The sequence below is a fragment of the Gymnoscopelus braueri genome (genome assembly GCF_963280865.1).
Source record: "Gymnoscopelus braueri genome assembly, chromosome: 18".
Lineage (NCBI taxonomy): Eukaryota > Metazoa > Chordata > Actinopteri > Myctophiformes > Myctophidae > Gymnoscopelus > Gymnoscopelus braueri.
Window position 1 is genome coordinate 31165633 of NC_137618.1, and position 72089 is coordinate 31237721.

At 41.5% G+C, this 72089-nt stretch overlaps 4 protein-coding genes across 6 annotated transcripts; 2 read left to right on the forward strand and 2 right to left on the reverse strand.

Annotated features, from left to right (window-relative positions):
- Nucleotides 1-1834: 1834 nt before the first annotated feature.
- Nucleotides 1835-10181, reverse strand: LOC308073811 (immunoglobulin superfamily member 2-like). The gene is made up of 9 exons (XM_080412976.1): nucleotides 10040-10181; nucleotides 8907-9281; nucleotides 8249-8665; nucleotides 7212-7613; nucleotides 6411-6785; nucleotides 5748-6125; nucleotides 5253-5651; nucleotides 4488-4898; nucleotides 1835-4118 (listed from the first exon to the last, which is right to left on the reverse strand). The coding sequence occupies exons 1-9, from the start codon at nucleotides 10110-10112 to the stop codon at nucleotides 3898-3900; spliced, it is 3051 nt and encodes a 1016-aa protein (XP_080269102.1). The 5' UTR covers nucleotides 10113-10181; the 3' UTR covers nucleotides 1835-3897.
- A 5073-nt stretch (nucleotides 10182-15254) lies between these two features.
- Nucleotides 15255-25052, reverse strand: LOC308105639 (immunoglobulin superfamily member 2-like). Its single transcript, XM_080456494.1, has 12 exons — nucleotides 24924-25052; nucleotides 23799-24173; nucleotides 23141-23557; nucleotides 22109-22510; nucleotides 21308-21682; nucleotides 20645-21022; nucleotides 20150-20548; nucleotides 19381-19791; nucleotides 18710-19102; nucleotides 17157-17567; nucleotides 16465-16857; nucleotides 15255-16331 (listed from the first exon to the last, which is right to left on the reverse strand). Exons 1-12 carry the CDS (start codon nucleotides 24994-24996, stop codon nucleotides 16108-16110), a joined length of 4251 nt encoding a protein of 1416 aa, XP_080312620.1. The 5' UTR covers nucleotides 24997-25052; the 3' UTR covers nucleotides 15255-16107.
- A 4749-nt stretch (nucleotides 25053-29801) lies between these two features.
- Nucleotides 29802-39676, forward strand: klhl6 (kelch-like family member 6). Its single transcript, XM_080412390.1, has 7 exons — nucleotides 29802-30140; nucleotides 30598-30763; nucleotides 33539-33988; nucleotides 34386-34623; nucleotides 35310-35512; nucleotides 35891-36104; nucleotides 38593-39676. The coding sequence occupies exons 1-7, from the start codon at nucleotides 29890-29892 to the stop codon at nucleotides 38889-38891; spliced, it is 1821 nt and encodes a 606-aa protein (XP_080268516.1). The 5' UTR covers nucleotides 29802-29889; the 3' UTR covers nucleotides 38892-39676.
- Nucleotides 39677-40145: 469 nt separating this feature from the next.
- Nucleotides 40146-57613, forward strand: LOC308105711 (uncharacterized protein). 3 transcript variants are annotated; one of them, XM_080456632.1, is made up of 14 exons: nucleotides 40146-40483; nucleotides 42903-43193; nucleotides 45022-45279; nucleotides 45745-45849; nucleotides 46365-46412; nucleotides 49049-49150; nucleotides 50689-50751; nucleotides 50857-51303; nucleotides 51586-51642; nucleotides 51736-52167; nucleotides 52461-52517; nucleotides 52703-53143; nucleotides 54014-54454; nucleotides 55254-57613. In XM_080456632.1, exons 1-14 carry the CDS (start codon nucleotides 40423-40425, stop codon nucleotides 56414-56416), a joined length of 3966 nt encoding a protein of 1321 aa, XP_080312758.1. In that variant the 5' UTR covers nucleotides 40146-40422; the 3' UTR covers nucleotides 56417-57613. The 3 variants fall into 3 exon arrangements, with proteins under 3 accessions (XP_080312758.1, XP_080312759.1, XP_080312760.1); XM_080456633.1 differs by lacking the exon at nucleotides 52461-52517; XM_080456634.1 differs by lacking the exons at nucleotides 51586-51642; nucleotides 51736-52167; nucleotides 52461-52517.
- The last annotated feature ends 14476 nt before the right edge of the window (nucleotides 57614-72089 follow it).

Below are 72089 nucleotides of genomic sequence, written 5' to 3' on the forward strand. Positions count from 1 at the left end.
TAAGGATTGATATACATATTATATCAATATAAATATATATATATACATATATATATATATAGTAGGTTATATACACATGTGTGCGTGCGTGCGTGGCCGTGCGTGTGTGCAATGCAGTGCATATCCCTCATCAAGAATGATAGGCAATCTTGGCTTGAGATGAGTGTATGAGAAGTATATTATAGTTTATTTTAAAAGTTACTTTAGCTTTTTAAGCTTTGCTTTGAGCTACCAACAAGCATTGCTTTGAATCCTGCAAACCTGTAATAGCTGTGACTGTCGTGCATTGAGGGTACGCGGGTACAGTGTGTCTGTGCGTGTGTGTGTGTGTGTGTGTCTGTGTGTGTGTGTGTGTGTGTGTGTGTGTGTGTGTGTGTGTGTGTGTGTGTGTGTGTGTGTGTGTGTGTGTGTGTGTGTGTGTGTGACTGTGTGTGTGTGTGTGTGTGTGTGTGTGTGTGTGTGTGTGTGTGTGTGTGTGCGCGCGCGCCCGTATACATGCGTCAATGCGTGTGCATGAGCGTTCATGAGTGAACAAAATGCCTCCTTCACATTCTAGGAAAGCTTGCAGGACAATGTTCACACCAGCAGCAGACTTTATAACTCCTCCTCCAGGGTGCAATTATCATATAATCCAATCTATCTTTATCTATCATAAAAGTCATTGTGCTCTCTACATCTAATAGCCACATGAGGAATTGGATGGAATGTTTGCAAGGTGCAAGGAATAGTCAGGTGACCAGTTGCTTGAGGCCTAGAAGATTTATTTTTATGTTACAGTACAATAGGCTACAGCTCCCCTCTGCACCATTACAAAAGGATTACGCCTAATTTATGCTCTGTCGAATCTCAGAAAATGACACATGAATCCCGCATGCCACATGTTGTGAGCTTGTAGATCGGCTATTTTCTGCAGGACACACCATCCTACGACTATGTATAAATCAGACTTCATGCTGTCATGGCTGCTGTATAGGATGAATGGGGATGGGGGACCTCTGCCGTGGCTGATGTTTTTCATGCAAATGCATTTCAATATTACAGAACTGCAGCATAATGTGCATGACCATTGATTGCGATCCCCAAGTCTCTGTCTTATTATTTGCTCAGGCAGGTGTTGCCATAGCAACACAAGGACACCTTGAATGCAGAAAAGTTGAAAGAGGTGTATTCCCTTTGGTGAGAGGCAGACCACTAGACTAGTGAAGCATTGACAAGAATCGAGAGTGAGCACAGAATTGTGTAGGCCCGTATCTCTTTCTCGTTCCAGAGCTAAGGCAGCTACACTTTTACAAGTTGCTGTACCGTACATTCTGGGTTTCTTTTCAAAATCACTGTTCATGTTTTTATCTCGAGTTGTACTCGACTGCCTTCTACGCTCAACAGCTGACACAAGCTTTTCTCTGCACGACAGCAACCTGATGTCCAGACGCATTTACTCCAAAGTGAGAGTGGAGGATGAAATGGATTCTATTCTTGTCTTATCCACACAGATGGGGTGTTAAACATTGATGTGGATGATGCAGAGAGTGAGAACGAGAGAGAAAAGAAATGAGAGCAAGACAGAGAGAAAAGAAATGAAGAAGAGAAATAGAGAGATGGGAGGGACTGCTGTTCTCCCCTTTTTTGAGTTTGCATACGATCATGCTCTTTTCTTTAGCAGCCGAGCATCTGCTAAAATATAACAAACTGTCAGACAGACAGACAGGCAGACATACGCGTACGCGCGCGCACACACACACACACACACACACACACACACACACACACACACACACACACACACACACACTTTAATTATCTACGTACGGTATGTGTATTCACAAAATCAACTAAGGTATGACAACATTTTAATTAAGGATGGTCACCGTCAGAAAAGACAGATGTAGCTTGCTTGCTTGGCTTCTCGGTTCTCGCTTTCTTACAAGCGGTGACTGTGCTGAATATACAGACGAGATAAATCACATAGTCAGCTGTGTGAACCACATCCTGCTTTCACAGAAGAGAACATGGTTCTTGTTTCCATTTTCTGACATTTGTTGTTCTTACCACATTTGCGTTGCGTGCCTGTCTCTCTGTCAAAAAGTTTGCCACATTACTCATCTCCTGTTGCTTCCCGTCAACTTACTCTATGATATACAAGGTTGATGATTATATATAACTTCCTCCATAAAACAGACTAAAACCAGTATCCATTGGTTAGGGTCTGTCACTGACAATTGTAAGCCCACAGTGCCTTATAGTACATGTCTGTATAATTTCACCTATGTCTGACGTACTTTTGACCGTTAGCTGCTCCATGATTCAATGCAGACACTTGATGCCAAATTTAAACTCACAATGTGACACGTTGTGAGCTTGTAGATCTGCTATTTCCAGCATGCGACACCGGCGTGCAATATAAATCAGGCCTTAAAAGTCCTGACAATGGATCTTGAAAAGAATACTCTTTATTGTTACAAACAGCTTACAAATACCAGACCCAAAACCAACTCAAAAAGGGAGAGGGAGTGCCTACTGCAACATGTCACCAATGGTGTAACCCATGGCAAAAACACATACAAATAACTTGTTAAATGAACATAAACCAATGGCATTAATCACATATAAATCCCCCAACACATACAGTAATGAAACAACACAATAAAATGATCAATAATAAAAACTGAACATGCCCTGGGGCATATACTGGAAAATCTCCCCCAAGTTTAGTTTAGGCATTTAGCAGACCCTCTTAATCCAGAGCAATTTACAGTAAGCAAGGACACAAGATAATACATCATAATACACATAATACACATAATACATCATACATAATACATCAAATGCATAAAAAAAATATCTAATAATAAAGTAATACATAAGTAAACCAGTAATCTAATAATAATTAATACATACGTAAACCAAGAACCTATCATTGAAACTATACACACTATAGGATGCCAGGTCAACAATGACCTGGCATCTGTCTACAATACATAACATGCTATCTAAGTTACATTTTAGCCTTTGCATAATCCTGCAAGGTCGTCAAGGCTAGGCCAAGTGCTACGGGCTGAGCCACTAACCACTTGAACCCACCATCCCTATTCTGGGGGGGACCTTTGGCTAAAATTCAAATAGCCGACCTACAAGCTCATCGCATCGCAACGCAACACATTGTGAGCTTTTAGATCTGCTATTTACGGCAAAGAGATTTGGTGTAGAGGGAAAAAAAGAGTGGACCAAGTACAGAGACAGAGACGATGTTTGTTTTTTATATTTATCAAAACACTGTAGACAGAACACTGTTTGTGTGATCACACTAACATAATATACCCTTGTGCCACATGTACGTTTACCTTTAGACTTTATGCATATTTATTACTCTTATTTTCTACTGTAATTCCTATTATTGATTTAATGTAACTGCAATTTGTGGGAAGCTTGCTTAAACAAAATCACCCACTCCCTTTATACCTGGGGTAAACTTGTTATGTGACATTAAACTTGAACTTAAAGGTAACCATGTACCTCGTACCTCTGTACTAATTGCAAATTCTTAATAAAGTATTCAATCAATCAAAACCAACACTCACTGTTAGTGTAGAACCTAATTATATTACTCGGTGGGAAGCATCTACTTCATTAGTTTTAATCCACGTGATGAAATTAAAACTGGAAAATTATCAACAAACAGCAAATTTGGAATATATTCATCACAGAACAGCATCAATAGATAGAATTTAAATAAAATGTAAATTTGCATGATGGAATGCTGCAACAAGATAGTACATGGCAGAGAATATCACACATTTGCAAAAATATGCCCAAGTAAACCTGGAGATCAAACTGGTTATAACAAAATGTTTCATCAAACTACTGTAACAAAGTCGAACAAAAAGGAAGATTTTGGTGCAATTATTCCTCACAGTTTTCATCTAGCTCGGGTTGTGGCTCAGGTTTGGTTTTCAAAGGGTGTCCTTCTGCCCACAGATTGTGCGACTGTTTGCCTCCTGACACCTGGCCCCGGCAGATCTTCAGTGTCAACAGGACGACGACCACCAGCAGACAGACGATAACAGATGTGAGGACACCAAGCATCATGCCTAGGGGACATCCGGACTCAGCTGCAACAACTCCTGGTGATGAGAAAGACACAATCCATAATGATAGCCTGACAAAGTGTAGTACATTCACCAAACAGGCTAATTTGTGAAACAGTAGAGTACTGTACATACATGCATGTAAACACACACACACATCATTATGTGAAGAAAAACACAAACACAAACACACACACACCCCCTAAACATAAACTAATTTAACCCTAACTCTAAACTAAAAATAAATTAATAAAAAAATGACCCTTTCTCTTGTGGGGACCAGAAAAAGAGGTAGATTTATTTTTGTTTTCACTAACCTCACAAATATAATTCGTAATATGAAAGACACATGCATGCATATACAAGTGTTTATATTGCTGTTGGAGGCAAGAAATGCAAGCATACCAGTAGGTTTTACACTGAGAGTGATTGTGCCTGAATCGTCGGAGGCCTTCTGCTGCCAGACGCCTTGGTTGAGCTGGTACTGCTCCACTCGACACTGATAGGTCCCACTGTCCCTCTCGTCAGCCCTCTGAATCCCCAAGTTGAAACTGGTGTGTGCAGGCCTCGAGAGACAAAGCCTCTCCTGAAGGGACTGGAGCTCCTGGTTCTTTGGATACCTCAGTATGCCGCTGTGGTCAAGCTCCACCAGGGAGACTTTCGTACCAGGGGCACCAGGTGCCATGTAGAACCAAGTGAGAGTGAAGCGGAAGGAAGGGTTGGCAGCACCTGAGGTCAACGTGCAATTTAAATCCACTTCCTCTGCTTCCCCGGCCATCAGCTGCATCTCAGTCTTATCAACACGCAAGTCATTGGCTACAAAAAGGGTAGAGTTAGAGAAGAGACCTGACGTTGTTGTCGGAAAGAAACCTCCATATTGTGAGCTTGTACATCTATCTTTTTTGCCTATAATGACATACCCCAAATAGGGGGCATGTCATTTGGTTTTTTTTAAGCAATGATTTTAACAAGAGCTTGTGACTAAATAATAACTACACTGGATCAATTGGAACACAGGTTATACATTTTTTTTATTTCCTGAAAAGTAAAAAAAAGTAAATAATACAAAGTTTCCACCCGGCAGCGATGATATCCTGTTATAAAAAAATAAGAAAAAATATATATAAACTCCACACTGGCAGGAGGTGATGTTACAATAAAGCCACTTACCTGGCTCTACAATTTGTAGATCTATGGCTCTATGGGCGGGTGACAGCTCATACCATTCGCCACGAGGATCCTGTAGCCACTCCACCACGCCACAGTGGTACGTTCCGCTGTCCCTAACAAGAGCCTGTCGAATGGTCAAGTCAATGCTTTGGCCCTCGCTGCGCTTCATGCTGAATCGCTGCCATGTGCCCGACTCTGCTTGCAGTCCGAACGTTAGCACAGCATCACGGTCAGAGCTCAGAATGGTCTTATTGCTTCCTGTGTGATCCTGGACCGACCATGTGACAGCAAAGCGAGAGGAGTCAGATGTTCTCTCAACAATGTGACATTTTATTTCTATATCCGTGTTGATGTTGCCTTTCACAACAGGGTTGGAAGCTCTTAGGGAGAGTTTGCTGACTAGGAGAGAGAATAAGAATGAAAAGAATAAGACAAATTTGGCGAGAAACAGAGAGAAAGATTGAAAGGTTCATAGCCTTATAACCGTGGCCATACCTGGGTTCTTCACCATCACAGCTAGGGGGTTGGATGCCGGCAACTTCCTGTGTATTCCCTGCAGAAAGACGGAAACGTCACACTGGTACGTTCCTGCCTCCCTGTGGCTTGCTCCAACGAGGAGCAGGGTATGCCGGACCTCAGTCTTCTGTAGGACCTCAGTTTTCAGTTGGTAGCGGCCTGGGTCACCACGCCATGTAATGTCGCCATTACGGGACAGTGTCAGGATGTTATCAGGGGATGAGGCGCCCTTTCGTTGCAGGCTCCAGGTCACTGTCACGGGCAGACGAGGCCCATGTACCTGACACAGCAGCGCTGCTTGCTCACCGACCGTCACTATGTTTTTCCGACTAATTAATTTCACCCTTATTAACGCCTCTGTTAGAAAATGATGAAATGTGGTTAGTTAGTGCCACAGATGCTTTTTCTGTAATTTCATATGTACAGTAGGATGCTGTTACAGACAGTAGATGAAAACTCCATCTGCTCTTACTCAAACCCACACTCTTATGCCTAACTTGTCTAATTCTTTTGTGTTGTGCACTAAACATCTGATTTTCAATCGAAAGAAAGTGACAAGGTATTCACTAGACTTTACAAATGACAATGCACACTCTCTCTTTCTCAAGACATCACTCTTGAAAATAAAAATATGTATTTTACCTGCAGGAGAGACTGACACATTGCTGGACTGTGATTGGCTGAGTGTTTTTTGCGCCGTTTCAATGGACCACTCGGACACCGTGCACAGGTGGACGCCACCATCTGCGGGTATTACCTCATTCAGCTCCAGGGTGAAGGTATCAGGGGTTGGGCGCGTTGTCTTAAGGCTGCGCTGTGAAAACCCCAACCCCATTTCCATAACACCCTCCTGGTTAATGCTGATGACATCACTGATGGTTTTTACGGATGCTGATCTATGTTGCCAGGTGATGGAGAGCTGACCCTTGGCCCCTTTCACTTTGCAGGTGAGCTGCAGCCTGTCACCTTCTTGAACGGTCACACTCTTCTCTTGCATTTCAACTGAAAGCGCACTTGCTGTGAACAGAAGACACAAGAGACAATATATTATTTGTTATTTCGCTAAATAGATACTGAACACTGTATATGTGATCACGCTGTATAACAGTAACATTCTTGAGCCTTGTATATATACTGTACCTTTAGACTTCATGCATATTTGTGACTCTTTAATTTGTATTCTCTATTTAATGTAGCGCAATTTATAGAAAGCTTGGACAAACTTTCACCCACTCTTTTATACCTGGTGTAAACTTGTGATGTGACAATAAACTTGAAGTTGAATTTGAAGTAGTGAATGCAAGGAGAGGAGCCAGGCTGTGTACTTTCTATTTGGATGTGTGTGTGCAAATGTATGTCCCATTTGTGTGACTTTTACGTCTAGACCAGCAACTTTTCCTTTGTCATGATCGAATCCCGGCTGAACTGCAGACATACACGTACCTGTGGCTGAGATGGTGACTAGCTGGGTAGTGGAGTCCTGGGCTGCACCCTGTATGAATGTCCCAGCCGTTCCTCTGTCCTGAGGCCATGCTCTACAGCGGTATTCCCCTTGGTCCTGAGTTCTGACAGGTCGCAATATAAGCCTGTGATCTGTGTCCCCAATACGAACTCTAAGTTCTCCTCCACTCTCTCTGCCACTGTACTCTGGCCCCACTGACAGAACCCCTGTAGGGCCGATGCGGGCCAGCTCTGTGCTGTCCCGGAGCCAAGCCACAGAGAAGAATCGCTCTTCCAGGTTCTGAGTGTCCACGTTGCAGGATAAAGACATCTCTTGCCCCTCCAGCAGAGTCGTTTGTGTCACTACAATTCTCACTGTTAAAGTACCCTTGCTTGGTGCCACCTCTGTGCATGACAGGAAATAACCACGTGATATGTGAATGATGATGCTCATACACACATCCTCTTACACAGACACGCACACTCAACATGAAGAGAATAAAAATGTGTCAACTCAACTCATGTCCAGTGGTGGAAAAAGTACTCAAATGTTTTACTTAAGTAAAAGTATCAATACTGCAATGTAGAAGTACTCTGTTACAAGTAAAAGTCCGGAATTCAAAAAAGTACAAAATGTACTTAAAGTACCAAAAGTAAAATTACTAAAATGTTTGAAAATAGCAGATCTACAAGCTCACAACGCGTCACATCGCAACCCGTTGTGAGCTTGTAGATCTATATTTTCAAATAACCTATGTATAAAATAAAGGGGTTAATGTATGTTTTATAATGTAATAATTTATATCTGCAAAGTAACTAGTAACTACAGTTATCAAATAATTATAGTGGAGTAAAAGTGCAATATGTGCCTCTGAGATGTAGTGGAGTAGAAGTAAAAGACAATTGGAAATACTCCAGTAAAGTAAAAGTACCTCAACATCTTACTTAAGTACAGTACTTGAGTAAATGTAGTTAGTTACTTTACACCACTGCTCATGTCACACAGTTTAATTGTAATCAAATTATAAAATGCTACCAACCTTTAGGTTTGACCTTTAGGGTGATGGCCCCTGTAACCTCCTTAGCAATAGCATACCAGGAGCGGTCTGGATCTTGGATCCACTCCTGGGCTTCGCAGTAGATAGAGCCCTGGTCTGATGGCTCCAACTGGGTCATCTTTAGCTTGTATGTGGCCTCTCCGACCTTCTCCAACACAATGAGTCCAGACTGATAGCGCCCTTCAAACTCCTGCCCAGGACTTAGCGTAAAGTCTTTATCTAGTGAGATGATAGGTCGGGCATGATCTTCCCCGTCTCTAAGAAGAGACCAGGTAATTGACAGGTGGGTGTGTTGGATGGTGTTGCAGGAGGCTCGGCATGTCAGAGTGACGGCTTCACCCACATTATGGCTCAGAAGGGTGGTGTCAGGGGTTGAAACAGCAAGGGAGTTATCAATCACTAAATAAGCCAAATGGGAGGAAGGGAGCAAAATGTAAAAATGACACAATCAGACTGTTGTTGTTTTATAATAAAGGAATACAATGACTTGCTTAGGTAGCACTTTATTTTCCCCAATAGAATGACTTAACTATAGGAATCTAACAATGATTAAAGCAGAGAAAGTTTTATTAATATTTGCATCTAGCTTTTTCTATTGCTAGAAAAAAAAAGTTCTCCTCAAAAAACACAATTACTTTACCATTGACTGTAGTCCTGCCATGATAGGTCCCATCATATGCACTTTCTGAGTTAGCTACATGACACTCGAAGTCTCCCTCATCAACCTCCTTTAGATTGTTGATCTTAAAGAGGACTGAGGTAGGTGACACACGCTCCACAGTGATGTCATTATTATTCACGCGGGAACTATAGCCGGCGTAGCTATAGTCTGGGTCTTTTGTGCTGATGATCTGGATTGGTTGAGTAGGTCGTGCAGTCTTATAGATGCTGAAACCAAAGTCCTGCTTGGCATTAGGGTTGCTGAAACCACTCACATTGCAGGAGATGGAAAGGGGATAGTTCATCACACGATAGAGGGGGCCAGATTGGACTTCTGTGAGCACCCTGGCCTCTCCTGAATTGAGCACAGACAAAAATCCACATGTTGAACAATTATTATTTACACTCACTGCAAAATTGTTTCACATTATGTTAGTACCAAGTCAGGATTAGACACAGTTTTAGATAATGTGCTGATCACTTAGGCCAAGGGTTAGGGTTCGATGCACCACTGTGCATGCACCCATTTTTGTGCTATGTTTTAGATGATGGCAAAACTCCATAATAGCCTTATTAATCAGAATCAGAATCATCTTTATTCTCACATCACAGGTTTACAGGTGTAACATTTTAATTAATTTGTTTATACAAGCTGTTTACAAAGTCGCTCCATGTCTTTTCATTGTGCAATGTTGTGACACATAATCTTGAATGTATTGTACTGTACGCACATGAAGCAGGGATAGGGGAAGTTCTTTTATGAAGATCTATTTCAGAGGATTTTTTTTATTTTATTAAATTAACAATTACTGTTGCTTTGTTACACAGTGAGAGAAAAAAATTACCAGAGTTTATCTGCATCAAGGGTAAATTAATTGTTTTCACTTATTTCACTTGTGCATGTTTTTAATCCAACAGAACAATGTAGAGCCCAGTGGGTTATACAACATAGAAGTTGGCCTAACATTTAAGACTTCATCTTTAAAATAATAAGACTTATAAAAACAGATGTTTTACACAACTTTACACTCTGGTATTTTTGTTACATTTTCAGCAAACTCCAAATTAAATGCAGGTGTTTCATGCAAAGTGTCAAATGGATACTGTGCTTACCAGAGTGGATAATACTTTGACCCAGAAACAGCAAGAGACTGGCCCTCCAAAGAGACTGTGGGGAAAGCGTCATCCTGAAGCTGATGCTCAAACTATCAAGTATGAAACTAAGCTCATTCTGTCTGGCTGTCTACTGCTTGACTCTGAGTCTGCATGTGTGAAAAGGCAACAGTGTCATCATATAAGCTATGAACATATTCTTCCTGTAAAGGGGGAAGTATTGTAAAGATGTGGTTTCCTGTCTGTCTGTCTGTCTGTCTGTCTGATCAGCACCTTGTGCCAAGGAAGTCACTTCCTGCATATTTTTCATGGTGGCGCTATACCAGCCCACTTTATGTCTTGGTCTCTAACTCTTGTACACAAGATAGGTTTTTACAATAAAAACAATTTGTTTCCCGGATTCATTGGTTCCTTGGCCATGTCCATTTCTGCCTAACAAAATTTCTCACCATTTAGCATTTTCTTCAAATCAGACTTTTTGCTATTCCTACAGATTCTCACACAGATTTCCACACATGATCTCTGGACTCATGTGATAAATCTATATATTAAACATATTTTTTATATTCCATACCAACTGGCTACAATTGGCATCCACAATTTGCGGGAGAGGCACTGATGTCAGACACAACATAAACCGTAACCCTTGGGGTTCCCAACAGGGGCCCCTATCAAATGCGCTTATATGGAGTCAAATGTACATATATGGAGTCAAATGCACATATATGGAGATTTTCTACATGCACTTATGTCAGACACAACGGAAACCATTCCAGATTGCACTTCTGTGAGCACCTTGGCCTCTCCTCAATTGAGCAGACAAAAATCTGCAAGTTGAACAATTATAAGGGTTTAGACACAGTTTTAGAGAATGTCCTGATCACTTAGGCCAAGGCTTAGGGTTTGATGCACCACTGCATTTTTGTGCCACTGTATGTTTTAGATGATGACATAACTCCATAACAGCCTTGTTAATTTGCTTGCACAAGCTATTTACAAAATCCCTCCATGTCTTTTCATTGTGCAATGTTTTGACACATAATGCTGAATGTACTGTACGCACATGAAGCGGTCAGGGACAGGGGAAGTTCTTTTATGAAGATCTGTTTCAGAGGACATCATTTTAGTTTTAAATTAAATGAACAATTACTGTTGCTTTGTTGCAGTGTGAGAGAAATCATTTACCAGCGTTTGTCTGCATCAAGGGTAAATTAATAGTTTTCACTGATACCTTATGTAAAAACATTTTCACACGGTTTCATCGTTGCAAAATGCACTTCAACAATAACATAAAACTTGTCATTTTAAATTGTCAGTTGTGCATGTTTCTAATCCAACAGAACAATGTATCCCAGTGGGTTATACAACGTAGGAGTTGGCCTAACATTTAAGACTTATTCTTTATAATAACATGACTTAAATGAATGCAATAAGTGCTGTATTTGAGAACACACAGTACTACTGAAGATGGGGGTATTAGGCTTACTACAGTAGCCTATATAATGGTCTGTATTAAAAAGTAAAATACACCACACAGTAGTAAAAGCTAAATGTTATAAATTACTCAAGTAATTATTCAAGTAATTAAAGCAGCAACGTGGTACTTGGAATGAATAACATTGTATTTTAACCATTCTGTATGGTAGAGTAATACAATATAATTAGCACATGCAGTGGTTGAACATTTTCCATTGAGAAATTTTGACTCTGTCAGGTGCAGTAGGACACCTACTGGTTGACAAGTAGTACTGCTCATAGTACTGCCTCAAGCTCTTAATTGCAATAACTACCTAACCTCGCGTCACCAGTCTTTCCACCTCGGAGACCCATGTCAAGTGGGGATTGCCTCTCTCATGAGCGGTATAAATCTGGTCTCTCAATATTCTGCATGTTTTCCAGCTGGTGTTGGTTGTACCATGTGCTTTCCGTTCTGCATGCGTGGGATGCCTGTGTGTGTATGTGTGTGTGTGTGTGTGTGTGTGTGTGTGTGTGTGTGTGTGTGTGTGTGTGTGCGCGCGTGTGTGCGTGTGCGTGTGTCAAAGCGGGAAATCAGAAAAGCCTAGGCATTATTCATTTGATACAGAGCATTTGGCTTTACAGCCCCAAACACAACACAATTTTGGCATAATTGTCAAGTTGCTTCCTTTTGACCATGCAGGTAGGGCCTGCAGCCCTGCACGTAGGTTGGCCAGATGTGGCATATCTCCCGCACCAGTGACTGTGCTGAATATACAGACGAGATAAATCACATAGTCAGCTGTGAACCACATCCTGCTTTCACAGAAGAGAACATGGTTCTTGTTTCCATTTTCTGACATTTGTTGTTCTTACCACATTTGCGTTGCGTGCCTGTCTCTCTGTCAAAAAGTTTGCCACATTACTCATCTCCTGTTGCTTCCCGTCAACTTACTCTATGATATACAAGGTTGATGATTATATATAACTTCCTCCATAAAACAGACTAAAATCAGTATCCATTGGTTAGGGTCTGTCACTGACAATTGTAAGCCCACAGTGCCTTATAGTACATGTCTGTATAATTTCACCTATGTCTGACGTATACTTTTGACCGTTAGCTGCTCCATGATTCAATGCAGACACTTGATGCCAAATTTAAACTCACAATTTGACACGTTGTGAGCTTGTAGATCTGCTATTTCCAGCATGCGACACCGGCGTGCAATATAAATCAGGCCTTAAATGAAGAGTCCTGACAATGGATCTTGAAAAGAATACTCTTTATTGTTACAAACAGCTTACAAATACCAGACCCAAAACCAACTCAAAAAGGGAGAGGGAGTGCCTACTGCAACATGTCACCAATGGTGTAAGGCAAAAACACATAAAAATAACTTGTTAAATGAACATAAACCAATGGCATTAATCACATATAAATCCCCCAACACATACCGTAATGAAACAATAACACAATAAAATGATCAATAACAAAAACTGAACATGCCCTGGGGCATATACTGGAAAATCTCCCCCAAGTTTAGTTTAGGCATTTAGCAGACGCTCTTAATCCAAAGCAATTTACAGTAAGCAAGGACACAAGATAATACATCATAATACACATAATACACATAATACATCATAATACATCATACATAATACATCAAATGCATAAAAATTGTAATCTAATAATAAAGTAATACATAAGTAAACCAGTAATCTAATAATAACTAATACGTACGTAAACCAAGAACCTATCATTGAAACTATACACACTATAGGATGCCAGGTCAACAATGACCTGGCATCTGTCTACAATACATAACATTACATTACATTACATTACATTACATTACATTACAGTCATTTAGCAGACGCTTTTATCCAAAGCGACTTACAATAAGTGTATTCAACATAGGTAGGGAACGAAAACTACTAATCACCAGAAGTCTTTAGTGCATTTTCTGCAAAAACAAGCAACCAAGAGTATACCTAGCGCTAAGGTAAAAGTGCAATATATCAGCTACCTATTTCCTTAAACAGATGAGACGAAATAGCTAAATCAAATGAGCATGAGCTAAAACAATTAAGTGTATCGACTAAACAAGATCCAATAAACAATACAACAATAGAAAACAAGCGTTTGTACAACTAGTTAACAACAAGTAGGTCAGGCAGAGAGGAAGGGTAGTGTTTCCTGAAGAGGTGGGTTTTCAGCCTGCGGCGAAATATGGGCAGTGACTCTGCTGTCCTAACATCAGTGGGAAGTTCATTCCACCACTGTGGGGCCAGAACAGAAAAGAGTCGTGACCGTGTGGATCGGCCAGAAGGACCTTTGAGTGACGAGGCAATCAGTCGCCCCGAGGTGGCAGACCGAAGTGGTCGGGCAGGGGTGTAGGCATCGACCATAGCCCGGAGGTAAGAAGGAGCTGTTCCTTTCACTGCCCTATAGGCTAGCACCAGGGTTTTGAACTGGATGCGAGCCGCTACGGGGAGCCAGTGTAGAGAACGGAGAAGGATGGTTGTGTGGGAGAACTTGGGGCGGTTGAACACCAGACGAGCCGCAGCTTTCTGAACAAGCTCCAGAGGTCTGATGGCAGATGCCGGAGCACCAGCAAGGAGGGAGTTGCAGTAGTCCAGGCGGGAGATGACGAGAGCCTGGATGAGCACCTGGGCTGCCTTCTCCGTGAGGAAGGGGCGAATCCTCCTGATGTTGTAGAGGAGGAATCTGCAGGACCTTGTCACTGATGCGATGTTTGCCGAGAACGTCAGTTGATCGTCCAGGGTCACACCCAGATTCTTCGCAGTCCGAGTTGAGGTCACCACAGCATTATCAATGGTGATGGCCATGTCTCGGTGCGGACAGCCCTTCCCCGGGAGGAACATCAGCTCGGTCTTGTCCAGGTTGAGCTTCAGGTGGTTTGTCGACATCCACTCCGAGATGTCAGCCAGACAAGCAGCAATGCGTGCCTCCACTTGGGTATCAGAGGGGGGGAATGAGAGGATCAGCTGGGTGTCATCGGCATAGCAGTGGTAGGAAAAGCCATGGGAGTGGATGACAGCACCCAGAGATGTAGTGTAGAGAGAGAAAAGAAGAGGACCCAGAACCGAGCCTTGGGGAACCCCAGTTGTGAACCTGTGTGGCCTATACAGGGTGAAACTACTTCTACTACTACAGAGTGCCAATAGCCTACTGCTTGAAGCACAAAAACAATACAGCTATAAACTACAGACTACCACACAAGCTAATAATTCAATACTAATAGAAAAGCACTTAGGGTACCACTACTAGCAGCTTGCTAAATAACAAAAGAATGCTACTATACTCAACTACCCAGAGGTCAGGAGCTCAGTTCACTTCAGATGTTGGTTACACAATGAATAGAATACTCTCAACCTGCCTATTTATCCCTTGAGCTGTGCTGCCCAAACGACACACTTCACAAGGCAATCAAGTGGCCTATACAGGGTGAAACTACTTCTACTACTACAGAGTGCCAATAGCCTACTGCTTGAAGCACAAAAACAATACAACTATAAACTACAGACTACCACACAAGCTAATAATACAATACTAATAGAAAAGCACTTAGGGTACCACTACTAGCAGCTTGCTAAATAACAAAAGAATGCTACTATACTCAACTACCCAGAGGTCAGGAGCTCAGTTCACTTCAGATGTTGGTTACACACATGCTATCTAAGTTATATTTTAGCCTTTGCATAATCCTGCAAGGTCGTCAAGGCTAGGGCAAGTGCTACGGGCTGAGCCACTAACCACTTGAACCCACCATCCCTATTCTGACTGGGGGACCTTTGGCTAAAATTAAAATAGCCGACTTACAAGCTCACAACGCATCGCAACGCAACACATTGTGAGCTTTTAGATCTGCTATTTACGGCAAAGAGATTTGGTGTAGAGGGGGGAAAGAGTGGACCAAGTACAGAGACAGAGACGCTTTAAGTACGATGTTTGTGTTTGATATTTATCAAAACACTGTAGAGAAAACACTGTTTATGTGATCACACTAACATAATATACCCTTGTGCCACAGTAACGTTTACCTTTAGACTTTATGCATATTAATTACTCTTATTTTCTACTGTAATTCCTATTATTGATTTAATGTAACTGCAATTTGTGGGAAGCTTGCTTAAACAAAATCACCCACTCCCTTTATACCTGGGGTAAACTTGTTACGTGACATTAAACTTGAACTTAAAGGCAACCATGTACCTCGTACCTCTGTACTAATTGCAATCTCTTAATAAAGTATTCAATCAATCAAAACCAACACTCACTGTTAGTGTAGAACCTAATTATATTACTCGGTGGGAAGCATCTACTTCATTAGTTTTAATCCACGTGATGAAATTAAAACTGGCAAATTTGGAATATATTCATCACAGAACAGCATAAATAGATAGAATTTAAATAAAATGTAAATTTGCATGATGGAATGCTGCAACAAGATAGTACATGGCGAATATCACAAATATCACTAATATCTAAAAAATATGCCCAAGTAAACCTGGAGATCAATCTGGTTACAACTAAATGTTTCATCAAACTACTGTAACAAAGTCGAACAAAAAGGAAGATTTTGGTGCAATTATTCCTCGCAGTTTTCATCTAGCTCAGGTTGTGGCTCAGGTTTGGGTTTCAAAGGGTGTCCTTCTTCTGCCCACAGAGATTGCGACTGTTTGCCTCCTGACACCTGGCCCCGGCAGATCTTCAGTGTCAACAGGACGACGACCACCAGCAGACAGACGATAACAGATGTGAGGACACCAAGCATCATGCCTAGGGGACATCCGGACTCAGCTGCGACAACTCCTGGTGATGAGAAAGACACAATCCATAATGATAGCCTGACAAAGTGTAGTACATTCACCAAACAGGCTAATTTGTGAAACAGTAGAGTAATATGGTTTGAGCAGATATATAAATCAGACAGTGTTGCGTTTACCTCCTGTATAAACAGTGACAGTCACTTCTCCTGATGTTTCCACTGCCACTCTTCTCCAGCCGTGAGATGAAGAGAGAAGCCACTCCTCCACCTCACAGAGATACAGGCCGCTGTCTGCAGCAACAGATGGCAGTATGGTAAGTTCAAAGCGGTCTGGAGCAGGATGGTCAAACCTCAGCCAGTCACGCTTGTCACTCCTGTCCTGTAGGGTGCAGTTTCGGTAGGATGTGTAGATTGGGAGTTTTTCAGACCCCGTCTCCTTCTTCCAAAACCATGTGACTTGGAATGCAGATGATTGGCTGGATCGTGAGGTGATGACACAGGAGACGTTGAATTTATGGGACGCAGTAACGTTCAGCTCCACATCCTTTTTCAGCATGGACAGGTTACTCTCTGTTAACACATACATACATGCATGTAAACACACACACATCATTATGTGAAGAAAAACACAAACACAAACACAAACACACACACACACACATACCCTAAACATAAACTAATTTAACCCTAACTCTAAACTAAAAAAAAATTAATAAAAAAAATTACCCTTTCCCTTGTGGGGACCAGAAAAAGAGGTAGATTTATTTTTGTTTTCACTAACCTCACAAATATAATACGTAAATTGAAAGACACATGCATGCATATACAAGTGTTTATATTGCTGTTGGAGGCAAGAAATGCAAGCATACCAGTAGGTTTTACACTGAGAGTGATTGTGCCTGAATCGTCGGAGGCCTTCAGCTGCCAGACGCCTTGGTTGAGCTGGTACTGCTCCACTCGACACTGATAGGTCCCACTGTCCCTCTCGTCAGCCCTCTGAATCCCCAAGTTGAAACTGGTGTGTGCAGGCCTCGAGAGACGAAGCCTCTCCTGAAGGGACTGGAGCTCCTGGTTCTTTGGATACCTCAGTATGCCGCTGTGGTCAAGCTCCACCAGGGGGACCTTCGTACCAGGGGCACCAGGTGCCATGTAGAACCAAGTGAGAGTGAAGCGGAAGGAAGGGTTAGCCGCACCTGAGGTCAACGTGCAATTTAGATCCACTTCTTCTGCTTCAACGGCCATCAGCTGCAACTCAATCTTATTAACACGCAAGTCATTGGCTACAAAAGGAGAGAGAAGAGAAATGTACATAGGTCAACTTCAACAGGAGGATGACCACCAGAAGACAGATTATAACACATGCCAGTCCACCAAGCACCGTGCCCAAGGAGCATCCTGACTCAGAGACTGCAGCAACATCTTCTGATGAAGGGATACATTGTACAGTGCAGCCTGTACATTAGAGTAGCCTGCCCTATACACCGAAAGCAGGCTAACCACTTAACCACATGAACCCTAGCATCCCTATTCTGGTCACGTCATTATAGGCGAACATTCAGTTAAAATAACAGATCTACAAGCCCACAGCACATTGTGAACTTGTAGATTGGCTATTTTTCAGTGAAGAGATTTGGAGTAGAGGGGGAAAATTAGGGAACCAAGTACTGTTTAGATCCCAGGGGGACCCGAGTCAACAAAGTGCATAGGGTTTAAGTGGTTAAGCCTGATTCATACTTCATCATACGACGCCAACGGTGTCATGTGGCAAAAGTAGCAGATATACAAGCTCACAATGCATTGTGATGCGACATGTTGTGAGCTTATAGATCTGCTATGTAAAAAAGAGAACATTTTGGAAACGTTTTGTCAATAGAGGTTCGGGCCGCATGCAGCCTATACGTCGCACCGCCGATCCGGCCAATATGTCTGAGTCATACTGTCGGGTGCTTTGTCTGTCTGTGTCCCTTTTATGCCCATATGTGGAGATCCCTGATGTCATCAGTATATGCCCATATTGGAATGTCCATATATGGGCATATTGGTTGGATCGGCGGTTCTGGACAACTGGATATCCAAACTACTTGACAGCGGGCACCGTACTCCCTCGAGTCCTAGCCGCTGCGTGCACCCAGTTTGAAGTCGGTCTGTCCAAATATATGGGCATGGTGGTCAGATCTGTGGCTCTGGAGCCCATATATGGAGCTGACTGATTTGTTTGTGCCTGATGCCATGACGACACATTGAGGTTAGACAACACACTCCATATTTGGACGTAGCTGCATTGGGAACTCCTTATATGGTTATGGCTGACTCATGGTGACATGAGTGTGACGTCAAGAGGTCCGCCCGCCCGTCCTCCCTTAAACCAATTTTAATATAGGATTATGATATGGTCAAAATAAGGACAGCAGGTTGTGCTTACCTCCTGCATAAACAGTGACGGTGACTTTTCCTGATGTTTCCACTGCCACTCTTCTCCAGCCGTGGGATGACGAGAGAAGCCACTCCTCCACCTCACAGAGATACAGGCCGCTGTCTGCAGCAACAGATCCCAGTATGGTAAGTTCAAAGCGGTCTGGAGCAGGATGGTCAAACCTCATTCGCTCACGCTTGTCACTCCTATCCTGTAGGGTGGAGTTTCGGTAGGATGTGTAGATTGGGAGTTTTTTGGACCCTGTCTCCTTCTTCCAAAACCATGTGACTTGGAATGCAGATGATTGGCTGGATCGTGAGGTGATGACACAGGGGACGTTGAATTTATGGGACGCAGTAACATTCAGCTCCACATCCTTTTTCAGCATGGACAGGTTACTCTCTGTTAACACATACATACATGAATGTAAACACACACACATCATCATGTGAAGTCAAACACAAACACACCTAAACATAAACTAATTTAACCCTAACTCTAAACTAAAAATAAATTAATAAAAAAAATTACCCTTTCCCTTGTGGGGACCAGAAAAAGAGGTAGATTTATTTTTGTTTTCACTAACCTAACACATATAATACATAAGATGATAATGAAAGACACATGCATGCATATACAAGTGTTTATATTGCTGTTGGAGGCAAGAAATGCAAGCATACCAGTAGGCTTTACACTGAGAGTGATTGTGCCTGAATCGTCGGAGGCCTTCTGCTGCCAGACGCCTTGGTTGAGCTGGTACTGCTCCACTCGACACTGATAGGTCCCACTGTCCCTCTCGTCAGCCCTCTGAATCCCCAAGTTGAAACTGGTGTGTGTAGGCCTCGAGAGACGAAGCCTCTCCTGAAGGGACTGGAGCTCCTGGTTCTTTGGATACCTCAGTATGCCGCTGTGGTCAAGCTCCACCAGGGAGACTTTCGTACCAGGGGCACCAGGTGCCATGTAGAACCAAGTGAGAGTGAAGCGGAAGGAAGGGTTAGCAGCACCTGAGGTCAACGTGCAATTTAGATCCACTTCCTCTGCTTCCCCGGCCATCAGCTGCATCTCAGTCTTATCAACACGCAAGTCAGTGGCTACAAAAGGGTAGAGTTAGAGAAGAGAAATGTACCTGACGTTGTTGTCGGAAAGAAACCTCCATATTGTGAGCTTGTACATCTATCTTTTTTGCCTATAATGACATGCCCCAAATAGGGGGCATGTCATTTGTTTTTTTTTTAAGCAATGATTTTAACAAGAGCTTGTGACTAAATAATGACTACACTGGATCAATTGGAACACAGGTTATACATTTTCTTTTTTTCCTGAAAAGTAAAAAAAAGTAAATAATACAAAGTTTCCACCCGGCAGCGATGATATCATGTTATAAAAAATAAGAAAAAAATATATAAACTCCACACTGGCAGGAGGTGATGTTACAATAAAGCCACTTACCTGGCTCTACAATTTGTACGTCTATGGCTCTATGGGCGGGTGACAGCTCATACCATTCGCCACGAGGATCCTGTAGCCACTCCACCACGCCACAGTGGTACGTTCCGCTGTCCCCAACACCAGCCTGTCGAATGGTCAAGTCAATGCTTTGGCCCTCGCTGCGCTTCATGCTGAATCGCTGCCATGTGCCCGACTCTGCTTGCAGTCCGAACGTTAGCACAGCATCACGGTCAGAGCTCAGAATGGTCTTATTGCTTCCTGTGTGATCCTGGACCGACCATGTGACAGCAAAGCGAGAGGAGTCAGATGTTCTCTCAACAATGTGACATTTTATTTCTATATCCGTGTTGATGTTGCCTTTCACAACAGGGTTGGAAGCTCTTAGGGAGAGTTTGCTGACTAGGAGAGAGAATAAGAATGAAAAGAATAAGACAAATTTGGCGAGAAACAGAGAGAAAGATTGAAAGGTTCATAGCCTTATAACCGTGGCCATACCTGGGTTCTTCACCATCACAGCTAGGGGGTTGGATGCCGGCAACTTCCTGTGTATTCCCTGCAGAAAGACGGAAACGTCACACTGGTACGTTCCTGCCTCCCTGTGGCTTGCTCCAACGAGGAGCAGGGTATGCCGGACCTCAGTTTTCTGTAGGACCTCAGTTTTCAGTTGGTAGCGTCCTAGGTCACCACGCCATGTAATGTCGCCATTACGGGACAGTGTCAGGATGTTATCAGGGGATGAGGCGCCCTTTCGTTGCAGGCTCCAGGTCACTGTCACGGGCAGACGAGGCCCATGTACCTGACACAGCAGCGCTGCTTGCTCACCGACCGTCACTATGTTTTTCCGACTAATTAATTTCACCCTTATTAACGCCTCTGTTAGAAAATGATGAAATGTGGTTAGTTAGTGCCACAGATGCTTTTTCTGTAATTTCATATGTACAGTAGGATGCTGTTACAGACAGTAGATGAAAACTCCATCTGCTCTTACTCAAACCCACACTCTTATGCCTAACTTGTCTAATTCTTTTGTGTTGTGCACTAAACATCTGATTTTCAATCGAAAGAAAGTGACAAGGTATTGACTAGACTTTACAAATGACAATGCACACTCTCTCTTTCTCAAGACATCACTCTTGAAAATAAAAATATGTATTTTACCTGCAGGAGAGACTGACACATTGCTGGACTGTGATTGGCTGAGTGTTTTTTGCGCCGTTTCAATGGACCACTCGGACACCGTGCACAGGTGGACGCCACCATCTGCGGGTATTACCTCATTCAGCTCCAGGGTGAAGGTATCAGGGGTTGGGCGCGTTGCCTTAAGGCTGCGCTGTGAAAACCCCAACCCCATTTCCATAACACCCTCCTGGTTAATGCTGATGACATCACTGATGGTTTTTACGGATGCTGATCTATGTTGCCAGGTGATGGAGAGCTGACCCTTGGCCCCTTTCACTTTGCAGGTGAGCTGCAGCCTGTCACCTTCTTGAACGGTCACACTCTTCTCTTGCATTTCAACTGAAAGCGCACTTGCTGTGAACAGAAGACACAAGAGACAATATATTATTTGTTATTTAGCTAAATAGATACTGAACACTGTATATGTGATCACGCTGTATAACAGTAACATTCTTGAGCCTTGTATATATACTGTACCTTTAGACTTCATGCATATTTGTGACTCTTTAATTTGTATTCTTTATTTAATGTAGCGCAATTTATAGAAAGCTTGGACAAACTTTCACCCACTCTTTTATACCTGGTGTAAACTTGTGATGTGACAATAAACTTGAAGTTGAATTTGAAGTAGTGAATGCAAGGAGAGGAGCCAGGCTGTGTACTTTCTATTTGGATGTGTGTGTGCAAATTTATGTCCCATTTGTGTGACTTTTACGTCTAGACCAGCAACTTTTCCTTTGTCATGATCGAATCCCGGCTGAACTGCAGACATACACGTACCTGTGGCTGAGATGGTGACTAGCTGGGTAGTGGAGTCCTGGGCTGCACCCTGTATGAATGTCCCAGCCGTTCCTCTGTCCTGAGGCCATGCTCTACAGCGGTATTCCCCTTGGTCCTGAGTTCTGACAGGTCGCAATATAAGCCTGTGATCTGTGTCCCCAATCCGAACTCTAAGTTCTCCTCCACTCTCTCTGCCACTGTACTCTGGCCCCACTGACAGAACCCCTGTAGGGCCGATGCGGGCCAGCTCTGTGCTGTCCCGGAGCCAAGCCACAGAGAAGAATCGCTCTTCCAGGTTCTGAGTGTCCACGTTGCAGGATAAAGACATCTCTTGCCCCTCCAGCAGAGTCGTTTGTGTCACTACAATTCTCACTGCTAAAGTACCCTTGCTTGGCGCCACCTCTGTGCAAGACAGGAAATAACCACGTGATATGTGAATGATGATGCTCATACACACATCCTCTTACACAGACACGCACACTCAACGTGAAGAGAATAAAAATGTGTCAACTCATGTCAAGTGGTGGAAAAAGTACTCAAATGTTTTACTTAAGTAAAAGTATCAATACTGCAATGTAGAAGTACTCTGTTACAAGTAAAAGTCCGGAATTCAAAAAAGTACAAAATGTACTTAAAGTACCAAAAGTAAAATTACTAAAATGTTTGATAATAGCAGATCTACAAGCTCACAACGCGTCACATCGCGACCCGTTGTGAGCTTGTAGATCTATATTTTCAAATAACCTATGTATAAAATAGGGCTAAAGGGGTTAATGTATGTTTTATAATGTAATGCAAAGTAACTAGTAACTACAGTTATCAAATAATTATAGTGGAGTAAAAGTGCAATATGTGCCTCTGAGATGTAGTGGAGTAGAAGTAAAAGTATAGACAATTGGAAATACTCCAGTAAAGTAAAAGTACCTCAACATTTTATTTAAGTACAGTACTTGAGTAAATGTAGTTAGTTACTTTACACCACTGCTCATGTCACACAGTTTAATTGTAATCAAATTATAAAATGCTACCAACCTTTAGGTTTGACCTTTAGGGCGATGGCCCCTGTAACCTCCTTAGCAATAGCATACCAGGAGCGGTCTGGATCTTGGATCCACTCCTGGGCTTCGCAGTAGATAGAGCCCTGGTCTGATGTCTCCAACTGGGTCATCTTTAGCTTGTATGTGGCCTCTCCGACCTTCTCCAACACAATGAGTCCAGACTGATAGCGCTCTTCAAACTCCTGCCCAGGACTTAGCGTAAAGTCTTTATCTAGCGAGATGATAGGTCGGGCATGATCTTCCCCGTCTCTAAGAAGAGACCAGGTAATTGACAGGTGGGTGTGTTGGATGGTGTTGCAGGAGGCTCGGCATGTCAGAGTGACGGCTTCACCCACATTATGGCTCAGAAGGGTGGTGTCAGGGGTTGAAACAGCAAGGGTGTTATCAATCACTAAATAAGCCAAATGGGAGAAAGGGAGCAAAATGTAAAAATGACACAATCAGACTGTTGTTGTTTTATAATAAAGGAATACAATGACTTGCTTAGGTAGCACTTTATTTTCCCCAATAGAATGACTTAACTATAGGAATCTAACAATGATTAAAGCAGAGAAAGTTTTATTAATATTTGCATCTAGCTTTTTCTATTGCTAGAAAAAAAAAGTTCTCCTCAAAAAACACAATTACTGTACCATTGACTGTAGTCCTGCCATGATAGGTCCCATCATATGCACTTTCTGAGTTAGGTACATGACACTCGAAGTCTCCCTCATCAACCTCCTTTAGATTGTTGATCTTAAAGAGGACTGAGGTAAGTGACACACGCTCCACAGTGATGTCATTATTATTCACGCGGGAACTATAGGCGGCGTAGCTATAGTCTGGGTCTTTTGTGCTGATGATCTGGATTGGTATAGTAGGTCGTGCAGTCTTATAGATGCTGAAATGAAAGTCCTGCTTGGCATTAGGGTTGCTGAAACCGCTCACATTGCAGGAGATGGAAAGGGGATAGTTCATCACACGATAGAGGGGGCCAGATTGGACTTCTGTGAGCACACTGGCCTCTCCTGAATTGAGCACAGACAAAAATCCACATGTTGAACAATTATTATTTACACTCACTGCAAAATTGTTTCACATTATGTTAGTACCAAGTCAGGATTAGACACAGTTTTAGATAATGTGCTGATCACTTAAGGCCAAGGGTTAGGATTCGATGCACCACTGTGCATGCACCCATTTTTGTGCTATGTTTTAGATGACAAAACTCCATAATAGCCTTATTAATCAGAATCATCTTTATTCTCACATCACAGGTTTACAGGTGTAACATTTTAATTAATTTGTTTATACAAGCTGTTTATAAAGTCGCTCCATGTCTTTTCATTTGCAATGTTGTGACACATAATATTGAATGTATTGTACTGTACGCACATGAAGCAGGGATAGGGGAAGTTCTTTTATGAAGATCTATTTCAGAGGACTTTTTTTATTTGTATTAACTTAACAATTACTGTTGCTTTGTTACACTGTGAGAGAAATAATTTACCAGAGTTTATCTGCATCAAGGGTAAGTTAATTGTTTTCACTTATTTCACTTGTGCATGTTTTTAATCCAACAGAACAATGTAGAGCCCAGTGGGATATACAACATAGAAGTTGGCCTAACATTTAAGACTTCATCTTTAAAATAATAAGACTTATAAAAACAGATGTTTTACACAACTTTACACTCTGGTATTTTTGTTACATTTTCAGCAAACTCCAAATTAAATGCAGGTGTTTCATGCAAAGTGTCAAATGGATACTGTGCTTACCTGAGTGGATAATACTTTGACCCAGAAACAGCAAGACACTGGCCCTCCAAAGAGACTGTGGGGAAAGCGTCATCCTGAAGCTGATGCTCAAACTATCAAGTATGAAACTAAGCTCATTCTGTCTGGCTGTCTACTGCTTGACTCTGAGTCTGCATGTGTGAAAAGGCAACAGTGTCATCATATAAGCTATGAACATATTCTTCCTGTAAAGGGGGAAGTATTGTAAAGATGTGGTTTCCTGTCTGTCTGTCTGTCTGTCTGTCTGTCTGATCAGCACCTTGTGCCAAGGAAGTCACTTCCTGCATATTTTTCATGGTGGCGCTATACCAGCCCACTTTATGTCTTGGCCTCTAACTCTTGTACACAAGATAGGTTTTTACAATAAAAACAATTTGTTTCCCGGATTCATTGGTTCCTTGGCCATGCCCATTTCTGCCTAACAAGATTTCTCACCATTTAGCATTTTCTTCAAATCAGACTTTTTGCTACTCCTACAGATTCTCACACAGATTTCCACACATGATCTCTGGACTCATGTGATAAATCTATATATTAAACATTTTTTATATTCCATACCAACTGGCTACAATTGGCATCCACAATTTGCGGGAGAGGCACTGATGTCAGACACAACATAAACCGTAACCCTTGGGGTTCCCAACAGGGGCCCCTATCAAATGCACTTATATGGAGTCAAATGTACATATATGGAGTCAAATGCACATATATGGAGATTTTCTACATGCACTTATGTCAGACACAACGGAAACCATTCCAGATTGCACTTCTGTGAGCACCTTGGCCTCTCCTGAATTGAGCAGACAAAAATCTGCAAGTTGAACAATTATAAGATACACTCACAGCAAAATTAGTTCACATTATGTTAGTACCAACAAGTCAGGTTTAGACACAGTTTTAGAGAATGTCCTGGTCACTTAGGCCAAGGCTTAGGGTTTGATGCACCACTGCATTTTTGTGCCACTGTATGTTTTAGATGACATAACTCCATAACAGCCTTGTTAATTTGCTTGCACAAGCTATTTACATGTCTTTTCATTGTGCAATGTTTTGACACATAATGTGTGAATGTACTGTACGCACATGAAGCGGTCAGGGACAGGGGAAGTTCTTTTATGAAGATCTGTTTCAGAGGACATCATTTTTGTTTTAAATTAAATGAACAATTACTGTTGCTTTGTTGCAGTGTGAGAGAAATCATTTACCAGCGTTTGTCTGCATCAAGGGTAAATTAATAGTTTTCACTGATACCTTATGTAAAAGCGGAAGTGGCTCGTCTCCCAAGTTAAATACATTTTCACACGGTTTCATCGTTGCAAAATGCACTTCAACAATAACATAAAACTTGTCATTTTAAATGTACATTTGTGCATGTTTTTAATCCAACAGAACAATGTATCCCAGTGAGTTATACAACGTAGGAGTTGGCCTAACATTTAACTTGATTTAAGACTTATTCTTTATAATAACAATAACATTAAAACATTAAATAAATGCAATATGCTGTATTTGAGAACACTTAAAGTACTACTGAAGATGGGGGTATTAGGCTTACTACAGTAATGGTCTGTATTAAAAAGTTAATTACACCACACAGTAGTAAAAGCTAAATGTTATAAATTACTCAAGTAATTATTCAAGTAATTAAAGCAGCAACGTGGTACTTATTTGAATGAATAACATTGTATTTTAACCATTCTGTATGGTAGAGTAATACAATATAATTAGCACATGCAGTGGTTGAAGATGTTCTTGCAAGTTTCCATTGAGAAATGTTGACTCTGTCAGGTGCAGTAGGACACCTACTGGTTGACAAGTAGTACTGCTCATAGTACTGCCTCAAGCTCTTAATTGCAATAACTACCCATGTCAAGTGGGGATTGCCTCTCTCATGAGCGGTATAAATCCAGCTGGTCTCTCAATATTCTGCATGTTTTCCAGCTGGTGTTGGTTGTACCATGTGCTTTCCGTTCTGCATGCGTGGGATGCCTGTGTGAGTGTGTGTGTGTGTGTGTGTGTGTGTGTGTGTGTGTGTGAGTGTGTGTGTGTGTGTGTGTGTGTGTGTGTGTGTGCGTGTGTCAACACGGGAAAACAGAAAAGCCTAGGCATTATTCATTTGATACATAGCATTTGGCTTTACAGCCCTAAACACAACACAATTTTGGCATAATTGTCAAGTTGCTTCCTTTTGACCATGCAGGTAGGGCTGTACGTAGGTTGGCCAGATGTGGCATATCTCCTGCACCAATAACATCCCCTACCTGTTTCTTTTTTACTCCACCAGGCCGGACAGCCAAAGGCCGGAGATTATGGTTTCAGTCCTAAGAAATGTTTTGCTACTACTACAGTTTGTCCAAACCTTACACAAATAAGTACACATTCTCTGTAGTCATGTGATCAAGATGTATGTGTCCGATTTTTCATATTCCATTCCAATTGGCTACGATTGGCTTTAAAAGTTTGCAGGAGTGGCCCAGGAGTTGTGCACAAAATGCACAAATCATGAACGCAGTGCCCGATTGCCATTAAACATTGCACGCACACTCACAGTAGCACACTCACAGTAGGCCGTGGAAGAACCTACACCCAAAGGTTTTCAAATCGGACTGCCCACTTCATGTTTTGGCCAATAACTCTTGAACCTTAGGATGTACAATCAAAATATCGGCTATTATTTTGTGCCAAATTACATTTTCAGACATTTTGCGTTTTCTTCAAAACACACTTTTGCTACTACTACAGATTTTGTCCAAAACTCACACAAATTGGTACACATGATCTCTCTCTAGAATGTATAAGTCAGATTTTTCAGATCCCATTCCAATTGGCTATGACTGCCTTACACATTTTCTGGGCCCTAGCTGTGTAGGCAACACGGTCTGGCGGAGACCTGCGCTCCGAGGAGCACACTTGACTTGGTCTTATACAATGTCAATATATTATATTGTCCAATAGTCCAATGATGGATCAGTAGGCTAACTCCAAATTCTTTTTTTTTGGGTAGGTTCTACATTGAGTAATGTACGGTAGCATGTGAGTAAACGGGAAGGTACGTAAATTGAAATTAGCCAATTAGCCATTCGGCCATCATAAACTTTGGTTGCCAGTAGTTAGCTAAGGAAAGTTTTGGGTAACTTTGTTGTTTCTTGTCTGAGCAAGCATTTGATACAATTATTCCAACTGGAAGTAAAATGTATAACATCAGCCTAGAAAATATTAACATCTCAAATAATGTCTAGTAACTATTCTAGGGATTAAAAAAAGAAAAATCTCTATAACACCTGCAATATTGTGATGATCCAATTGGATATGATATTGCAAATAAGGTGATGTGATGGCACCACCTAGTGGATATACTGAAACATGTAGTGTAATTACATGTAATTTAATAATCATCTGTTGTAATCCTTAAAGCTCTCCTCTATTAAGGTGGTGGCTGGTTATTCAGTTCAATTAACCGTCACAAGTAAGCGGCAAGTTTGGAGAACAAGATGGCACCAGGGTAGTGTCACATGACATGTTCTGAAGGTTATTAAACACACACAGAGAATATAATACATTTGCACAAGCCACATTGTGGCCACAAGATATGTACGTCATGGCTGAATGATGCAGAAGTACTGTAGATGGGATAGGAATTAGGAACACATAAAACATGATGTTCTAACATGATGAGAGTACTTTTCATCTTGCACAGTCATCTTGACAGAAACATCCTGTATTCTTGGGCCTGCTGTATCTTGATAAAGGAGACCATGTGGTGTCAGAAATGTATTTCTATTACCTATGCTTAGACAACTTAAAGGAATAATTCACCCCCAAAATGCCTTTTTTTCCCGATCGATTAGTCACCCCATAGAGACTTGAATTCATGTATATTCTTTTGTCTTTGTCGCATTCCTAAGCCAATAATTTTATGTCCAGCAGCAATCAAATTATTGGCTTAGGAATGCAACAAAAACAAATATGTATCCATGAATTCAAGTCTCCATGGGGTGACTAATCGATTTCGGGTGAACCATCCCTTGAAGAGTGAGTAAGTATAGGTATATGATTATCTAAAGATACTGGGATGTAGGTCAATCCTTGTGCATATTACAATCTTCTGTAAGTTAATCAACAAAATAGGCCTATTGTTAAATCATACTTATTTATTGAATCTGAAAGTCAGCGTTATGTAAAAAGAAAAAAAGGAAATCCTGTGATGAGCTTAATCCCAAACAGCTGGTGTGCCACATAGGTTAAAACAAAATCAAAACAACAATTTTCAGCCTGTAGGTCTATTGTGAGTAAACCAGGCCTGGAAACGGCCAGGGGGAAAGGACAAAACCTGTGTTTGCATTGAGTATTAGACCTGTGACATTGGGAAATGGGGAACACAGCGTAGTGTGTGTGTGTGTGTGTGTGTGTGTGTGTGTGTGTGTGTGTGTGTGTGTGTGTGTGTGTGTGCACGCGCGCACGTGTGTGTGCGCGCACGCGCGCACGTGTGTGTGTGCGCGCACGCGCGCACGTGTGTGTGTGCGCGCACGCGCGCACGTGTGTGTGTGTGCGCGCACGCGCACGTGTGTGTGTGTTGGGGGTGGGGGGGGGGGGGGGGTTCTGGGGGGTTTTGTTCAGACCACAACCTAGAAAACATTCAGAGGAGGAAGTTCCAAGAAAGCTAGAATTGCTTCATCTGTTCCTCAAAACGGAGATCCACCAATCACAGGCAAATAAGTGCAGGAACAGGAAGTGTGTAAGAGATCAGGAGAGAAACATCCCACACACACACACACACACACACACACACACACACACACACACACACACACACAACTGTCAAAAAGGCTGATACTTGTCACAGTGTCAAGTGGAATGAAGTGTGTGGACGCTATGTATGTGTGAACCCCTCAGTGGACGGCGTGCTTTACACAAAGTGGATGTACAGTAGCCTACTTTCTGTGTGAGGATGAGTGACTCGTTGGAGAGAACCACAGATGGACCCCTGCCTTGTTCTGAAGCCAAAAAAGAGGGGGAGAAGGAGAGTGTGGGAGGTGAAGCTGAACTGTGCTGGAATGATGGGGGTCTAGCCATGGAGCTGCAGAGAGGGATGGAGACCATGCGGCTCAGTGGACAGCTGACTGATGTGACTCTGATCGTTCAGGGCGAAGACTTCTCCTGCCACAGAGCTGTACTCGCTGCCGCCAGCAACTACTTCAGGTACAAATAAACACTGACTGTTAATTTGAGTCTGTATGAGAAACTGTTGAGATATACTGTACAACCCTCTCAATTCACTAGGCAAAGAAACACACCTTTATGGAAAGTTTAGGGTATTTATTGAATACATAGAATGTAATGGAGGGAAGTGAAAGGGGTTCCGGGGAGGGTCGCCGACCCTGGAGTCTTTGGGGAGGAGGTCGTTAGCGTAGTCAGCACAGTACACGTGGACGGCCGATGGCGTAGTCAGCACGGCACTCATGGACCGATACCCCCAGCAGGAACCTGAGAAAAGTTATCAAACTTCATCAAAATGCTATTCTGATGTAATGAAAAATATATCAAAAAGACAGTTTCGAAGAATGAAATTCTATCAAAGTCAGAGTGAGTGACAAACGACCGACGTTTCCAAAAGGCTGGTATGTTCCTTTTAACTGCATACACTATGTGGTTGCAGGGCGATGTTTTGCAGTGGTCTGAAGGAGACTCACGAGGAGCACGTGGAGATAAAGGGGTTGGACAGAGAGACCATGAGGTCCCTCCTGGACTACACCTACACCAGCCAAGCCCTCATCACTCACACCAACGTACAAAGAATATTGGAGGCTGCCAGTCAGTTCCAGGTGAAATACAATTATTGTAACTGACAAGCTATAGAAATGTATGGCACAAATTCTAAGAGTACTTTTGGTTTAGTCTTTTACAATTATAGTCAACATCCCTGAGTCATGCACTCATAGAGTTCATTGTTGTGCTTGATACATACATTGTTAATACACAAACAAATTCATATCCGATAATAATCGATGCAATGGAATAGTTTCAAAACATTTCTTACGACCCTCCTCACGATCGATGAGGCAAGGTGGTGCATGCATGGTCTAAAGCAGGGGTTTTCAACTGATTTTGACCCAGGGACCACCATCCCGACTAAGAGCAACCTGGGGACCACCACTATTGTGCATGGTGGGTCCATCATAGACCCACCCCACACAATAGTGGTGGGGGGTTCATGCACCACAGGGAGCTGGAGAAAATAGCTATAATATCAATATAATATCTAATAAAATACAGTGATTTTGTTTGAATATGATAGAATATGATTAAGGATTACTGTGATTATGGTAAGCTCACATTTCATATCACACACACACACACCATACAGTAAGAACACCTGTAAGTTATTAAAAGTAAAAAATAAAAATAAAAATAAAAAGTTATTATTATTATTATTATTTTCAATGCATGGCCAGGGCAGGGACCACCTGCAATACCTCCGTGGACCACCGGTTGAAAACCCCTGGTCTAAAGCTCCACCTTGGGCGTGTGTGAAACTCCAATTGTTTTCCCCGTCTCCGATATAATGATGTCAGGAGACGGGGAAAACAAAAGCACTTCTCTCCTTAAACAACAAAGTGGAAACGGGAGCAGGTGGACCACCCTCTGTCACTATGTTGAGATGGCATATTTTGAGCATGCAGTCATTACAGGACATTACAGTACAAGAGACATCTGTGCTATCTTGACATATCAACTTAATAATCACATGCTCATTCTCGGTTACCATCTTTTTTAAACCAGTTATTAATTCGGTTGGCTGCAATGGATGCCCCCAAAATGAATAAGAACTGAGAGAAACAAAGAAAGACATTCTTACTTGATGAGATGTATTTGATCTTTTCTATCAGCAATAATATGTAGGCTTCTTATTTTAAATAAATGCATATGCATATGCATGTTTTCTCACTCAACAGTAAACAAACCAACATACAGTATACAGGCTATCTGCACATTTATAAAGTGACCATTTAAGTAATAGAATTGTTTTATACCTCTAAAAAATTAAGACACCATTACTGCATCAAAAGTAACTATATAACTATACTATAAAAATGGTCAAACATTGGCCAAATTGTCAAATATTACCTAAGACAGAGGCAAAACAAGAGAAAATAGCCGATCTTCACAATACTTATCTGTGAGAAACCGAGTCAAACTAAATGTAATGCCTCCTACAATTCCAAGTGCTTGTCAGGGTGGGGGGTCCCCAGTTCAAATATGATTATTTTTTGGGGTCGCGGCCTGAAAAGCTTGAGAACCACTGCCATAGATAGGCTATAATCTGGCCCAGGTTATTAATATATTTTTTACATGAGTGAATTTTGATGGATTTACATGGCAAGCAGTGTGCACACATACACGTTGCAAACCCGCCTATTACAGTAGGTAAAACTACTACTAGTCTTAATAGGGAAATGCTGCAGTGAGGGACTGCGTCACACTTTAGACCTGGTCAGAGCTGGTCTAGGCGCAACTGTTTTATGACTTTTTTCACTTTTCCTAATGTTGCAATGTGCCACCAATGCATCTGACTACACCTCATTTTTAAGACCAACACGCCAATGGGGGCATGAGTGCTATTACAGTACATTTGATAATTACTGTATAACATCAACCCCCACGTTATATTATCATTGACAACTGCATCAGTTGGAAACTAACAGTGACACTTGCACTGCGTTTTTGAACTGCTATCTAACACTGGGTGTAAGATAGCTAACTCTAAGGAACCACTTTTAGTTCCGTTTCCCTACGATGTGTTCATTGCATCATTGTATAGTATAGCTATATTATATTTTGGTAGACATTAGGTTTTAGGTCTGGTGAAGAATTAATTCATCTAAGAAGTCTTTTGGAAATAAAAAGCACCAAGGCTAGAATACCATTTTAAGGACCATTATAGTTATTATGAAGATACATCGGCCTATTCATAAATTGAAGGAACCACCTTTTGAGATGATTCTGCTCCTGTCACTTTAAATACATTTCTCTATTCCACATAGCTGTGACAGTTAGTGACATGTTGATAGACTGCACAGTAACATCCAGAGTGTTAACACAAGTGTCTAAATCAACCCAATTTCTAAACAGAATTGTGCTGCGACACTGAGAGCTCAGACAGGGAAGTGAAAGTTGCCCAGTTGTTGTTTACTTCTAGGACACATTTTCAAATTAACTTAACAGCTGGTAAACATAACAGGTGGTAGGGTGTGGTGTGGTGGTGTGTGTGTGTGTGTGTGTGTGTGTGTGTGTGTGTGTGTGTGTGTGTGTGTGTGTGTGTGTGTGTGTGTGTGTGTGTGTGTGTGTGCGCGTGCGTGCGTGCCTGTTTTAGTGAGCAACCCTTTTGTTTGTCATGATGATAAATAATTAAAGCTCCTGCTGCTAGATAATAATACCACCAATGCATGCATGCACACACGCACGCATGCACACGCACGCACACGCACACACACACACACACACACACACACACACACACACACACACACACACACACACACACAAATCCAACGTTACAACCTCATAAACCATTATGCACCCTTCCTTCTCCCCTCCAGTTCCTGCGTGTGGTGGAGGCGTGTGCCGGCTTTCTCACCAAGTCCCTCCAACCAGAGAGCTGTATCTGGGTTTTGCGTCTGGCTGACAGACATTCCCTGCCTGCTTTGAGAGCCAGGGCTCAGGAATACATTGTGAAAGAGTTCTTCAAGGTCATCCAGCATGATGACTTTGCAGAGTTACCAGGGGACGCTCTGGAGTTCGTCCTGCAGCGTGACGACCTGAACGCAACACGCGAAGAGTTTGTCTTTGAGGCACTGATGCGCTGGGTGAGAGCGCGGGAGAATGAACGCTACCCTTCACTGGCCAAGCTGCTTTCATATGTGCGATTACCACTGCTGAGGCCAGTATACTTCTTGGAAAAAGTGGAGTCGGATGAGCTGATTCGCCGCTGCAGTGAGGCATTTCCTCTGTTACAGGAGGCCCGCACTTATCACCTGTCTGGCAGGGAGGTATGCATGTTTACCTCAAAGCCCATAACATCTGCTCTTAGCTTGTATCTAGGCTGGACAAGAACTACAGTACAGCCTAAGGTATAAGTATAGGAAGTACAGGACTACAAGAAGTTCCGGTAGGCTGATAGCCCTGTACTGCCTGTACTTCTGGTTAGACACATTCAGCAGTGGTTCTTTTCTAGGCTCTATCTCCTTATGAAATGGATATAACATTGGGAACAAGCTTAGCTTAATCTAGGGTCAGTCTGATTTAATGATATTCTTCTGCACTTCCATACACTTCCATAGGCCTAATTTATACTCATAGTAGAGTGCCTGTACCACTTGCCAAAATGAACAGATTTTCAAGCTACTGTAGTATAAACTAAGCTTTATATATGTGTATGGTACGTAGGTGGTCTCAGAGCGAACCAAACCCCGTGTGCTGCACTTCCTGTCAGAGGTATTCATGATCATCGGTGGATGCACTAAGGATGAACGCTTCATCTCCACTGTGACCTGTCTGGACCCTCTGCGACGTAGTCGGCTAGAGGTCGCCCGGTTGCCAATGACAGAGATGGAAGACGAATGCCAAAACAGGAAATGGGTGGAATTTGCTTGCGTCACGTTCCGCAATGAAGTATACATATCTGGTACGCATACATATAAAAGCTTGTTAAAAGTCCTATACTTCGTCATACGACGAGTAGCTGAAATAACAAATCTACAAGATCACAATGCATCGCATCACAACGTGTTGCGAGCTTGCAGATTTTCGGCAATAATGACATGCCCAAAATAGAGACGCCATGGTTAAAGTGTTTATTGTGGTTAGGGTGAGAGACCTAACAGTATTCTATCTATATATTATATATTAAAATTGGCATAAGGGAGGACTGGCCTGGTGTTTTATGTCGAAGTTTTCGTTTAGATTATTAAATATTTTTCCCATACATTTCTACTTCTTACGCACAACGTTTTGTGAGTCAGCTCAACATAAATAAAGAGAATGGGACTTTTTAATTCTTATTTTTTATTTTTTTTACTGCAATGGCCGTTGTGGTTTTCCAACTGAGGAACTGAATAGCAGCATAGGCCTAACTGTTTCCTGCCTTGTTTGGCCAAAGGTTAAAAAACTGCTGTTAGAGCTGTTAGTTATTTTTCACACCTTCTTTCTTCAGATAGAGGACCTTGTAACTAAATGTACAGTACAACACAAACATAGTAGTCCTTTACTGACAGGGTGTTCCATCTCTGAATATTTTAAGTGAAAGCATCTTAGCATAGTAAAATGGTGTAAAATGGTTTAAAAATGTCTTTGATGCTTTTGTGTCTGTAGGAGGTAAAGAGACACAGCATGAGGTTTGGAAGTATAATGGTGCTCTTGATAGATGGATCCAGATAGAATCTCTGATGACCGGGCGCTGGAGACATAAGATGGCAGTCCACGGAGGGAAGGTGTACACACTTGGAGGATTTGATGGGGTACAAAGACTCACTAGTGTAGAGGCCTATGAACCCTTTCACAATCGCTGGACACAGGTAAACATCATACATTTAAAACTATATTTGTATATATATATTGCCATTGACACTGCTCGACTGAGCACACAAACAAGGCAGCTTTGTTTTCACAATATCCAGTCCTCATTGGCCATTCAGCCATTCAGACAGAAACAACTTGTTTCTTAACTTCCCCTAAATGAGTAATATCACACCAAGACGTTGTCATAGGGAGGCCATGCAACATCTTGTTAACTAAAATGACCCATTTCTGTTTCAGTGGGGACCATCAACATCTAAATATGTGTAATACTTAGATTATTAATTACATTTAGTCTCCCACAGAGTGTATAGACTTATAATTATAGACATGCTGTATACCCAAGAACCTTATTGTCATGTCTGTATTCATTGCAGGAGGCACCCCTTTTGCTAGGTGTTAGCTCTTTCGCTGCAGCCAGCTTTGATAACTGGATCTATGTGATTGGTGGTGGGCCCAATGGGAAGCTGGCCACTGATAGGGTTCAATGCTGGAAGCCTGGTACCGAGAATTGGGAGCTACGAGCAGCCATTCCCATCGAGGCAAAATGCACCAATGCGGTTACATTCAAGGACCACATCTATATTGTTGGTGAGTGGCCTTAAATGGCAACTTTGCTGATTTTAACCTGAATGCTAGCTTTCTACTGTGAGGAGGACATGTGAATATCTGACAAAATCTTGATCTCTGTGTAGATTGGGGGGGGGGGGGGGTAGGGGGGGCCACTCAAAGTGAAAGTGATGTGTGTCTACAGAAAGCAAAAGAGTGACGTTTGCCTACTCAAAGCAAAAGAGTGTGATTCATTTCAAGCCTAGAGCAGTGGTTCTCAAAAGGCGGCTTTCCATATACATGGACTTACCTAGCCCCACCCCACACCGCCCACCACAGCGACGGTTTCCACTACAATGAAGTGGGTAGAGTGGTGTGTAAGTGGTACTAAACTGGTGCCTAAAAAGTACCCAGTGTTGGGTAGGTCTGAGCTGGGCTAAGCGGGGCTAAAGCTGTGATAAAGCTGATTGGTCGGCTCACAGCTGTGTCTGTCCACTCAGGTGTCTGTAAAATGTAAACACTACGGTAGCAGTGTTGCCATGTCCACTTATTATAAGCAACATTGGGCTTATTTTTCTGTAAAGTTGCTTGTAAATATTGGTAGTACTTTTACTCCACTACAATTATCTGAAAACGTATTAGTTACTAGTTACTAGTTACTTTTCAGATATAAATGATTACATTATAAAACATACATTAAGCCCTATTTTATACCTAGGCTATTTGAAAATAGCCGATCTACAAGCTCACAACGCATCGCATCATTGTAGATCTGCTATTTTCAAACATTTTAGTACTTACTTTTGGTACCTTAAGTACATTTTGATACCAATAGTTTTTGTACTTTTACTCAAGTAATTCCAGACTTTCACTTGTAGAGTGCTTCTACATTGCAGTATTGATACTTTTACTTAAGTAAAACATTTGAGTACTTTTTCCACCACTGCTTGTTTCTAAAATGTAGTTGATTATTTGGGGCTTGTTTCATATGTTGTTGAAACCAGTGGTTCTTAAACATTTTCATGTCAAGGACCCCCAAATTAATATGTATTTGTCAACATTATATATGTATATATTTTTTTTAAATAGCAGATGCACACACTCACAATGCGTCGCATCTCTACGCGTTGTGAGTTTGTAGATCTGCTATTTTCAAATAGCCGTAGATAGTCGCTTCTTTTGGGATTGTTTTCATAGACCTGATTGCTTATTTTTTTCTGCTAAACCTGGCAACAATGAATGTGCGACGATACACGCTAATAATGTTTTTTATATAAGTGATGGCAACGTGTTTAAACACCACACAGGTCTTCCCAACAATAGCGAAGATTAAAGTCAGGGTGAACATGGCCAAATAATAACTTAAGAGCCAAACTAGCTCTGAGGAAGCACGCTAGCATTTAGGCTAACCCTGTAGCCTGAGGCTAAGTTGGTGTGTTAAAGAAAGGGGCGTTGATTTCCTTCGGGAGGGGAGGGGAGGGTGGGGATTTTGCGAGTGGGGACTTTTGTGCAATGGAAACGCAAGACATTTTGAAGCGGTGCGGTGCGGTTCTGGACTGTACTGGACAGTGTCGTGCTTATGCTGTGATGGAAAAGCGGCTAAAGTGGGGTCCAGGGACCCTCAGGGTTCCTTCAGGGGGTCCCAAATGGACCATTACAGGTCTGTAACTCTGAGATGGTACAAATGGAACCACATGGACCCGTAAGGGGGTCCTTGAAATTAAAAAGCATGTGACCTATAGGGATCTGGGGGTATGTCCTGACTGGGTAGAAGGCTGGCTACTCTGTGGGATTATAACAGAGAATTTCTTCCTGTGCCTATAGCTCAAAGTAAGAGTGATGCGTGTTTGGGTGCACCTTAATCGACTGTAAGTAATAGCCAGATATCGTTTACTTTAAGAAATTAGTGATTTAGGAGAAGAATGCATTGATAGTGAAGCAGGTGGATACAGGGATTAAGTGCAGCTGCAGCTGGTCGTGGCTGAAATTTGAAGTTGAAATTGAGGTCAAATGACAAGAGCATACATTTCCTCCCTGGGATGTAAGGTAATACAAAGTGGTACTCTCTCACAAAGACATAAACTATGTAAACGAGTGCAGCCAAGCTTTGCCAGCACAATGCAAAATGCAAAATGCACAGGAAGAAAGTCAATTATGTCATAATGACACCATGTAGCCAGCAGCCCACTACTCTGAGAGAAGGGACATACTGTATCCCCAGACCCCCCAGTGGCTCTGTCTTTCTCCTGCTCAGTTTTTTCATCCCCAACCAGTTTGCATTCCTGTAAAGTATTCTGCTGTACATTTGCATCAGACAACGGCCTGCAAGTATAATTTGTGTCATGTGTGCATCATGTATGTGTATGAATTTACACGTTGCTCGACTTATTTCTTCCAGTGTGTGCACAAGTGCATTTATGAACACACGTATAATACGTGCACATTTATATATTTTAGAACACACTCGGAGTAACTGTGTAGGCTACAGTGCAGTATGTGGCCCTCAGTCTCACTATACTGACCTTTTCAGGTGGGGCCATGCACGCCATGTACTGCTACTCTCCGCTGTCAGACTCCTGGACCCTGGTGACCAGGCTGGGTGAGAGGGCAAGCTGCGCCATCGCTGCCTGTAACAACAAACTCTTCATTACTGGTGGTCGTGATGACAAGAACCAGGTCATCTCCACCGTGATGTGCTGGGATCCCATCACAAACGCGCTGACAGAGGAGTGTGTGTTACCATTAGGGGTCTCACATCATGGCAGCGTGACACTCATGAAGTCCTACACACACATACGCAGAATAGCCCCTTCTAACACCTCAGCATGACATACATAGGCTTGAATAGTTGTCTGTATACCATGTAAAGGACATGCATGTGAAATGATAGAGGAGACAAGAAGTTTGAGGGAAAAGTATTTTTCATGTGCTGTGTAAATATTTTCACTTGGGGTGTGGGGTTGATTGTGTATCTAAAGCAATCCATGATCTCTCAATATCATCAATATATTTAAAATGATTGTGATTAGTTGATGAATTAAAGGATTCCAAAGTAATAATCCTATATGAAATGCAAATCACATCTTAGCTTATAAGGGTCATTCTGCAACCTTATTTTTTTAATGTTCGGTTTCTTTTTTGCACAATTGTTTTCACTTTGATCATTTAATACATTTTGTATACAGTATACATAATTTGCATACAGTTTATAGGACAGATGTTTGTGCAAATAAGTGTATAATTACAATCAGAAGATAAAACTCGTACAGGATACAGGAAAAACAAGTGAAACTGGAACACTATCAAATTGAAGCTGATAAATTATATTTATCAGTAAATGATCTGATTGGATAAAATTGGGATCTGAAAATTCATTAAGAGCTGGTCTGGACAGATGGGTAAACCCGTTACTGAACAAATACTATATCCTATAGACTAAGTGAATCATAGTAATCATTGCTATACAGAGTCTATAGCAATGATAACTACTGGAATACAGAATGTTAAGTATTTTTCTATTTCAGTTTTATTTTAGCAAATAAAGTTAAAAACATCACTTACATGTCATTTAATTGTAACTTTATTTTACTTTTGGTATGCTTTCTTTCTGATGGCTTGTATTAGGCCATTCTAAATTATGCAAAACATAAACATCTTTGCCATTTGATGGACAGTGACTCTTTATTTGCACGGTTTCAAAATAAAAGACAAAAAACAAAACTATGTTGACAAGGAATTTGGTATTTTGTAATTGTAATTACACCCAATGTGAACCATCAATGGAATGGTAACTTACTTACTATTTGGGCATGCCTGACACGTAACTCCATATATGGGCATAAAAGGGACACAGACAGAGAGATACAGAAATCTCCATAGGTCTATTCTTGTGAGCTTGTAGATAAAAGAACAATTCATACAACACAATACCTATTTTGACCACATTCTGTAGCTGGTTTCAGACAAACAGATTCTTCTAATAATTGCTTTTATTCTGAAATGTCAGCCACCCTGTCGGAGGAGCGGCATTGATGCCATTGACTGCTCACTGCTGCCTCTGTTGACGAAAGTATGCAGTGGATCTGGTCGGTGCTCAACTTATTCTCCATTTGAGGAATTCTGAAGTCCAAGTATTTGAATCCAGATTCCAGAAAGCCACGCCTGTGTTTACCTGAGTAGATAACAACCTCACTGAGATTCCTTACTAGTAGCCCGGGTATGTGTTAGTTAAAAGAAATACACCTTTTTAACGCTCAGCCCATTGGGAAGAAGTGGACAATCCTGTTTTACTGCAACAAAGCTGCACCTGTTCTCTTACCTGGCTGCCGAGAGTGAAAGTAACCGTAGACTCTCCTGTGTAATGGCTGCTACCTGTCTTTTCTTCGTCTATTTCGTCGTTGTATCGTTTGCCTCTTGTCAAAGTGAGTATTATGATCAATTGTTCGAGTTGGTCTACTTTACATAACTTTTAGGCTGGAGAAAAACAACGACTTAATTCAGATACACTGATAGAAGTGGCGCACGTAACGCGGTTATGTTTACGTTATAGAAACGGAGTCAGGAATGTAGACAATAAATGGCAATTGAACAACAAGCAACACGTTTTATGTAGAAATAATTTCTGTCAAGGGATTTACGAGTTAATAATTAAACCTAAAGTTGGCTCAGTTTGAGTTAGGCTACTAGTTTTCGGTGCATGATACAGATCCCTCTGGTCCATAGCGTTAGAAGGAGTTCTCCTTAACGCTATGGTACGTTAGATTCTTTTCCCTCGCACCGCAGTAGCGCAGCCTCTCGTCTGTAGTAAAAATAAAAAATACACTTTAGCTACTCACCAAAACAAAGACAGTTTTATGGAGTTGAAAGCCTACTCTACTTAGTGGGAACACTCGGAGCCCCCCCACCTCACGTCTAAAATACACTTTTTGTCCAGAAAATAAAATATTTCAACGGAAGGAAGAATCTGGTCAATAGGGAAATTCCATTGACCAGATCTGTAGAGGGCACTGTGGAGTAACCAAAACATTTATTTCCTTCGGGTGAAATGTTTTCTTTTTTTCTGAAAAAATGTATTTTAGACGTGAGGTGGGGGGCTCAGAGTGTTCCCACTTAGTAGAGTAGGCTTTCAACTCCATAAAACCGTCTTTGTTTTGGTGAGTAGCAAAAGTGTATTTTTTATTTTTACTACAGACGAGAGGCTGCGCTACCGCGGTGCGAGGGGAAAGAATCGTTAAGGAGAACTCCTTCTAACGCTATGGACCAGAGCTAACTGATACCTATAAATGAAGGCACTGCACTGTTGTTGATAGTATAAAATGCTCTTCCCTTCCACACTGATTAGCAGTTAAAATTGCAGTGGGCCTAGGTGATTTTTGTTTTGTTAAAATTGTGTTAAATAGCTCTATATTCTGATACTGTTGCTTGGCTAGTAATTAATGATTGCTGTCGTGTTTGTTCAGTAACAGGGGTCTCGGTCTCTCCAGCTCTTTAGTAAACAGGAGTGAGAAGTCATGCAGGATATATAAACTAGTGAAATTTGAAGTGATGACATGACAAAGAATTGAGCGGAACTGGATTACTTAAACACTAGGCTAGTATGGCTGTACAATTTAAGCTGATAAATGGATACTCTCTCCTGATTGGCTGAAATTGGCAACCCACCTGAAAATATTATTTCAATAGTAAGTGTTTTAATAGGATATAATAGTATTATTTTTTGTTTATGAGTTGGGGAGACTAGACCCCTGTTACTGAGCCAAGACTCTGCAATGATAGGTTTATTACACACACAGTTTTGTTTAAGTTTTAAAAATATCATTGATTGATTATTAAATGTTTGTGTCCTTCACACAAAGTGCCCAACCCCCATGGGTTTATTAGACACCTAGTGTTTCACTTGCCGTACCTTTAAGATGTGTTAAAGGTAGTGTAAAGTGATATCTTTTGGTTAAAACAATTAGCTTTTGTAAAAAGGTTAAAGCGCTCTATATTTCTGATAGTATCATTGCTATATTGAGTGTTTTGTTCAGTATCACGGGCCCCCGACGCTCGGGTGGCCGCGGTGTTAAAGTCCCTGCCCACCAAAACGGAGGTTGTGGGTTCGAATCCACTGTGGGGCGTCGGGCGTCTATGTGAACACAATTGGCCAGTGTTCGGGGGAGGGTGATCATTGTCATTGTACTCTTACGGGCTGGGGCGGCACCTGTCAGCGGGGAGTGTTGGGGCGGGAGGAGTAGGACGAAGGCTCTACATCCTCCCGGTGGGGGCCCCTCACTGGAAGGTGAGTCAGTAGGATAGAACAGCAGTGACAACACAGAAATGTGTGTGGGGAGGAATCAATTGGCATAATGACTAAATTGGGGAGAAAAGGGGGTAAACATAATTGGCTACTCTAAATTAAAAAATAACATGGGCCCCTGGGCCCTGTCTCTTTAGTACCGGTAAACATACATTTTCAGGTGAGTTGCCAATTTCATTCAATCAGGAGGAGAGAGTACTTTCTTTCTGAGCTGTGCAGAGGAGAGCACTTTTCTAGTTTATTTGTGTCATCGCTTCTAATATCCCTTGTTTACCCCCTGTATGAGTTCTCTCTGGTTTTCTCTGATTGGGTAAAATTGGTGTCCCGGCCTGAAAATGCATTTTCTGTTTACTAAAGCGCTGGAGAGAAAGGGAGACCCCTGTTACTGAACACATACTCTATGGCAATGATTGCTATCAAAATATAGAGGTATTTAACATTTATTTTAACAAAAGAAAATAATTACTGCTCCTTTAAATGCAGAGAACGAATTTCGGTTTTGAAATATATCCAAAATGAACGTACTTTCTTTCTGTCCACAGTGGCAGAGAAAGGCCCAAATTATGGAGGCAGGGGGTCGCAGATAATCTTGAAGCCCACCTTCAATGGACCACCTGAGAACATTCTTTGGAAACACAATGGCAGCAAGGTCATGGAGTTTGATGGCAGTGAGGAAAGGGTATATAGCACCTACAAGGAAAGGGTCGTTCTAGATTGGCACACAGCAGAGCTGACTTTGAAAAGACTCCGTCATGAAGACAGTGGACACTATGAATTAGAAGTAACGGTCAAGAAAATGTTGCATACTTTGCATCATAATGTGGAGGTCATTGGTAAGTTTTCGTTTTTATCTCAGATCAAGGAACAAATGTTAAACTGTTGGCTCTTCGCCAGAATGCAGCAAGCCCAAATTCAGGACAGATCAAGTTGAATGTTTGCCGAAAAAGTTACCCCGCCGCCCACTTAAAATTGTGAATTAAAGGTTTTGACAGTGTGGGAAAGAGGAAGTGATGTAGTGAGACTACCCAGAAAAGAAATGAAGCACAATAATATAGCGTGAGAAAAATGATCTTCCTTATTGAACTTTCGTCAAACAGGCTTCATAGCTGATGGCCGCATGAGGTCGGTGCAGCAGTCATTTTTTGTGTCCATGTGTACCTGTCCTTGAGAGATGTTATCTATAAATTGGGGTCTTACACATTGATTATGTTTCCAGTACACTATACTATGAATGGCAAAAGTCTGTAGGTCTGCAGCACTCTGCAGACGATGAGCTGGACTCTCTCATGTACAGTACGTGTCTGTTCCCTTGAAATAACACAATGTATTGTAAGCACCTGCTGTCCTTGCCAGAAACACTGGAATAACTTAAGTGCCACTCCCATTAAAGGGGTATGAAATCCTAGGCTTATTTTGCAGTTTGTTTCACAGTTCAGGTTAAAAACTACAGCAGATTAAAAACATTGCAGGCTAGAAAGGAACACAGCTGCTGGAGCTGATCAAATTAATAATGGGTGTGTTAGATTTAGGTGTGCCAATGTGCAATGAAGCATATTAGACATTAGTCAACAGTATTGTCAATGCACATTGACACACCTAACTCTAAACACACCCATTAATTTGATTAAAGGTAGGGTAAGTGATTTTCTTTGGTTAAAATAAGTGTTAAATAGCTCTATATTCTGATAGTACTCATTGCTATAGAGTGTTTGTTCAGTAAAAGGAGTCTCCTTGTCTCTCCAGCTCTTTATAAAACAGAAAATGCATTTTCGTTTCAGTTTCAGTTTCATTTCTAATTTTATCCAATCAGGATAGAGAACTCAATCAGGATATAGATTAAACAAGTGAAATTGGAAGTGATGACACTAAGAAATGAGCAGACAAAATTGGAACTGGAACACTGTAAAAATGAAGCTTAAAAATTGGTACTTTCTCCTGATTGGCTGAGATTTTGACACCTACCGGAAAATGTATTTTCTGTTTATTAAAGAGCTGGAGAGACGGGGAGACATCTGTTACTGAACAAACACTCTATAGCAATGATTACTATCAGAATATAGTGCTTTAACCTTTTAACAAAATACTTTTTGTTTTAACCAAAAAATATCACTTACCCTACCTTTAATCAAAGCTGCAACTGTGTTGCTTAAATCAGTGTACTATAATGACATTCTTAGGGTAGGGTACAGTCACACATACAGTATGCATCTTCGTTGCTACTTTTTTGCACCTTATGTCTAACTAACCTCATGTACATACCTGCTGCTATGTGGACCTACCAATGCGTTATGTCTAACCTCCTGCCGGCAACTTGTGTTTTTTTTTAATGGCGAGTGGATCATGTACTGTAGAACTGGCAAATTTGCTGTATTCAAATGTTAGTTTCCAGATTCAACAGATTTTCAGACACGTGGGATAAATTCTTCATAACAGTATCAGACAAAAAAAAAACACTGAGTAACCCTACGAATCCCCCCATTTGAGAAAGACCAAGCCTGGCCCAGGCTCAGGTCTCCTTTCTCAACAGAGATACTTTGGCATAAACATACTGTATATATTGTAAAGGTCCATATGGGCCAATATTTATGCTCTCAGAGATAAATTAGCACATTTTACTGTACTGTATGTCATTTGTTGAGCTGAATGGTCTGGCATTTGTAGATGAGGTGGACAAGCCTTCCATATCCTGTGTGATGAATGACACATCTGAAGTCCGCGCATCCCTGGTGTGCTCTGCGGAGCCCCGAGGTCCTCCATCTCTAATGAAACTTGAATGGAGGTTGCCTCATGGAGAGTCACGTTCTGGCCCAGAGTTACCAATATCTGTTGGAAGAGAAGATGATACTGTCTACACGTGTGAGGTAATCAACCCTGTAAGTGAAAAGACAGCCACGTTCTCTGCAAAGGATTGCTTCCAAGGTAAGACAATTATTCGTCTCTTGCAGCAATTTAGACTGGTTAATATTAATTTACAACAATGTGATGGTTAATTAATAAGCTAAAACTAACTAACTATGCTGTCATCAGGGCAAAGGTGAACGCCTCTGACAGTAAAGTGGAAACGGACTACACTCAAATCAGTCAGATTTAATTAATAATTACAGTAAAGGAAACATGCTCTTAACCATTACCTTGTTCTTGATCACAAACTGATGTTTGTGCAAAGAAGCCTTCCTTTAACTATCTACTAATTTAATGGTGTTTAGATGCAGAATTGGGTCTGTAGGTGGGATTAACAGTATTTAAATTCTCTTCTTTAGACTTTTATTAGAGAAATCGAAAAAGATTTCCAAAATAGTCTAGGGACAAAGAATAGCTGCAATGTATGTGGGTCTGTAAACCTTGCTGCTATGTGACAATGTTATTTATGGTGTTTATATGCAGGTCAAAGCTCTCTGCCATGGATTATCCCATTGATCTGCATATTAGTAATTCTTATAATTGTCCTCGTGGTTGTGGCCATCCTGTACTACCGCAAACACAAGCAAGGTACAGTTGAAACTATTGCCTGTTTAAAAAATATTGTTATTGCCAATATAATTACAAAAGCTTTAGTTTTATTTGTCAACATATACAATATGTATATTCTAATTGTTATGATTGCTAAGGTAGAATACTGTCCTTTTTTTCTCTCTTTTTCTTTTTTACAGAACTAGGGTATTTACAGGACACCTGTATCTTTTGTATAGAATTATTTCATGCTCAAGTAGATTGAGATCTCCTTTCATAATCATCGTTAATAGAAATCTTTTTAGCATTGCTTTGCATTGCATTTATTGCTTAATTTCTTAAATTGTAAATTGTATTTTTATGTATTTTTTATCATCCTCTTTTAAAATGTCCTTCTTTAATATTTTTTTTCTTGGAAGCACATTGCGTTGCAACTGATGTATAAAATGTGTTATATAAATAAAGTTTGTTTGATTGAGTGATTGATCACTAATTTGCATTTTCTCCCCCCCCGACCTCCCCCCACCCCCATGGCTCCTGCCTGGATGCTACAGGGGCTGAGAAAACAAACACAAATGATGTGGAGAGCCAGCCATCAGAAGGTATTTAGCTTTTCTTCTTTAATATATCAACTACATGTTCTTAAAATTCAGTTTTTGAAGTTGTGTTTTGGATCTCTATCTACTGTACTGTACTGTACAGAGAGTGATTGGAAAGCTGAAAGTGCTGAGTGAGACAATGAAATGTTAAATAGATCACAAAAAAGACTTGAACCCAGATTATATGCAAAGCCATGTAGCATAGAAAAAGGAAAACGGCTCACTCTAGCTCTGGACGTCACGTCACGCAAGTAAAGAGAAAAAACTGTACTGTACTCATTGTTGATAGACTTCAATAGCTCCATTTGGAAAACATTTATCACTCTAGCAATGATTACCAAGAAGTTGCTGTCTCCGCCAGGCCGTACGGCCGAAGGCTGGAGAGTGTAGACCTGTCCGTCCGTGTGTGGGTCTGTGACAGTGTGTCCGTGAACAGCTAATTTCTAGCAACGTTTGACCGATTTGCGTGAAACTTTGCACACACTTTCCCAGTAGGCCAGAAGTTATTTAACTCGGATTGGCACTTGATTCTCTCTCTTAGCTGTACTGTATCACTCCTGTGTTTCATTCTCACTGCTGTTGCTGCTGTGACACCGAAGTTTATCTTATCTTAAAAGGAGTGTCAGGAGATTTGCAGAGAGTGGCATTGCTAAATGAAACCTCAAAATAAGGTTTGGCATGCACGTTTTATTATAGTTGCACCCGATTTTGGTTGGAATTATTTAACTTTGCCAGCCATGGCTGTTTATTCTTTACAGGGCACGGAGCAGATAAGATGAAAATAAACAATGAATTTGATCCTTTATAAGCGGATGGAAAATAGACAACATAGAAAACAATGGGCCTCATTCACAAAGCTCTTCTGGAATTTCTACTATATTTTAGTGTAGGTTTGTTCCAAAGTAAAAAATCATTTTGGATTCATGAAAAGGAGTGTACTGTGTACAGCCTTGATTTGTGCACATCTCAGGTGTATCAGATGATGAATTCCACTTGTTCATAAATCAGCTGCACATTCATGTGTGCATCATTTGCATTGTTCCACGCCCCGTTTAGCGCCAACTTCACCGTGGTGAGCACTCCATAGTACAACAGCGTCACTTGTCAAAAAAGAACATATCTACAAGCTTACAACGCTTCGCATCACAACGCCTTGACAGCTTGTAGAACTGTTTATTTGCCAAGCGAGTTCTTCGCTCGGTGGATCAGCTGAACGTAAGTGAATGAGACGTATAACGTCACAGGACTAAATACGAGGGTAATAAAGCATGGCAGGATATTATATAAGCCTATTCTACAGAACAATTGCTCACCTTTGCTGACGTAAAAAATATATAATTATGCTGCAATCCAGGACACACTGGAACGCAGTATGCGATAGTTTATTGATATAATAATTAATAAAGTTTTATTTTGATCACTGAGGGGAAATGCTTTGAATTAACATCTCTTATCCTACATTGGGAATGGAGTAGGGCTGCAACTATCGATTATCTTCTTAGTGATTCAGATTTTCGATTCATAAAATATTCGAGAATACTTAAATTGTTTTTATATATCAGCAAGTCGATTAAACACTCGTGAAAATAGCTGATCTACAATGCGACGCATTGTGAGCTTGTTGATCTCATATTTTCACTATTTTAGATTTAGTTTAGCAAATGTATTCAACTTTTCGCGTATAATGACAGGGCCAAAATACGGATAGATTATTAATCGATTATTTAATTAAGTTCATTATCGATTATTGATTTTTTTAAATAATCGATTAAATAGATTGATTAGCTGTTGCACACCTAGAAAGGACACAGATTTAATCCAGACTGCATCTTCATCAGATAGTAAGACTATTATCTGGCGTTCATGTGATCAACCAGTTTTGTAATTGTTATTAGAAGTTATCTACCGTGATATAGGAGGTGTGTCTGCAACATTAAGACATATTGTAATCAAATTGTGGTCTCACTTGTAGAAACTGCAAACACACTGATGGACATATAATAATTATGTTCAGCTCTGAATGCATCAATTGAAAAATAAAACTAAATCTGTTTGAATTTGCCTCACTAAAGTAGTTTATTTTGCGCCCTGTAGTTGAACCTCCCAGGGGTCTAAACCAAATCTCTTCACCGAAAACAGGCGATCTAAAAGCTCACAATGCATTACGAACTTATAGATCGCCTATTTCTTTCGGAATGTTTGCCTATTATGACATGCCCAGAATAGGGACAGACTCTAGGGTCCATGTGGTTAAAACAAGAATGAGTTGAACCTAAGCCACAGTGTCCTGGTTGTGTGCAGAAATGGAAGAAATGGCAACATGCCGGAGGGTATGTTATTCTTTGTTTCTATGCCACTTACTTGGGAAATGGATACTTACAGTAGTACATAATTATGTATTAGCTTCATAATTTGACTGGACATCTTTGGACATAATGCCTCTTATTGGAACATGTTGCTTAAAAAATACAACCCACTGTCACTCAGAGTAAGGCTTACAATATTATGGACTGTGATAATGAATAATTTCCAGCTATGAAATGTTGAAATGTTTTGGGTGAAGACTGATTCTAAGTGATTTAACGGATTGCTTGGTGAATACATTTTATTATACATCTTTCTCTTGATTCTCATTTCAGGAAAGAAGTCAACTAAAAAGGAGAAAAGGCAACCCCTTAGCCGAAATAGCCGCGATGCCACCCTTCCCAGCAATCAGCCATTGGCCCGTCTGGCCCCAAGTGGTAAGAACCTAAACTGAAATCACAAAGTAGTTACCAGTACAGACCCACTCATAGTCAAAGTAACCAGAAATAGAGTTGCACGTTTTGAAGGGGAAAATCTAATCGTTAGCAAATCAGAGGATGAATTGAGTCTGCATTTATTGTCTCCGCCAGGCCGAAAGGCATGGCGAGAGAGTATGTTTTGCCCCCTGTCCGTCCGTCCGTCCGTCCGTCCGTCCGTGTGTCCGTCCGTGTGTCTGTCCGTCATTCTGTCTGTGTACAGCTAATCTCCGGCACCGTTGGCTTGTTCGCAGTGAAACTGTGCACACACACTCCCTGGATGCCACAGCAGAACCTCAGCCCCACATGGGCCTTTCATAGTGCCACCAGGAGGCCGATTTGTGCAAAACCTATTTTTTGACAGTACTCCTACAGATTTTGTCCAAAAATCCCGCAAATCGGTCCACAATATCTCTATAGTCATAGAGATATTGTGATTTTTCATATTCCATCCTGATTAGCTAAAAATGGCTTCCAAAGTTTGCAGGAGTGCTCCGTTTTGAACAAAATGCCTCAAATCATGAACACAGCATACAATTTCCTTGAAATTTTGCACACATATTTCCACTATATCGAGGAAGAAATGCCACTTGAACATTTTCAAATCAGCCTCATGGTGGCGCTATAACAGACTGATTCGTGTTTTTACCTATAACTGCACCGATCTGTGTAAAACTTTGTAAGCGCACTCCCTAGAGGTCAAGGAAAAACCTTTGCCCTGCATTTTTCACATCTGCCTTTTATAGCGCCACCAGGAGGCCAACTTATGTAAAACATTTTTTTTTATATTACTCCTTCCGATTTTATCCAAATTTCACGCAAATCGGTACACGTGATCTCTAGTCATGTGATCAAGACGGATGTGTTTGATTTTTCATATTCCATCCTGATTGGCTAAGATTGACATCTAAAGTTTGCAGTAGTGGCTTGTTTTGAACAAAATGCCGCAAATCATGAACGCAGCATCCGATTGCGGTCAAACTTTGCACGCACTTTCGCACTATGTTGAGGAGCTAATGCCACCCTTTTAACATTGGCCTGTTATAGCGCCACCAGCAGGTCTAATTTAGCAAAACACTTTTTTTGAACAAAATGCCTCAAATCATGAATGCAGTGTCCGATTGCCGTGCAAGGCCTAAGAAGAAATGGCACCCTTTTCACTTTGGCCTATTATTGCGCCACCAGGAGGCCTCAATAACCTACCTGACCTGGCGGAGACCTGTGCTCCGAGGAGCACTTTTTCTAGTTTATATTGTTAAGGGGCGGCCATAGCTGAGTGGTTAGTGAGCCCGCCTTGGGAGCCAGAGGCCCTGGTTGCCCCAGGTACGATTCCAGGCCAGGCCAGCAAATGTGTCGATGAAATGAAATATGTCCCTGAGCAAGACTCTTAACCCCTAATTGCTCACAGGCCCTCGTTGGAAACAAGACCGCAAGGACTTTCATGAACGGACCTGTTAAAAGGAATTATCCTTATCCTTACTGTTCATTCTGTTAATCAGGGTCAGAGGAGAAGACAGACAAAGACCAGGAGAAAGAACCTCTGCTCAGTGAAACCCCTAAAGGTTTGGCATGCAAATTTCATTATGACAATGTTTGTCTACTATAAAAGAAACTATAAAAGATGCAGCTGTTTCAGTCTGCTAGTAATAAATGTTCTTTGATTACAGGCAATGTGTTCGATAAGGTAAAGATTTATGAACAGGCGACTGAAAAGGCACAGTCTCCTCGACCTAAACAACTCGACCTGACTCGACCTGAAGACATCAAAAGTGAACCTAAAGAAGCTGCAGGCCCAGACCAGGGCTCAGTAAAACGTACAGAGACAAATCAGACAGAAACAGAGTCACAAGTTTTTGAAGGGACAAATCAACCAGTTAGTAAATCAGAAGATCCTAGCTTTGACCCTAACCCTGATTTGAACCATAAGCAACCTGAACCAAGTCAGTCCCAGAAAGAATCAAACACCCCAGAGCCCAGTAAGGATCAGGATGACACAGTAGAGCCTGTTCATGCAAGCCAGCATGAAAGCGACTCAACAGAACAGACCCCTGCACAGACTGTACAGATGAAGGCAGATGATGAGGAGACGCAACCATTACATAGTACACCAGAAGGTATGTGATGTTATAGAAGAGTCAAAACATTTCCATTACTTGTGGTCACATTAGTACAGTAGTCTTTTGAGATAATATTATATATATTTTTTGTATGTAGAGAGTAAGTGACTGTGAATGAAGCACAGATCATAACTATGTTGGCGCTTTTGAGGTGCTTTGTTTTAGCTTTTAAATTGATGCCAATAAAATACTCTACAGTACCTCTCTATCTACAACTAGGCTGAATCATTTGCGTGTCAATCACAAGCATATTCTTTCCTTCTTCTTTTCACTTTACAGAAAACGTAGGGTTGGGGAATGAACAGATGCCAGTGTTGCTCAATGAAACCCCTAAAGGTTTGGCATGCAAGTGTTATGACAATTTTTTAAACTCTTAAATATACATCTGTTTGAGTGTACTGGTAATAAATGTTCTGGTGGCTATTTCAGAGAAAGAGGAACAGACTTCTACGGAACAAAATCACACTGAAAAGAAAACCCTATTTCCTGATGTGACTCAACCTGAAGACATCGATAGTGAACCTAAAGAAGATGCAGGCATAGACCAGGGCACAGTAAAACCTACAGAGACAACTGAACCGGAAACAGAGTCACAAGTTTTTGAAGGGACAAATCAACCAGTTAGTAAATCAGAAGATCCCAGCTGTGACCCTAACCCTGATGTGAACCATAAGCAACCTGAAACAAGTGAGTCCCAAGAAGAATCAAACACTCCAGAGCCCAGTAAGGACCATGATGACACAGTAGAGCCTGTTCATGCAAGCCAGCATGAAAGCGACTCAACAGAACAGACCCCTGCACAGGCTGTACAGATGAAGGCTGATGATGAGGAGACGCAACCATCACATAGTACACCAGAAGGTATGTGACGTTATAGAAGAGTCAAAACATTTCCATTACTTGTGGTCACATATTACAGTAGTCTTTTGAGATAATGTTATATATATTTTTTGTATGTAGAGAGTAAGTGACTGTGAATGAAGCACAGATCATAACTATGTTGGCGCTTTTGAGGTGCTTTGTTTTAGCTTTTAAAGCTTTTAGCTTTTAAATGCCAATAAAATACTCTACAGTACCTCTCTATCTACAACTAGGCTGAATCATTTGCGTGTCAATCACAAGCATATTTCTTCCTTCTTCTTTTCACTTTACAGAAAACGTAGGGTTGGGGAATGAACAGATGCCAGTGTTGCTCAATGAAACCCCTAAAGGTTTGTTATGACAAAAGTGTTATGACAATTTTTTAAACTCTTAAATATACATCTGTTTGAGTGTACTGGTAATAAATGTTCTGGTGGCTAATTCAGAGAAAAGGGAACAGACTTCTACGGAACAAAATCACACTGAAAGGTGCAACTGTTTGAGTCGACTGGTAATAAATGTTCTTTCATTACAGGCCATGTGACAGATGAGGCACAGTCTCCTACTGAGCAAAATCACACTACAAAGAAAGCCCTATTTCCGGATGTGACTCAACCTGAAGACATCGATAGTGAACCTAAAGAAGATGCAGGCCTAGACCAGGGCACAGTAAAACCTACAGAGACAACTGAACCGGAAACAGAGTCACAAGTTTTTGAAGGGACAAATCAACCAGTTAGTAAATCAGAAGATCCCAGCTGTGACCCTAACCCTGATGTGAACCATAAGCAACCTGAAACAAGTCAGTCCCAAGAAGAATCAAACACTCCAGAGCCCATTAAGGATCATGATGACACAGTAGAGCCTGTTCATGCAAGCCAGCATGAAAGCGACTCAACAGAACAGACCCCTGCACAGGCTGTACAGATGAAGGCAGATGATGAGGAGACGCAACCATCACATAGTACACCTGAAGGTATGTGATGTTACAGAAGAGTCAAAACATTTCCATTACTCATGGTCACATATTTACAGTAGTGTTTTGAGATTAAGTTTTTACAATATTAGTAGAGAGTGAGTGAATGTGTCAGGGATAATGAGCGGTGCCGGTGAGCTGGTCCTTGTTTAGAAATGAACCCTGACTTTGGTGATTAGACTTTGACTCGAAGCAGAGGGGTCTTTATCACACTGAAGGGGTTTATTTCTCAACACTGACCGGCTCACCGTTAATTATCCCACTTTTTACACAGCAACTTAGTAAAGAAATTAATAAATTGACACAAAATGCAACAGCAAAACGATTTAATTGATTCTAAAAGTATTTGCTTATGGTAAAGAAAATCCATCAGATAATGCCAGGTGCTTCCAGCACAACATGGTCGGCTCACAAATCTCCGATAGGAAGTGATTGATCAAATATGAATCAATATTCTGTTACTGCTTGCCTCAAATCTTTTCAAAAACATTCTTTAGTGTACTGTTTAGCTGTAAAATGACATTGTGTGTTTGTTTACATGGCTGCCATGTTAAATACGTTGAAAACCAAGCACCGCAGATTGATTGATTCATGAATTCATGAATTCATGAATTCTGGTCCGCACTCTCTGGCCATACTAGCTATGGTCTGTTGTTCATAGCGGCCTGCTATTAAGAAATAACAGACAGCTGAATGCAGTGATTGACCAGTCAGAAACTAACTTTCAACCAAGCTGTTTCATAAAGGACAGATCACAACCAGGCTAAATCATTAGTGTGGTTTGGCATGCGCGTTTTATAATGACTATTTTAAAACTATGAAAGGTGCAACTGTTTGAGTCTACTGGTAATAAATGTTCTTTCATTACAGGCCATGTGACAGATGAGGCACAGTCTCCTACTGAGCAAAATCACACTACAAAGAAAGCCCTATTTCCTGATGTGACTCAACCTGAAGACTTCGATAGTGAACCTAAAGAAGATTCAGGCCTAGACCAGGGCACAATAAAACCTACAGAGACAACTGAACCAGAAACAGAGTCGCAAGCATTTGAAGGGACAAATCAACCAGTTAGTAAATCAGAAGATCCCAGCTGTGACCCTAACCCTGATGTGAAACATAAGCAACCTGAACCAAGTGAGTCCCAGGAAGAATCAAACACCCCAGAGCCCAGTAAGGATCAGGAAGACACAGTAGAGCCTGTTCATGCAAGCCAGCATGAAAGCAACTCAACAGAACAGACCCCTGCACAGGCTGTACAGATGGAGGCAGATGATGAGGAGATGCAACCATCACATAGTACACCTGAAGGTATGTGATGTTACAGAAGAGTCAAAACATTTCCATTACTCATGGTCACATATTTACAGTAGTGTTTTGAGATTACGTTTTTACAATATTAGTAGAGAGTGAGTGAATGTGTCAGGGATAATGAGTGGTGAGAAGGTCCTTGTTTAGAAATAAACCCTGACTGGGTGATTAGACTCTAACTCGAAGCAGAGGGGTCTTTATCACCCTGAAGGGGTTAATTTCTCAACACTGACCAGCTCTCCGTTAATTCAATTATACCACTTATTACATGGCAACTTAATAAATAAATGGACACAAAATGTAACAACAAAACTATTTCATTGATTTTAAAATGATTTTCTTATGGATGCTTATGGAAAATAGTCCATTAGATTATGCCACATCTCCAATAGGAAGTGTTGATCACATATGAATCATTAGTCTGTTACTACTTGCCTCAAATGTTTTCAAAAACATTCTTTAGTGTACTCTTTAGCTGTAAAATGACACTGCATGTTTGTTTACATGGCTGCCATGTTGAACACGCCAAAAACCAAGCACGGCTGATTGATTGATTGATTCAGGTGTGCACTCTCTGGGCATAGCAACAGTCTGGTCTTCATAGCAGCAGTCTGCTATTAAGAAATAACAGACAGCTGAATGCTGCAATTGTCGTGTAATAAAGGACAGACCACGATTCACAAAGCGGGCTGAATCATTAGGGTGGTTTGGCATGCAAGTTTTATTATGACAATATACTTATACTATGAAATGTGCAACTGTTTAAAGTCTACTGGTAATAAATATTCTTTCATTACAGGCCATGTGACAGATGAGGCACCGTCTCCTACCGAGCAAAATCACACTACAAAGAAAGCCCTATTTCCGGATGTGACTCAACCTGAAGACATTGATAGTGAACCTAAAGAAGATGCAGGCCTAGACCTGGACACAGTAAAACCTACAGAGACAACTGAACCAGAAACAGAGTCACAAGTTTTTGAAGGGACAAATCAACCAGTTAGTAAATCAGAAGATCCCAGCTGTGACCCTAACCCTGATGTGAACCATAAGCAACCAGAACAAAGTGAGTCCCAAGAAGAAGCAAACACTCCAGAGCCCAGTAAGGATCAAGATGAAACAGTAGAGCCTGTTCATGCAAGCCAGCATGAAAGAGATTCAATGGGTTGTGAAGAAACAAATGCATCAGACATAGTTATTGAATCGGATGAACCTATTAAGGAGTCAAATCAGCCTCCTTCCTCCCTTAACTATTCAGATGAAATCACGCCACATCCTGACCACGAAATCAAGGACAATTACAAGTTGGATGAGTCAGAAGGTTCACAGACAGACCTCTACACAGCAGGGCCCCAAGAACATGAGGCCCAGCCTGGACAAAGTAGAGACGAACCTTGCAATGAGAAGATGATTGCCGATAACGAGGCGGGAGAAGTCTCTCAAAGTCCTTGTAGTAATCGTCCTGGGCAAGGAGGAGATATGGAGGCTCATGGGGATAGTGACACAGGGGTAGAAACAGAGGATGAGAAGGACCTTAGTCAGAATGTTGATGAGCAGGTGAACACACACAGTGTCTCAGCAGATGTGGAAAATGTAAATGTGGCATGCGTGGGTCATGACCAGGAGAAAGTAGAGCGATGTGATGAAGCGGATAATGAAGATCAAATAGAGAAAACAGAACAGGAAGCCAAAGAAAAGGAAATTGGACAGGGTAATGATGTAAAGGGAGAGAGTGGTAAACATGGAGAGTCACCAGATTTTGAAGGAAATAATCAACCGGACTCTGTTAGTAAATCGTTGGATCCCAATTGTGAGTTAGAATCTCCTCCACAGGGGCCAACTATACCTGAACAGCCTGGTCAGAATCCTCAGCACCCTGAACCGGAGTCAAAAATGACCCAGGAAGAACTGAACATTCCAGCGCCCATGGTTCAGGACGACACGGTGTGTTCAAGGTGTTGATACACCGGTGAACACACGCGGCCTCTCACCAAAAACGGAAGATGGCAATATTGCGGGTGACCAAGCGAAAGTACAGATATGTGACAAAGTAGCAGAAGGATCAAATAGAGAAAAGGAGGCCGAAGAGAAGGAAATGGAAGTGGGTCATAACAAGGGAGAGAATGACAAACATGGGGAGGAACAACACAACCTAACAGACAGTCAAGAGGAAGAGTAGGATCAAAAGCGCGGTCTTCACATCAGGATGGAAAAGTGGATAGGATCAAAACCCTGGTGTGCATACACTGTACAGGTACAGTAGGTGAGCCTAGTTTAGGTGACTATATCTAGCTGGAAACAATAATAGCTGAGACACAGGTAGAAGAACAAGAAGTAGAAGTACTAGAAGAAAAAAAAAGTAGTATACAGTAAACAATCTTGAATAAAGATTCATGTAAAATGAAAATGAACTGCAAACAGTGCCTGATGAGTAGTCTATACCGTATGAAAGAATAAAACAAAAGCACTGGATTTGATATGGGCACAGCGTGATACATTTACTCTATTGAGTTAAAATAATAAAATATTGGCATGGTGCCTATTGCCTATGATATCGAAGTTCTGATATGAACACCAAATGCATCCATTTAGCCATTTGAGTTTGCCAATAATAAAACTATTTTAATGCAATTTTATATGCTTTTTGAAGATCAATATTATTTGAAATAATTATTTTACTGCAATTCCTGGCACTAAGACTTTGAATGTCTCCAAAGCATTTGATACAGTAATCATGATTTGATACAGTAATCATGATTTGTTTTTTATAGAGATATCTTCAGGATGTTTTTGAACAACAGTTAATGTAGCCTAGCTAGTGGTAACTGATAGCATGGCATATCTCAGGGTTTAGTTCTGTTATTTTGTTTTATTTACATTAACAATCTTGCACTTTTATCTTTCTGTAGTTTTTTATTTGATGATCCAAACCTAATCTTCTCATGAAGATTTCAGTTCACTGGTGGTTGTTGCATTATCTGATGATAGTGGTTTGTAAAAGTATATATTTTTAATCACTTGTAAATGAGAAATAGATTTATAATGGTAACAGAATGTCTTACTGTTGCAACATCTGTCAACATTCATACACTAAATATATTGAATCGATTTACAAATTAATAAGCTTGTGTTCAAATGTTTTGCAATAAAGTGACTAAATTAATACTTGCCAGAATTTTATTTTTTTGTCTGCTACAAAAAAGAAATGGAAAGATTATAAAGAAGTCAATGCTATTTGGTGTTATTGGAAATACTGGAAGAAACTGCAAGAGCCTTTCAGTGTCAGTAGGGGGAAGTGTTTCATAGCATTTCTGACGATTTCTTTTCTTTTTCTTTTTTTACATCTGACAAAAGACAAGAGTTAAACACTGGCATGCTATCTTTCATTGAAGGACGCCCTTAGCTCTCAAGACTAGCTCAATAAATACATATTTCAATCATATTTTAGAGCTTTGTTTTTATGGGAATGTTATCCAAATTGTTATATTAAATCAATCTAACGCACGTGGATTTAGAATTCAGTCATTTAGAAGAACTAATTATGGACATAATTATCTCTATTTTATTACAACTGATTGTGGGCTGAGTGTGGGTGTATGTATCTATTATTGTAGTAAAATAATTGGCTTTGGTTTCAATGAAACGTGATGGGAGGTGGCCATGGTAACCTCAGTGACCTCAATGAACACTGGCACTCTATTTTATCAGCCCAGGGGATGGTTACATCACATCCTGTGCAATAGGTGCAGAATTGAATTCAGCTCTTACAATTAAGACATAATTGGAGATAAATTCAACAACACAGCTGAACCAATAAAGCAGTTCTCAAAACGACTGAGGTGGTTAATGATGATTTTAAGGAAAACAAAAACAGAGGGGCCGGGATTCGGGAACAGGTTCATCACCAGCCGGAAGACAAGTTGGAGTAGATTTCTGAGAGCACTGGTATAGGCCATGTGAAAAAGTCACGCATGATTAGTTTAACCCCTGAGTCACAGAAAAGTCTGTGATCTGCTACCAACTGACCTGTGGGTTCACAGCACAAGTGGAGAATGAACCCTATCGTATTTCTGTGGTTGCAGCAAATACCATGGGAATATTAGAATATTGAATTATTTGGGGGGTTGGGGGAGCAGGGCGCTGACTCCCCAGATGAGGGTCACAATGCGGTCCCACTGAGACGTTGTTGACGTGTTGCTGGCAGCAGGGGAGCTCAGATCTTAGCGCTGATATTTTGTCCACAGCACTCCTTCGCTTCTCGGTGTTCCTTCCTTTTGCATCCCTCTGGTACCAATGCTACAGTGAAAAGGGATTTCTACCGTTTCCAGTGTTTTTAAAACCCTGACAATGAGCATGGTAGACCACACGGCACAGGGAGCCATAACTCCTTTTTAAGATTGGTTGTTTCCTGCTCCTCATCATATGGTTATGTCTCGCTGGAGTGTAATGTTCTCTCAGACAGAGGCCCAATTATAGTTTTATTCTCAGATTGTCTAGGTTCGCTTTGGACCCTGCTGCAACTGAGAGAAAAAGAGTGGGGGAGAAAGAGAGAGGAGAATGGGCTGCCCTCCAGAATAGCCTTTTATACCAGGTTGATTAGCATGCTGGGTTGTTTAAATTGCCTCCTGGCGGGCTGACGTGGAATCGAACAATATCCTCTGGCTTAAGAGACTGGCCCCATAGCTTCTCATTTATTTTTATGCGAGGTTAAGATAGAGCCTTGGCGCTGCTTCCACAGAGGAGCCCGGGCCCAAGGAGGCCAGATGCGGGTGGGTCAGGAGAAATCAATATAATTTCTTTAAAAGCGTGTGCATGAATGGCTCTTTCTGTGCTATACATAGTTTAGTGTGACAGTGCAACCTGGGCGCCCAAGGTAATTGTGTGGATAAATCATTAAGCATTGTAGACATGACATAGAATCTATCTTTGCTATTACTGTCAGGAAACTCTTATTAGTGATTTGTCTCTAGACACAGTTTCTGACCAGGATACCAGGAGTGAGGGAAAAATTAGAGGGAAATGTTTGCGATCACATTCTATTGACCAGCGATGCCTTCCAGGATACTGAGGTTTATGACTGTTTTGATTCAACTCAATCTGTGGTCATGATGATGCTGTACTAGATGGCCAAATGCAGACACGTTTTGATACCCAGGGCCGTAACCAACATGAACTTCTTTTTTTCCCCTTTTGAAAAAAAAATATATTCTTTTGGCTTTTATGCCTTAATTGATAGAATTTAGTAGAGACAGACAGGGAACAGGGAGAGAGAGACGGGGAGTGACACGCAGCAAAGGTCGTCGGGAAGAGGACTCGAACCCGCAACGTGCTGTCAGGCTGCATTGGAGCCATGACCTTCTCTTCTGTTTATGAAAGAAAAGTTACCATTATACCACTTTCTTTTTTTTCCTCCAATGTTACAGTACAATGGGACAGCTGTGATAGATTTGCTAGAATAACAAAAATAGTCTAAGGTTTAGTTTTGATTAGTATTTTAGTCTAAATAAAATAAAATGACTTGTTATATAAATGTATTAACCAAATATGACATCATCATTGGACAGCAGAGAAATAGTCAGATAAGTATCAAACACCATATCAGGAATTGCTGTGTGTGTTGGGGGGGGGGGGGGGGGGAATGATAAGTCTTGAAACAGATTCATGTGGCTATCATGCTGTCATTACTCCACTAATCAGGAAGTTCATTTGAGGATGTAATCTCATCTACAGTATCTGTGTTGGAACAACCGAGTGTCTGTCAAACAAAGCATAATATTTTCATATTCAGCAACCACAGTATAAACACTGGTTATCACACATCCGGTTTGAACATGGCACACACACACACGCGGTGGCAGTCAGTTTGCACAAGTGTCACAATAGTAGAACCTTTACCATACAAGACAGCTTAAACCTAATTACAGTCTGCAAAACATCCCTTTGTCATCTGGCTGGACTTTGAAGCTGTGTAATGGCTTTGTGCTGGTACACTATCTCTGTCACAAAGCCTCCTGGAAATCCTTCAGCTCTGAAATGTTTTGCTACAAACCCCAAATCAGAAGTAAATCATGTTTAGTCTAGGTTTTATTTTTTCTTCATTTGAACAGAAAGGTTCTTTGATATTGTGTAAGTGTTCACCATGACGTCTCAGGTATTCATTTCAGCAAGGCTTTTCTGCGAGTCCATCCTTTTGATCAGTGGGGACGTTGAAGATGACCCCAACAGGATAAACAGACCAAGAGCTGACTATGCTACATGCTGTACAGAAAACTTAACTTGTTTTGGCATAGGTCAAATTGTTTGGCAATTTCCAAACACATTCGTCAGTTTGAATTCAGCATTGTATGTCTTTGTTCATGTGGTTCTATTTCATACTTTTGGAAAATCAGTGTCATCTAAAGTAAATAAAGGCTTGCATAATGTGTACATCTTGACAGGGAGACTATAGATGGGTACCAGATCCATCATTTGCACATTCCCCTGCAATCAGTACCACTCATCATCTGCTTTCACACTCTTTTGTTTAAAACAGCCATCATCAACATATGATGCCATTTGTCATAGATAAGCTCTGTGCAAGTTGTTGAATACTCATGGGAATGCCTAGAAAATGGGCTAAGTTGTCGCAAAAGCTTGTGTTTTCAATTTGCTCACATTTTTAAACTGCTCCGTAACCATTTCTAATTAACTTCAGAATGGAAAATATGCATTCCCCTTTTCAACATTTGAAAATGTATCTTTTCAGCACCATGTAGAGACGACCTCTAAGAAACAACAGAGGAAATAGCTCTGTTTTTGTTTTCTGTTGTCATGCGTGTTCCTGTAAATACATTTCTCAATAGCTTATTCGCTCGGTTCAGAGCTTTGTCAGTCCTTTATTTGAACAAGCTGCCTGTCAATGTGCCACGGCGAAAAGAATTGTGCTCGTGCACTTGCAGAACCTGACACAATTCTCATGTGGCAAAATGGAAAACACTCCCAGTACACTGCCTAACCACCCCCCAACCCCCCCCCCCCCCCCCCCCCCCCCCCGCCCAACCTCCCCCATTGCCTGATGGGAAGATTAAAGCCAAACCAAACAAAGCTCACTTTCTTCAACTTTCAGTCGTTCGATGGTAAGACCACCGAGGGAACAGCTTGCCTGACTATGACATCAGATCACGTTATCACTGATCTTTGTCTGTCTGTCTGTCTGTCTGTCTCTGTCACAGTCTGCCTCTCTCTCTCTCTCCCTCTCCCTCTCTCCCTCTCTTCTCTCTTCTCAGTCTCTGAGCCCTTCATTCTGAACTGTACTTCTCTCACTCAGTTTTCCCATTACTCACTGTTCCCGCCATCTCATTACTGTGATAAGAAGACTTGACAAATGGACTAGTGCACAGTAAAGTCCTCAGTGTTAATTTAACTGTGGATTTTACTGTGAACCAGAATAACCTCACATTTGGCTACTGACCTCCACTGTTTACTTTTGTGTGTGTGTGTGTGTGTGTGTGTGTGTGTGTGTGTGTGTGTGTGTGTGTGTATATATATATATATATATATATATATATATATATATATACATACATATATATGTGATATATATATCACAAATAACAAAACAATGACCGTCTTTGTCCACGATGTGCAACAACACATCACCTTTGCTTGACTCTAATACTTAACAGGCATCCCTGCTGATAATAGCTGGAAAAAATGTGTTGGCACCACCTCATTGGGTAATTGTAGCCAATGTGGTGTATTTATGGCTGCTGTCTCTTCACACCAATAAGATGGCATGGCTTGCCGCCACAGTCACTAGGGCCCCCTGTAGACTCCTTACCAACAGCAAGGGACATTGTTCACAGCAATTACTAAATAAACATTTCCAGAGTCCACGCACAATGGGTGCCAGATTTGAAAATTAAAAACACTTTTGGGACAGAGCTTCACATTCAAGACCGAGAAGAATACAGTGAAATGTTCTGTAGGAGTTGGTCCAATCGTAAAACAATGTTGATGAATTCAAGATCAAAATGAGTAAAAGAGGTGAGGTTTTTGTTAGTGTTGTGTAAAGAGTTGAATGAAGAAATGAAAGTGACATCCAGTTATTCGATTCAGATGTCAGGTTCAAATGTGAGTTCAACCACGTAAAACACTGCTTCCTTATTAATCGGCTAATTTGTGTTCTCACTAACAAAGTCAGATTATCATTAAAGATTTGAAAAGCAATAAACCAATAAAGACAAATTCCGGTGGACATAGCTAATGTCCTAAAGACAAACTATTATGGTTTCAATTGATGGCCCATTTACAAATGGCAATAAATAAACTACTGGTATTTTGATGGCAGATGATCATATAGCACACATATTTCTTTTAGTGAGATCGATGCAGGTGAGGGCAGCTCACTATTTTGGCATAACTCTGAATAATTTGGCGTAATTATTGAAATCCCCCAAATGAGATGCACAACAAATTGTCTGTATCTGTTGTGGTTGGACATGTGGAGTCTGGATATTTCCAAATGTTCTCCATATGTCTGGCACCTCCACTGACCTCTCAGTTGACTTGAAACATGCCAGGGTAGATGTGCTCTGCACTCAGCCAATGTGCTGTGGTGTTGTTGTTTTACTCTACATGAACCTCCACAGTAGTAGAAAATACCAGTGGAGCCTGGCAGTGATAAATAGTACTACTGCTGTGGCATGTCTAAATTTGGAAGAGGAAGTTTGTCGTTTACGTTAATGCTGTTGCAACTTCTCAGTGCTCACAGTCACAGGATTTCTTCAGTAAATGAGGATTTATGCAGGCAACCTTTAAGGCATCTCCCAACCTTTATGCAGAAATGTGTGGTATTTCCATATGGAAATAATTGAAAATCATAGGCATTAAAAAAGGTCTGAGGGAGAGATCCAGTGGAGGAGATTGATTAGCGTTTGTTGATTGAAGTCCGTCAGTACTGTTTCACAGATATCTCTGAGAGAAAATAATCCATGTGGACAGGGGCCACATAATATACCTTGTGCCATGATGCACAGGACCTTTCTTTGTGTGTGGAAGGCATGTGGGTGTGTAGACATGCACATTTTAGAGTGCCTTTGAACTTGCACATAATAGTACACTGTGTGTATTTATCGGCAAACAAACATTGATATGTGCGCGCATGCGTGCGTGGTTGTAACGTTGGATTTGTGTGTGTGTGTGTGTGTGTGTGTGTGTGTGTGTGTGTGTGTGTGTGTGTGTGTGTGTGTGTGTGTGTGTGTGTGTGTGTGTGTGTGTGTGTGTGTGTGCGTACATGCCTGCCTGCGTGTGTACGTGTGCACATGTGTGCTTGAGAGTGATTGTGCTTGCTGCTTGGGCATACTAAATGTGCGATTGCATGCTTGCATATTCCTGAACTCATGTGCACACATGGTGAGATCTGGTGAGTTTCTCTCCAACCCACTGTGGGCCTCTCTCAACCAGATGGATGGTCTCCGCCAGTGTCAGAGAGGTGACAGCTGGCTGGCCTGGCCTCTCCTGGCCCAGGGTCTGGATCCTGTCCGCTGACAGCCCCTGACAGCTCCTGACAGCCCCTGATGGGTGACACGTCTCTCCCACCACCCCCACATCGTGAGCATGCATCACAGAAACTCCTGGGTTTGCTGAGGAATCAATGATGTCACACAGTGTGCCTTAATGAAATGTAAATGATATGAGGCACACCCTGGTGAGTTGACGCCAGAACTCATAAGCTTTGTGTAGGAAGTAGCCACCCCTGCTGATGACTGAGTAATTAGCCCTTCCGCTGACAGCGAATTTGTGTTTTCACATGACATCTTTGGCCACATACAAAAAAAAAAAAATAGACAGATAAACATGAGCAGAAAAGTTGTGCGTGTAACATTTCAAACGTTCATTAGGATAAAACACTGTCTGAAAACCTCTCAAACTCAAGAATCAGAGTTACTGCTGCTTCCTCCCCTCCTCATAACACATTCTCCCTCCTGGCAATGTCTCTCTCCCTCTCTCATCACTCTTAAGTACTTTCGACATTACAGTCCACTCGTTAGGAGAGACTGGAGGTCTGAGCCACACTACTCCGGGGGGTGGGGGAGGCGAGCCGAGCCGCTGAACTATGGATTGTGCACCAGGCCTGTGTAAAGTCTGATTTATACTTTGTTGCATGCCGGTGTCCCACCCGAAAATAGCACACCTACTGAGAGCTTGCAGATCGGCTATTTCCGGTGCGGGACACCATCATATGACAAAGTATAAATCAGGCTTTATATGTGAGCCATTATTGCTGGGCTCTGTGCAGGCTTCAGCGGGACAGAGACGGGCCTTGCTGAAGCAGGCCTGCTGGGTGCTGTGTTAATGAGACAGCTCTGCGGGGATGAGGAGAACACACACAGAGCCACTCAGGAGACGTCTGCCGGCCTCCCATAGGTAATTCCCTTAAATGAAAAGCAGACTGCAGGCTAGTCATTGTTGCATTCGAGGGGGTGAGGATGAATGGTGACGGGGTTGTATTTCAACACACCCTCCCCATGCTCTTATTACAGGCCTGAGTTGAGTGGAGGCAGCAGTACCTTGTTCAGGCACTCCCCGCCGCTGCCCTTTCTTACCCAATTATCCTTGACTAGAGTGACTTGTGTACCGCTGACTGTGTCGTGCAGCGTTAGAACGGTGGTTTTAGCAGATACAGGCCTTTGATTTCCCACATCACCATTTTTCTCTTGCTTGCAACCAAGGACGCCGACATGACTGAGGCTCTGACACATCTGGGAGACATTAGGTCCTATCGAAAAGGCTCATTTAGGGCCATGTTAGCTCACCTGGCGCTTTAAGTAGGTCCATTAAGATTGATCTGCTTAATGTGTGAATGGCCTCGGCTCGCACATCGCTTTTCAACGAGAACCTCAGTGTGTCCCTTAAAGTCGTCTGCCATCTCGACGCCAAAAAAGTTTGCATCAGCCATCGCTATCAAACTGGACCGAGCTGTGAATGGCCGCTAATGGACTTTCCAGATGTTTTCCCTTGTATTTCATTGAATCCAACACCTCTTCAGGCCACTGTCCAGCCGTAAATCACAGCCTGCCTGCTGTATGAGGGGATGTGGCTGGATGCATAAGTCACATGCTCGTTTCATGAGCTCACTGTGAATATCTTCAGGACACGGGCAAAACAATTAGCCGTTACCTTAGCCCCCAAGGCCGCAGAGTCTCTTAAAACGTTTTAGTATCCCCTTTATAAGCACTGAAGCCCCACCTCAAAGCCGAAGGGACAACAGAGGTTTATTAGAACTATTTTGTTTTATGTGGTATTCTTGGATGACAGTCGACCACGAGTCAATGTGCAGTGTTAGATACAGCTCATTTGTCTCTGTTCGGTTCTGCAACTAAGCCTCGATTTTCGACAGTCTGAAATCAGTTTTGTTGAGCAGATGTTGTTGTTGCTCTCAATCACACAAGGTAAATATATTCTGCACTGGATGAGTGACTGTTTCCCTCCAAGAACCAAGGCCAATTAGAATCAGTTAGAATAAGACCTATCAATATTTATCATATGAGTCAAATATTTATCCATAAGTCATAGGCATGCTGCATACATGCTTATGTATGCCTGATGCAATATCATAGTGAGTGATGTACTGTGCTTTGCTTAAACCTGAAAAATTATAAAAATGGATTTTGTAGGTTTTTTCACAACCTTCAGTTGCATCAGAGTTTTCACGGCCTGGCGCCGAAGGGGCCTAGACGTCTAGAACAGGGATTGTTGTTGTATCTCTATGTCTCCATCTCCAGATCTATGTCTGTATCTCTATCCCCACAAAAGTAGACCATTCCCTGCTCAGCTCATGCTGCTACGCCAATAACACTAATAACAGCTCAACTCACACTGCTGCGTGCATACTGTAAACCACAAGGCCACATTAGCACACACAGCTCATGTTAGCACGTTAGCACATCATTATTGATGTGTTGTGTAGGCATGTGTAGGCAAGATACAGTTAATCACGGTCTATTACTAGTCCAATGTAAAAGGATGCAGCCAGCTATACAATTCTCCCACTACAGTAAGAATGAGGAAATGTACATTTTAAGATGTAGGCTATTATGTGTAGGGGAATTCAAGCGGCAAGCCAGTGAGCCAGATAACTTTTAAAAATGTATTTATTATCTCTAGATTATGTTTTTGCCCCTCATCAAAATCATGACTCCATGTCCGCATGACAAGATTTTCCAAAAAAAAAGTGTTTTATTTAAAACACACTTTTTGCTATTACTCGCTGGTGTCACGTGATCAAGATGATTCTGTCAGATTTTTCAGATTCCAGTACGATTGGCTACAAATGGCTTTCAAAGTTTGCGGCAGGGGCCCATTAAAAACAAAAAAACAAACAAACAGAAAAAGCCACAAATCATGAACGGATCCAATCTGCCCCAAATTCTAATCACACATTAAGGGGGCTCTAAACAATGCACAGCCAAAAGCAATTTCCCTTCCACCCATAGGGGCAACCACAAATGTTACAAATCATTGTGTGTTGCAGCAACATGCTTTACCCCCCACCAAATTAGGCACAAATGCTCTCATGCATCATGTGCCAATGACCGTGAAACAAGTTTTCATACCCCATATGGTTTGCCTGAGCGTTTGATTGGCGTGAATCTTTGCACTCCTTGTAGGCCAAGGAAGAACCCTCACCCCAAATTTTTTTAAATCTACCTCATGATGGCGCTATAACAGGACGCTTGACCACAGCCGAATTTAATGGTATGGGTTGATACCTTTTAGCTTAGCCTAATGGTTGGTATACACTATGGAAATGATCTGGTCAAAGAATCCTTTGTACCAGAGGGTTATTATAAGGAACTGGGTTGGGAGGTGAAAACTAGGCGTACGTCCATAGTTTGAGTTTAACATAAATCAAATATCTGTGGCAAAGAAAACTGTAACTTCGTCTGCAAAGTACTTAAGCCAATAAAACAATGAACTAGCAGACAGTCACAAGTAGGCTAAACAAACAATGTAACATATTTCCATGAAAGTGACTGTGTCACAGCTTATGTGTACCCTATGTCCTTCACACATCAGAGGTGATTGACAGCCATTATTGTATTTTCACGGGAGGAAAAAACTATGCTCGTCGACTCCTGCAGAGCCAGTCAGAGCTGTGTCGGGAGATCAAAGCGAGAGAACTAACTGCGTGATGTCACCTTATTAAGGTTATTAAACATACCTGGAAGGCTTTTAACACCATATATCTAAACAATACACAGCCAAAAGCAATTTCACTATCACCAGAAGGGCCCAATCATGCGTCATATGCCAATGACCGTCAAACAAGGTTTTCATACTTCATATCGTTTGCCTGTAGTTAGATTCACAAAATTGTGAAAAATGACATATATCTTCAACGCAACATCCAATCATCCCGAAACTGGAATTGCATGTTAAGCGCCCTAGGGTAGGCAACCCAGCCTGGCAGAGATATGTGCTCCAAGAAGCACACTTTTCTAGTTCATTCATTCATTCATTGTAATTTCTTTAAGATTGTCTCACATCTTCTTTCACCAAGTTTGGGACAAATCACAGAAAGCCATGATGCTTATTTCCCAATTCCCTATTCTTTACCTTCAGGTCACAGAGGCCTTTGGGAAATCATGGCACGCTAAATCTGTCACCCTCCTAAAGGTATGTTAACTCTATCTCACTTTTTCAGATGTTATAAATGGTCATTGGTGAGTCTGAAGTGTTTTAATGGACAATCCATCTGTTCTTTTACTTGTGGAGAGGAAATGAACAGATCCATAATCTATACCTGAACTTGCAAGATGATCTGACATGGCAAGGAGAGTGAGAGATCGAGTGTCAGCCAGGCGACAGTTTATCTTTCACCATTCTTTTCCTTTTGGCTTAGATATCATAATGTCGTGAGTTTAGACAGCAATGAGGAAAAAAGCAATACAACTATTTGCTGTGAACGCCTCAGCTCTCCAATGCTATAACTCACCAATCCTGAAAAAAGGAAAAGGGGAAAAAAAGCTATACTAAGGATGCAAAAGTTTATGATCCGTTCCTCACACGCTGTTAGACATTTCCCAAATTGTTCTCCACCCTCCATATGGGACGGTGTGTGTTTCAATTTACTGTATGTGTGATTGGCTCAGTATTTAGAACCCCAAATTTTGCATGGGCTTCTCTCTCATTGACCATATTCACACAGTCATTTTGCTCTTACTTCATACTCAGGAGGTGTGAAACCCCACCCCGACTATGAAGTAAGAGCAAAATGGCCACCGTGTGAATTTGGTCAATTAATGTACTCCAACCGTTTTGCTATTTGATATTCAGTGAAATTCAGACATGGGAGGCTCCCCTAACTGTTCACCTTTGAGGCGATTCACCAGAGAAGACCCCCTGTGGTGAATGGCCACAATACACGAGAAGAAGAAAATACATTAAAAAAAGAAAGTACGCGAGAAAAAGAAAATATATGAGAACAAGATGAGAAAAGTCAAAAGTGAGAAACATAGATGTAAGAGTAATGAGACATGGGAGTTACTGCGCTGTTCCTCGGTGACAGTGACCTTCTTGTAGAGTCATGTTTCTCCTCCCCAAGGCCTTGATGCACCACATAATGGCTCTGAGGTCTCCACGGTGACAGTTAGGAGGCTGCCACTTTTGCCTCCAGAGAGCTGCTTGTACTAAGCCAACAACAAAGACGAGAGCAGCTGCACTGACTGTCATAAGATCATCCCTTTTATTTATTCTATACAAATTGCTTGCACATGTTCAGCACTGCCTTGCCCCCAAGGTTAAAGCACTTCCCGCTCTCAGCCGTGCCTGAGGAGGGATGGAGAGAGGACCGTTGGCAGGGCTGATGGATCTGCCCGCGGCCATGGTCACTGCAGCAGTGGCTCTCATTTCCCATCCACACCTCTCAACGGAGGTTCAGACACTGGGGGGAAATTAGTTCCAGAGGCCTTCATGTGTGATGTCCTATTGATTCTTGGTCTGTTTGTGATCACACCTTTAGATCCAAATTAAAATCAAATCAGAAATAACATGAGGCAACACCCTCACATGGCAAGCAATTACTATCAATGTCAGTTGCCCAAGTCGAGCTGCTCAGAGCAATGAGAAGTTATGAAGGGGATGAATTTCATTATTTCCATATCAAAGTGCGCAAACTCTTGGATCCATAACTGCTGTATCTCAATGTTTAGCGATCAAGCGGTTGGCTGATAGATGAGCAAAGTAATTTGCGGAAGGAGTCCTGTGGTGTTACGAGGTTACTCTTGGTCCCCTGAATGTAGGGATGTCTTGTCACCAGGCCTGGCTTCTGAGACTTGTAAGGATGCGCTGAGGCAGGTGAAGACAGTGGACAGATCAACAATATGCCCTAACCAGCACGTTGCATGACAGACAGTGAAGCCTGCTACAACCATACCCATTTATTATGGGCCTTGTAAATGTCAACACGGGAACTGTTCTAGACATGAACAGCAAATGAAGGGAATCTAAACAAAAATAGGCCATAACCTGGATTCCATTACATCGCTTACTACCTCAGCTTCCTCCACACAGTAACTGGGCTATACAGTTTCTCCACTGTAGCATGGAACAGAGTGGAGGTTATTTATAACAAAACCTAACCCGTGGCCCTTAAATGCACAATGCCATGGTAATTTGTTAGAAATAAATCATCACCTAAACTCTGGTTGGCTTCTAGAGCATAGATTGATACATTTCACCAGTGACAAAGACCACAGCACTATGCCCAATCACATACTCCCAACATTAACAATAACAAACACACTTTTACTGCACTTCCGAGTTGTGTTCCAGGAAATCTTTTATTGCAACTCAGGTCGTTGGCACAGTTCATTATAAAGTTCTTTTCATATTTAATAAAATATATTGATAGCAACAGCCATTTGTGAAATCTTGGCATAGCCGTACAAGCACATTTGTCTCTTAAACTTTGGGATGGTCCACTGGGAATGGTATATCCACATGTGTTCCTTTCCTTGACATTCTCCTTTGCCTCTTAACAAGCTTGTAGAGACACATAAAGCTTTCTTTGTGTATCTAGGGAACACAGTTGCTGCAGATCTTTTATCCTGGTTCTCAGCAAAAAATGCAAATAAGAAGAAAATAAATCTGAAATTAATCACAGTAGCTTATAAACAAAATGAATGGTTTAAAATAGAAAGCAGACAGTGACTGCAAAGTAATTGTACTTTGACAGCCTAGCAGGCGAATCATGATGTGAACTTTGTCCCCATGCATGGGAGAAATTCATGCTACAACATCAATTGTATGCCTTAGTCCTAACTTTATCCTTTTCATCCCTTGATGTTCTAAAGCACATTTCCTCGTCGTAACATAATTCAAAGAGGTCATTCCGACTAGAATGTAATAATTATGATAAACACTTTGATGGTTTGCTTTTATTTTTGAAATGTGGATCTATTATAAATGGACTTCTGAAAACACATGCCTGGGTGCACCAGATCTCCTTAGAGGATTGCAACGCTTGGACATAAACAATGCCACAAAAATCTTGAAAGGGAATAACAAAATAGCAAATCTTCCCCATGTTCTGTGAGTTAAGATCGGCTTGAAACGGCTGTTGCAGAAAGGGTGGATAAAATGCACGTACTCCTGGATTTTACGCGGAATGACTTGAACCTCAACTACGAAATAAATCCACCCTGTCCTAATCCTGTGGTTACTTGTAAACAAACAGTCTACTGCTCAAATAACAACCCATGTGCCAATGGAACCATTTTGTGTTGCATATACTTTAAGCGATATAAACTCAATGGATTGTGGTCGCTCTTCCTTCAGCCTCAGCCTCTTATAAAAGTGTGTGTCCGGTTCTGCTATGAAAGGTGATGCACCGAGACTCGTGCGCTGTAAAATTCCAGGGTACAGGTCCATTTGGTTCCATTTGTGCACTCGTCGGAGTTAAAGGAACACCAAGGATTTTACTGTGTGGCCTTGACCTTGGCTCTGTTTCTCTGAATCAGAAAGACATTTTCACTGGATGGCTTGATGGTGCTTTGCTCACTGAGTTGTTGGACTCAGCTCTCCTCTCTCTTTCACTCTCTCTCTCCTTGGACAAAACAACTGCTCTGAGCCAAGGGACAAATATTCTCTTTTACTGCAAAACTTATATAAGCACACGCCAGGATAAATGATTTTCTAGAAAAACCTAATGTACGCCTCCTGACTGTTATGATTTGATCAGAAGCACATGTGGGGAATACCTATGATATATAAACCCGTAGCCGTAAAGTGAAATAAGGTACGATGGTTTTCATCCCTCTCTTCGCGGATATAAGCAATTTGCTTTGAAAAAATCATCGAAGCCAGTTGCTACCCCTTAAACAAGAATTATTGCACTGGATTTGAGAAACCAGCTCTGTGGAGTGGCAAGAGATTACAAACCGTCCATCTCCATAACGCTACAGACCATTCGTAACAGCAAATGCCGTGGTCTGTAAATGATGGCAGCATACGGTAGTGTCATTCCAGACAGCCTCTTTTGTTAGGGCTTGGTCACTTCGATGTGAGGAGGCTGCGATCAGCTGTACTGTACTGTCCCCCCCAGTATATTGTACAGGCGTCATAGCCTAGGCCCCTCTGCCCTCATAAACAC

Bases quoted from the DNA above. Each gene is read 5' to 3' on its own strand.
- LOC308105639 (XM_080456494.1), bottom strand. From the start codon at position 24,996: ATGACGCTTTCCCCACAGTCTCTTTGGAGGGCCAGTGTCTTGCTGTTT. The intron at 21,683-22,108 runs GTACGTGTATGT...TTCTGTTCACAG, and splicing joins AGTCACCATCTCAGCCACAG to CAAGTGCGCTTTCAGTTGAA. The intron at 16,332-16,464 runs GTAAACGCAACA...TCTCATCACCAG, and splicing joins TGTCACTGTTTATACAGGAG to GAGTTGTCGCAGCTGAGTCC.
- klhl6 (XM_080412390.1), top strand. From the start codon at position 29,890: ATGAGTGACTCGTTGGAGAGAACCACAGATGGACCCCTGCCTTGTTCT. The intron at 35,513-35,890 runs GTAAACATCATA...TATTCATTGCAG, and splicing joins TTCACAATCGCTGGACACAG to GAGGCACCCCTTTTGCTAGG. The intron at 36,105-38,592 runs GTGAGTGGCCTT...TGACCTTTTCAG, and splicing joins GGACCACATCTATATTGTTG to GTGGGGCCATGCACGCCATG.
- LOC308073811 (XM_080412976.1), bottom strand. From the start codon at position 10,112: ATGACGCTTTCCCCACAGTCTCTTTGGAGGGCCAGTCTCTTGCTGTTT. The intron at 7,614-8,248 runs GTTGGTAGCATT...TGTCATGCACAG, and splicing joins CCTAAAGGTCAAACCTAAAG to AGGTGGCACCAAGCAAGGGT. The intron at 6,786-7,211 runs GTACGTGTATGT...TTCTGTTCACAG, and splicing joins AGTCACCATCTCAGCCACAG to CAAGTGCGCTTTCAGTTGAA.
- LOC308105711 (XM_080456632.1), top strand. From the start codon at position 40,423: ATGGCTGCTACCTGTCTTTTCTTCGTCTATTTCGTCGTTGTATCGTTT. The intron at 43,194-45,021 runs GTAAGTTTTCGT...TGGCATTTGTAG, and splicing joins TCATAATGTGGAGGTCATTG to ATGAGGTGGACAAGCCTTCC. The intron at 49,151-50,688 runs GTAAGAACCTAA...TCTGTTAATCAG, and splicing joins GGCCCGTCTGGCCCCAAGTG to GGTCAGAGGAGAAGACAGAC.